The sequence below is a fragment of the Cannabis sativa genome, chromosome X, assembly GCF_029168945.1.
Source record: "Cannabis sativa cultivar Pink pepper isolate KNU-18-1 chromosome X, ASM2916894v1, whole genome shotgun sequence".
NCBI lineage: Eukaryota > Viridiplantae > Streptophyta > Magnoliopsida > Rosales > Cannabaceae > Cannabis > Cannabis sativa.
Window position 1 is genome coordinate 5,447,715 of NC_083610.1, and position 71,673 is coordinate 5,519,387.

Genomic DNA, 71,673 nt, shown 5'->3' on the forward strand with positions numbered 1-71,673 from the left:
TAAATTGATTTTGACTTTTATTAAAAAAAGAAAAAAAAATTCTTTTATTATGTACATTGTATCAAATTCATAAAATATTATATATAGGTGCCGTTTGGTAAACCTTTTATTTTTGAATTTTTTAATCACAAATAAAAGTAAAATTTTTGTTTTTAAAAAATTTATTTTTGAAAAACAAAAATGCGTTCTGTAACCACTTTTATTTTTTAATTTTAAAAACTGTAAACAAAAGTGTGTTCTGTAAAATTCATTTTTATTTTTATTTTTTGATTTTATTTAAGTCGGGTCTATGTCCGGAGTCGGATTCGGGTTCAAGTCAGAAGCCGGGTTTAGCGCCAGGGCCTTGGGAAGGGGATTTGGGTCCGGGTCTGATCGTAATCCAAAAGATTGATTAAGAAAAAAAACTGTTTAAAAAAATATTGAAAGTGATTTTTTTTTGTTTTTAAAATTTTGATTTCTAATTATAAAATTGAAAAGTAAAAACAGCTTTATAGAACATGTTTTTAAAAAATATTTTTACTTTTCCACTTTTAAAAACAGAAAACTGATTAAAAAAATGTTACCAAACGCCACCATAATTAATCAATGTATTGGAATGGTATGTTTGATCATTGTCCTAAATTATTTATAATTTTTGGAAATTGTACATAAAATTGTTATAATTACAATAAACGTACAAATATACAATTATGATATGTATATTCATCATCGTATAATAAGCTACATGAAATCTAAGTAAGTTGGTCATGAAATTAGTGGTAAAAATTATATTAAAAGAGAATTAAAATATCATTAATATTGTTAATGGCCGGATATCTTTATTTATTTTTTAAAAAAAAAGATACATAGATGAGAGTTTATAAAGAGAGATATATAATTAGTTATATTTTTTTAAATTTTTTTTTTTTTTTTTGAATAATTTATGATATCAAACTTCAAAACAATTATTTGTACAGAAAAAAAAAATCGCACACATGTCACTAAATGTTCAAAACCTATAGTATAGATTATTCTAAAATCGTCGAAAACAAATTAAATATATCTATTATAAGCAATTTACAAATAAGCACTCTATATAAAAAAGTTATAGTTATAATTTTTTAAGTGAGAACAATAAAATTGTATAGAAAGATAATGAGAGATTCAAAACTTTCACTTTATTAAGTGGTATGTTGTTCTTTGTTTGGTGTTAATTAATTAACTTATAGTTCTTTTGTCTTTGCAAATGAATTGTCTTAAAATTAAAAACAAGGAATAATAATGTTTTTTTTTTCTTTTCTCACAAACATATTACTCTTTTTTGAATACAAGGGTCTAATCAATACCAAACATTTTGGACCCAGATAGAAACTAAACTAGATTTTCATATATTCAGCCATATTAAGAGAACCTTCAACATAATTATTTTTTTTATATATATAATACATATATATTTTGACCAGGACCTAAAAGCCTTAATTATTTATGTTATCACTACAAAAAAATGTCACTTTTACTAAAGTTTGATATTGCACTAGTAAAATAAAATTTACCTCTAATATGTTGGCAAAAAGAATTGGCAAATGATCAACATTGATATTAGAACTTTTTCTAACATAAAATGAAAAGCGCTGTCAAAAATGATTTTTCCCAACACGTAAATACGCTAGTAAAAGTTAGATTTTAGCCACTGCAAATGTGTACTAGTAAATCTTTGACCTTTTTGCCAACGCAGTTTGCGAAATGCGCTAGTAAAAGTAATATTTCTTGTATTGTATATATATATGTAATTTTTTAAATTTAAAATAATACTAGGGCTATAAACAGGGCTTTCTCAAGCATTTTGAGAGTCTTGTGCAATATTTTAAATTTGGCTTTTAAAAAAAACCCTTATACATTAAGACTACAATTCTATTATTACTAACCTTTTTTTTAAAGATTCATTCATAAATTTTCACTTCTAAATTTTTTATTTATGTATATATAAAAGAAAAAAAATGAAAAAAAAATAATAGGCTTTTCTTTCAAAATAACAAAAAAAAAAAAAGCTTTAGAAAAAGAAAAATGTAAGTAAATGGCCATATTTCTAACTCTATAGATAGTTAATGTCCATTTTTTAAAATAATAAAGCAAATGTCATTTTTTACTTTTTAATACCTAAAATACTCTTCATTATTAAAAGGTATTATATGTTTTATTCCTTTAATAGAAATTATGAAAAACAATAAAGCAAAACCTCTCTACTGAATTTTTGTCAATTATTTTTTCATTATATAAAAGGTATTATATATTTTATTCTTTTAGATTTTGCTGCTGTTGTTGTTGTCTAATATATTATTTAACTATATAATTAATTTTTTATTAATATATCGTATGATATACAAACAATATACCTTAAATCAATATACATATATCACAAACTTAAACTAATATACTATTAAATGAATTGTTTTCCACAATATACAGTAGCATACAAAAACTATATACCACAATCATAAGCAGATATACCATAGTCAAAAATTAATATACCACCAGCATAGTGAAAAAAAAATTATACAAAAAACTTAATTTAATATTCCACAAGTTTTTTTTTTTCTTGTTCTTTCCTTCATGAAATACCAATAAACATAAAATTAATATACCTCAGTCAAATATAACTATACCTCATACTTAAATTAATATTTAATAATTTTTTTTCTTTATATCCTTCACGATAAACATATCACATACAAACGATATACCTTAGACCAATATAAATATACCATAAACTTAAACTAATATACTATTAAATGATTTTTTTTCCACGATATATAATAGCATATAAAAACTATATTCTGCAATCATAAGCATAAATACTATAATGAAAAATTAATATACCACCAATATAGTGGAAAATATATATATATACTAAAAACTTAATTTAATATTCCACATGTTTCTTTTCTTTTTCTTTCCTTCATGATATACTAATGAACATAAAGACAATATTTCCTAGTGAAATATAACTATACCTCAAACTTAAACTAATATTTCATATTTTTTAATTTCTGTCTTTCGTTCATTATATACCATAGCACATTAAAATAATATACTACAATCTTAAACTAATATAGTACCTTTCAGTTATTTCAAAATATATATATACCACCTTTCAGTTTTTTTTATTATATTATTGCACATAAAAACGATATACTATTGTACAAAATAATTATACCAAACACTTAATTATTCAAGGTTATAATTGTAATTTTATCATCAAATTTTTAACTAAAAGGACATTTTGTTAATTTTTTTAAAAAAGGGACATATATTAACTTAATTGTTAGATTTAGGGTCATTTTACATCTTGACCCTTAGAAAAATGAGAATCTTGTGTAATAGTTCAAGTTGTCCAATATTTTTGTTGATCCTTACTATAAGGAAGATAAGTTGAGCATTACTTTTTTTTATTACTCCTTAATTAATTATAACTGAAAAATAATTTTAATTGATAAATATCATCTTTTATAATCAAAATATTAAATATAATCTCATATAACCTATAAAAAATTAGAGTTTTTAACGCAAATTGAGTATAAATCAAATAGTAATAAAAGAAAAATAAAAAAAAATAAAAAAGTGTTTATATAGTGTAAGGGGCATGAGCTCCCTAATAAATATAAATATTTGATAATATATATTCTAAATTTTTTTTCTTATTTAATTGAAAATATATAGAAAAGAAGGAGAAGAAGAAGGTTGCTCTCATTTGAAGCAAACTAATATTTAGTACATTTTGCTTTTTAAAAGTTCAGTCTTTGATGATTGATGATCAAACTTTGTGAGTTGTTAAAATATTGATCTTTGTATACTTTCAATAAAGTACAGTTTCAAACATTTTTATAATCATCTTTTATTCTTCAAAAACATTTTTTATTTTTTATTTTTATTAACAATTAAAAGTGAGGAGAATGGAAGAAGAAGAAGACTAACTAAAGAAGAAAAAGGAGAATAATAATAAAAAAAAAAAGTTAATTTATTACCAATCTATGAGTAAAGTAAAATCTTTAACTTTTATTATTATTTTTTTAAAAGAATACTTTATTTTTTAATGAATAAGTTATTAAGAGTTGTCAAAAATTAATTGGTTTCTACCAAAAAAAAAAGTGATTCTACTGTAAAATCATTCTATTTTTTCTTTGAGAGAAATTAAGTTCATATTTTAAATTATGTATGTGTTAATTGTTTTTATTTAATTGTAAGTTTACATAAAAAAACATAACAAACCCAACACAAATTCATGTTCTAAAAATTCTACAAACACATTAAAATCATAAATCTCAAATTAATTAATAATTTGTCCACAAAAAAAAAAATATATCAAACTAATATTTATGTCGTGTGCAATTAGCACCCCAAAGAAACGACACTTATTTTTTGTCTTAAAGATTTACTAAAAACTACATGTTGTTTGCAATGATGAATTTTTGCTGCCATTCCTATTTTCAAAATTTGTTGTCGTTTTTATTGATTTACTATAAACAACATGTCGTTTGTAATAATAAGTTTTTGCTGTCGTTCTAATTTTCAGAATTTATTGTCGTTTATAGAATTGGAAACAAAACGACATGTAGTTAATAGGTTAGAAACTGAATAATAAACAAAACGAAAATTAAAACAGCAACAACCTTTTTGAGTTCTTTTTTTTTTGGTTGAAACTTCAAAGTGTAACGAGATAGATTAATTTGCTGTATAAATACCAAAATTTAACTCTTAATACTAAGTTTAATTTTTAAGTTATATTTATAGAACTTCCGTAGATTTCTAGCCGTTGAGTTTGAAGTAAATAGTAGTCACTTGGTAGTCTCTAATTGGGCCAAGTCATTAAGTTTTTATTTAAAAATTAATTTAAATTTACCAATAAAAAATAACAAATAACTTGACACTTAATGGTCTGTCAAAAATTAAATTTAGATATTTATCTGCAACTGAGAGTTAGTTAAACTTAGGTATTAATTAAGAGTTTTTATAAAAATACTGAATTTTGAGAAAAAAATTATAATTTTATTGTGACACTAATTTTTTTACAAAAATACTGTCTTTTAATAAAACAACCGTAAAATAATAAAAGAACAATTAAAATAACAGTAAAATAACTGTAAAACAACAGTAAAAATTTAATACAGTACATAGCATTTTTTAAAAAAATTACGTCCCACAATAAAAAAAAAAAAAAGAAGTTGAAAATTTCTGGTGTAAAATCCCCATTAATTATGCCGAAAATTATTGAACAAGATAATATTGGGCCGAAATTCTTTGTTGGTCTATTGTTAATGGGCTTTCGCCTATAAAGTTTCATCAGGCCTAACTGAGCAAGCGGCCCAAGTCGGCCCACTGCTAGCTGAATAACTACGAAAAACGATTCACTGACTCACGATTATCACCACTTTCTTCTCTTTTTTTTTTTTCCCCTTTTTTTAACAAACTTAGTTTTATTCATTTCTAAAAGAAAATTAATAAAAATTCTTGATAGGTGCTGAGAAATGATTAAATTAGCTTCAAAAAGTGATATTTTTCAAAGGCAAACTTTCTTGTATGTTGGCGAAAATCGAACAATTATGAACACCCTTTATTTATTGGAATATGTTGGGAGCAAACTCCATCACATGTGTTGTTACAACGCTTGTTTCGGGATTAACCCCTTTTGTCCAAACCGGGGTCTCGGGTTTTATTCATTCATTCATTCATTTGGAGTTCAATCTTTGAACATCTACCAACTGGTAAAGATCTCCTCGGCGTTGCTTCTGCAATGGGAGGTTTGTCCTAAAGTTTTGAACCGAAAAAGTTAGTCAATCCCCGACTCGTTAAGTTTAGAAACTGAAAACATAGTGAAACACAAACCTTCTAAGCTCAACAGTGGAGTAATCAATCTCTGCGATGATTATCGTCTCTTCGTGCTCGGTAGTAGCAAGAACTTCTCCAAACTGTTTCAACCAATGTTTCGGTTAAGGGTTTTGTTATGTTAATAACACGAGGGTAAAGAAGCTAATTATCGTGATCAACTCACCGGTCCAACGAGTGTAGAGTGGCCCCAAGCTACGTACCCGGATTCAGTGTCTCGAGCGGGTGAACATGTCGCTACATACAACTGAAATACTAAAACTGCTTATTAGACAAACGATTTAAGAGTATAAAGAAAACAAACATGTTATTGAATTCTAGAGATTTTCTCCAACAAAATCTTAGAAAAAATCTTTAACATTCATTTCAATTGTTGAAACAAAAACAAAATAGATAGTCATAGCCTAGTAATATTATACCGCTCTTATTGTGAGGTCCAAAATTCAAATCTTTCTTTTATCAATATCAGAAGAAAAACACAAAATAAAACTTTTATGCCAAGAAGAATCCTTAAATACTTATTTAAGTATAATTTTTTATGGTAATAATACTTAATTTATATTTCTGGAACTTCCATAAATACTACAATTAAGTGTCAAGTCAATAGTGACATTGGTTCAGGTTATTAAATTTTTATATTTTATTTAAAAAAATATTCTAAGTATACAAAAAAAAATGACATGTGATATTGACTTGACACTTAACTATAAGTTACAAAAATATAACTTAAATATCATTACCGTCAAAAATTAAACTTTAAGTATTTAATATTTGTAACCGGAAATTAAATTTAAATATTTACGCTACAAATTACTCTTGATACATAATATGAAATTCATGTTTTTTTTTTCCAAAGAAAAACAATAGATTTGTTAATACCTGATTATCTGCAGCCCTGCACATGACAAATGAAGGAAATCCAATAAGAAAAACTTGATATATGGCTGTAAATACCCATAATAAAATCTAAAGAACGAATTTTTTTTTCGGGTATTTGGCGAAACAGCTTCTTTCTTTTTCTTTTAGTCAGCATTTTCTTGATAATTTATTGCAAAATAGAGAAATGGTCTATTTGGACTAGTTAATAGTTTCTTTACCTCGCTCTCTGTAGTAATTCCCAATGCAAAGGTCCGGTAGTCATGTTGAAAGCCCCGGGATAGCATAGCAAGTGAGCACCTAAAAATCAACAACTTCTATGCTGTCAAGTTCAATAATTTGTTTCCCGAATAAAGTGTCGAATTGGTTGTTCGGAAATTGTAGGAAATCAAAATAACCATGGTTTAATAAAATACCAACCTCTTGCTGCATAAATCATTGCTAGTTCCTGGAACCGAAGATCGTAACAGATACCTATACCAATTCTTCCCACATCTGCGTAAATTTTTCAAACGAATAAGAAAATTGTATTCCCTTTTTTTGAAAACAAATGAATAAGATAATGTGATCATGATGACAAACCTGTGTCGACAATTGTAGGAGTCTGGCCAGCAGTAAGAGTCTTTGATTCAATGAAAGTAATCTTCCCAGGAATGTCAATATCGAAAAGATGAATCTGCAGTTATAGGAATATGCAATTTACGGTTACTTATAAAGGAAATATTTCGATGGGATTTTTCGCCATTCAAAATATAAGCTGCTCAGCCAATTTCATTTTCCGTAAGCATAAGAATTCACAATGTGGTGTGGTGGATGAGATAAGAGAACCAGAGGACACGGCCAATGATACAACCACTCGGGTAGAACTCACTCCCAAAAGCTAGCTTAAGAAAAGAGGATGCCCAAGTAGTTATATACTACTAACCAATCGGTCAATGTAGAATCCTAACAATACACTCTCCTTTGGAGCCAACATCCACGGCAGACCTACGGCCCTTTCTGACATCGGCCCCACTACCACTTGATACCACCACTTGGGTAGTGCTCAAGTATTATATACTATTAACCAATCTCATACTTTGTCAATGTGTGATCCTACCAGCTGATTAAGTGATTTTAAATATCAAAGACACTGAGATCATCATACAAACCCAATTGAAAGATATAAAGAACCACATAAATTCATTGGCTTCATTGGGATGTTGTCTCACATATCTAGATTGATAATTCCACTAGAAAGTTTTTAAATACTACCAAAAATAATGACTAAAAGAGATCAAGACCTACCTTTCTGTGTTTAGCTTTCAGCTTTCCATCAGCACCAAAAACACAACAAGCATTGTACAACTTATCTCCGGAACGCTCTGGTATAGATCCACCAACTATGGTGATCTTCAAAACCCGAGCAGCTTCTGAAAGCATGGCTGTTGATGGAGATGCATCGCCGCCCGCATCAATGTCTTCAGCATAAACAGGGAAGCAATCGTTTGAATAAGGACTGTTCCATATTTCCTGACATAAAACAAAGCAATCATTCTTTTCGCTCAAAATATTGTTCAGTTAAGAGGTAAATTGAAGTTAACACTCTAGGGATATGGACCATTGCATTGGGAATGATGCTAACTCTTATTTAGTTGCCAAAAAATGTGCAAACCCTTTTTCTTTTAACAATTTCATTCTAGGCAATTCAACACACATCACTATAAGGTCACATTTGGATTGTATAACTGGACTATATAAGATACGTAAAATTTAAGCTAATTAGGATTTTTTGACTCTGAACTTTGAAATGTACTAAATTGTACCTCCGAACTTTTCAAGCCGTTAAAAATCTCATGTGAACTATTGAGATTGTTGGATTCAATGAAATTTCGTTCAATTTTACTAGGGCATTTGACATGGATAGAAGTTCTAGATGCACGATTTGGTACATGGACAATCACTAAGTTAGGCATTCATTAGTAAACTTGAACAAAAGAATTGGACAGAACTGCTTAAATCCAACAATCTTATTAGTTAGAGAGAATTTTTAACAGCCTAAAAAGAAACCACTTGGCACATGTAAAAGTTCTGGGAGAAAATCCTAATTATCAATGGAAACCTCTACAATCCTCCCTTGTATATGATTGAAAAGCTTGAGATAAAATTACACTTTCTCTAATTATCTTTAAATTCAATCCAATTCCACCTTTCAAACTAACAACCAAATTCAATGAACAACAAGTCAAGATTCAAACACAAAAAAATACAAAGTAAACATTTTTACAAAACTCACTGGAAGTAAAACAAGCTTAGCACCCTTTTCAGCAGCTTCCTCAATGGCCTTCCGAGCATGAACAATGTTCCTCTCCTTATCATTAGTCACCGATAATTGACAAAGTCCAATCTTAAACTGACCCAGATCGAAAATTGGCCCCAAAACCCCAAAACCAACAAAACCCAAATCAATACAAACCCCAATTAGATGAAAAATTCAAAGAACAGTAAATAAAAAACTTGCCTTTGAGAGTGGTGGAACTGGCAAGGGAAGAGCCGGTGGTGCTCGGGCCTGTTCTGGGTTGTAGGAGGAGGAAGCCATTGGTGTAAAGGAGAAAGCTTTGGTGGGAAATGGGAGCTTTGTAGTGGAATTGAAAGGAGTGTGATTGAGATTGAGGAGAGATGGGCGAGAGAGAGTGATAAAGGTGAGATTTTTGGAGATTGTCAACATTTCATTTCACTTTCACTCAAAAACTCTTCTCTGATGTTGCTTCAAACTTTTCCACTTGATTTGAGATTACTTTTTCTTTTTTATTTTCTAAGATGGATTTTGAGATTTACTTGAAGATAAGTGAAAAAAAAAAACTACTAATTTGCGATATAAATATTTAAATTTAAATTTCGGTTGTAAATAAATATTTAAATTTTTGATTTCGTTTGGCTTAATTTTTATTTTTACTTATAGATAGAAACATAAAATGAGTATAAGTTTCGACTTATTTTTACTATTTAGATAACTATTATATAAAGATTTTTTTTAATAAAAAATATTTTTTAATATGTTTGGATATCGTTAAAAAAAATATTTAGTAAATTAAAAAGGGTTTTTTTTTTCATTGTATCACTTTTAATTATATATATTTTTTTTTTTTTGCATTTGTAATAATCAAAATATTACGTTATTATTTTCTATTACGTTAGTCTAGATAATTTTATGTGGAAATAGTGATTAAATAAAATATGTTATTAACTCATTAAAAAAAATAGTATTCTTTAAAAATTGTAAGAATAATTATGTCATTTTTCTAATTTAGACTTATCTAATTGATTATGGGCTTAAAGATTTAGTCCATGTTTGGACTTATAAAGCTAGGATGTGATATATTATTATTGTTACTGTTATTATTATTATTATAAAGTTACTAGAATTGTTTATGATGTACCATTCTTGATATAATAAATATGTAATAGTAATAATTAGGGGTGTTCATTGGATCACATCCAATGGATTTGGACCCATCCGATCCAATCCAATTATTTATTGGATATTGGATTTTGCCATATGATCCAATCCAATTGAATTGAGTCATCCGATCCGATCCGATCCAATGGATGTATTGGATTGGATCGGTTCCATCCATTGGATGCTTTAACTGATTTTTTATTGGATTGGATTGGATCCAATGGATGAATCCAATCCATTTTAGCCATGATTTCATTCAAAAGAAAAAAAAAATATATGAAAAAACATAATTTAAAGCCTAATAATCCAATAATAAACAATAATTTAATCCAAATTCAACCTAATTTTCATAATCCCATAATAAAAATATAACAAAAATCTAACTCAATAAGCAAAAGTCTTAATAAACAAGTCCAATACATCAAATGCAAATATTATATAAAATATTAAATCAATGTGTGCAGGTGCACAGTAAAACCTATTAATAATTAATATATATTTTTTTAAACAAAATAATTAAATATATAAAATTATAAATATTAAATATGATTGGATGGACATTGGATGATATTGGATTAGATCGGTTCGGTTATCCATTGGATCGGATATCTCATCCAACATCCGATCCGATCCAATTGGATTTTTAAAATTTGCATCCAATCCGATCTAATTATGATTGGATATCCGATCCTATTAGATCGGTTGGCATTGGATCGGTCGGTTGGGATTGGATTGGATGACTTTCTGCACACCCCTAGTAATAATATCTATAGAATTTATATGAGAGATAAGTCTTATTTTAAATTAGTGATAGTAATAATAGGTGGCAAGGCTTTGAGTTAGTCTTGGTCATTATGAGAGACATGTATATAGTTTTAGTTGAGAGATAATGGAGCTAAAATTTTGCTAATTAAGTTTTAGTCTTTGCATGAAATGTGTATCTCAAATTCAAAATTTATCATTAGTTAGAATACATAATTGTGCACGTGGGGCCATGGAAGTTGAGAATCATTCACATATATTATGCAGTTAACACAATTCCAAACCTAAGCTAACTAGTCTACACGTGGGAGCCAAGGAGAATGGAGTGGAAGAGGTTGATAACTATAATGAATTCAAATTTGAAAGCATTTTATATACCCGACTAATATGAGATTGATTCACTTGACCGAGTATGGTGGGAAGTTAGGAGGTTTAGTTATTTATTAATTCATTTTATATCTTAGCTTAGCTAGAGACCTATATATAGAGCTTTGGGTATTCATTCTTCACTCACTCATTACTTAAGCTATCACCTATCAAAGATTACTCTCTCTTTCTCATTTCTTGCTACTACTCCCTATTTCGTCTTTTATGCCATAATATTCATTGCTTATTAACTCACCCCACCATCAATACCATCATCATTCATCATTTTCTCTATCATCATTTTTACAATTTCCTTTTTTATCATTTCACCATCCTCTCAAACACTATTCCCAACCAATTATTTCATCTCCATCATTCTTGTCATACTCACATATCACCACCACCAACCTCTTACTTATTTATATATAGATACTCCACTATTATTTACCTATATATATCAACATCATCACCACCATTATTTTCCTGCCAGATTTACTTTTTAATCTAAGGTATCATTCTATAATTTTAGATTTATAGATTCAATGTTAAGGTCTTGTATATAAATATATATATTTATATTTATATATACCATTGTAATATGTTCTAATTAATAAATATGAAATTTAGGTTTTTCATAAGATAATTTTTGGTTCTCAAGGATCACTTTTGCAATCAAGCAAGGATCTCCACAATCGAGGTAAGGAAATTAAGTAGAAAAACATAAGTTTTCTATATGTAATAACATTCATAGAAAGAGTGGGAATAGTAAAAGAGAAGTTAACTAAGGTCTTCTGCCTGACTCTTTATTGTTTGTTATTTAATGTACTGTATATTATATATTTAAATAATATGTTTATAAGATTCATGTTATTTATGTATGTTTACAGTATTAGAGCATGGCCATTGCTAAAGATATATATATATTTAAATAATATGTTTATAAGATTCATGTTATTTAAGTATGTATGTAAATAGTGTGTTTATAAGATTCACATTATTTAGTTATGATTGTTTTGTTATTTAAATAATGTACAGTAGTTTGACATTACTTAAATTAGGCAGATTATAGTTTGTATGACATGGTTTGACCGAGAAGATAATGGTTAAATACTTGACTGTTGGGTCTATGTGGTTGATAGGGGGCCATTTAGTAGTGGGTACGATTTTACTGAACCCAGCCCTCCGCCATGTAGTCCAATAACTCGGGTTTATTTGCCAAAGTCAGACTTGGGCATAATCATTATTATGTGATCCAGCTTAGAATCTAGTTATTAGTTACTAGTGATAAAATTAAGTTTATGTATTGCTACTTATCTAAATATGTGCATGTACGTTTTAGTTGTGTTTTATTTATGTGACTACCTGACACATATTTGCTTACTGAGTTTAGTAGCTCACCCTTATTAAATTACCATGTGCAGACCAAAGTAACTGAAAGTCTAGAATGCCGGTGGCGAGTGGAACTTTGGACGCTTGTGTGTGTGAACTCGCTGAGGGCCATATAACTGCGGGCGGTCTAGGGCGCTCTATTTATTTATTTACGTTATTAAATTAATGTCGCAATTATTTTAGTTATTATTTATTATGTCTTTTGTACGAAAATTGGCCAGTTGTGAACATTTTCAAGTATTGAATAAAAATGCGACATTATGATTTTCCGCGTTGAACGCTTGTAAATAATATTAATATTTTTATAAAAGTACGAGCGTTACAGCATTTTTACAGAATTATATATAGAAACTCCTATTGTAACTAGCGCTGCAACCTAAATCGCAACAAAAAATCGTATAGAAACCCCTTTGCAACTAGCGCTGCAACCACTTTAGAAACACAAACCGTAAATTTGAAAAAAAAAAAAAAAAGTTAAAAAAACAGTATATGGAGTAATTCTCCAATTAAAAATTATGTAAATTATTTTAATTTTAGAAATAGTTTCTCAAAAGTCATTTTAAAAGAAGCTACAAATCTTAATTTTTTCCAAAAGAACTTTTAAATTAAAAAGAATGTTTTTTATTTTTTATCCAAACACATCTAGAATGATTTTTATAATTCTAACAGCTAAAAAAAACTTATATAAACTAAGTCAAACAAGGTCATTTAAGTTATAATTATGAAACTTCTATAAGTATCTGACTGTTAAGTGTTAAGTAAATTGTCACGTGACAATTGGTTTAGGTCATTAAATTTTGTTTTTTTAAAAAAATTATTTTAAATATACTGATAAAAAATAACATGTGGATAATGACTTGACATTTAACGGTATCTAAGAAAATTTTAAAAATATAACTTAAGTATTATTACCGCTAAAAATTAAACTTAGACATTTATTTTAAAAAATGGTAATGTATTATAAAGAAACTAATGACTAATTGAGTTTCAAAGTCTAATATGGTGGTTTCCCTCTCTTTGCACTACTTTTGGATTGGATATTTTTTCATTTTGTTTTTATTAGAAAAATTATAAAATTTGTAAGTTTGGCTTTGGGCATAGAAAGACTAAGCCTGTGACTAGAGTACAAAAAAAATTATTTTCTTTTAAAATTGTACATTTTTTATTAATATTAAAAAATACTATATTTAACTCTAAATAAGGGATTATTTTTTTTTTCTTATGACCCTCTAAATTTTAGGGGCACCTGAAAATGGTTCCATTAATTATTAATTAGGCTAGCAAATATATGTGTTACGATAATAGCCAACCATCTATTTTTTTTTCATCCTTATAATCTAATCAATATATATTACACCAACATAATATATATTAAAAATAAAAGCATAGCTTAATTACAAATAATTAATTATTTATGTAATAATTAAAAAATAAGTAGGCACGGTTCTCTTGGCCTTATATATAAGAACAAAACATGACAAGAGTGTGTATTATTACTATGTTGTGGACGTGAAAACCTAAAAGAGTTCCTCTTAGAAGATCTCAAAGTCAAACATGGTTAAAAAAAAACCCAAAGCTTTCCATATTCAATTAAAATAGAAAGATTTCTAGTTAACCCTAATTCATCTCTAAATGGGGAACAAACACTTAACTTCTACTTCTTCTTCTAATACTCTTAGAATAGACGATCACAACAACAACAAAATGAGCCAAACTAGTATAGAGACAGTAGTCTGCGTGAAGCAAGACCAAGCCCCCGAGGAGTGGGACGAGAGCATGCCACTGCCTGGTGACATCATCGAGGGATTCTCTGAGATAGAGAATGGCGAGGATGAGATGTTCTTAGCTATCAAAGCCAAGTCCGAGTTGAGCTCCCAATTGGGAAAGATTATTAGCCAACATGGTCATGATGTGGTTTGGATTAAGGTGAAGCCCTAACTAGTTTGTGACTTAGCACAATTTATAAAAACATATATTTGTATATTTAATATAATTGTTTTAAATTTTTAATGATCTAATTTTAAATAAAAATTCTGAATCTATCACTGAAGGTAAGAAGAGGTCAAGATGTTTTGAAGTTGCATACGCGTGTTGTGCAAGACAAGGGTTCGATTTTGCAAAGAAAGTTTACTATTAAGGCTCATATGGATGATAGGCATGTTGTTGTTTTAGGGGATTTGACTTTGGAACAATGTGCTGAGTTGCAAGGTATGTTTAATTGTTTTTTTTTAAAAAAAAATTTTATTTTGTACTTAATAGTATACAAATTGTTTTGTGGTAATTTTAATTATAGTAAAAAAAATAATTAAAATTATAACTTTTTCTCTTCAAAAGTTCAAAGAAGAAGTTAAACTTTGTGAATTTGATTTACATTATATGAGTTAATTATTTTGTGAATAAATATGTTTATTCTTATAATATTAATATGCAAATTGCTCATTAATAATTGAAACCTAATTAATAAAATATATTTCTAAACACCAAATGATTTATCAAAATAATCATAATATGTTTCTATTCTAATTCAAATCTAACAAAGAAATGTATATGTAAATTTGTGTATTAAAAATGAGGTAATTAGATTTAGAGATTTGGAGTTCCTAGATTCTTTTTTTTTTTCTTTTGGAGACAGGTTTTTTAAATTTAATTATACTTAAAAATATTTCGACCAAACTCGATTACAGAACCTAATAATTTTAACATTTTACAAAATACAAAATTGAAAGTTAATTTTTTAAAACGTGAGATCTAAACAAGTAATGAATCAAAACGTAGAATGCAAAATTGTATAAATCGGTAAAATATTATTTTCTCTATACTATTCTTTCTTGGTATGTTATATTTTTAATTTACTTTCTCAATAAGTTACAAATATATATTAACATAGTGTTACATATTATCAATTATCATAATCAGAGTTGGCTTTAGGCTAAGATGGGCTAGGCCCGTGCTTAGGATCCACCTATCTTAGAGACCAAAATAAAAAAAAAAAATATCTTCTAAAAATATACATATTTTTTTAATAATTTTTAAAAAATATAATTTATTCTTGGGATAATTTCAAAAAATACAAAAACAATAAAAAAAATATATATATAAAAATGCGGCATGTACAGAATTTTCAATACTTTTATAGATTGTCAGATTTTATATTCATTAAATACGGTCTTTTATGTATTTTTATGTTGTACTCTTGTTATTTTGTTGTTAATTTTTTGTTATGTGTATATTATTTTTTTTATGTTATTTTGATGTTGTTTTTTTGTTACTTTTATGTAATTTTTTTTGTTATTTTTTGTGTTTTTATAGAATACCTTAAAAATATAAAATAAAATTGTAAACGTTAAAAAGTAAAAAAAAAATTACAAAAGTTAGTGTTTTATGTAATTAATGATCCAATTTTTTTTTCTTAAGACCTATTTCAATTCGGAATAATTTAATATTCAAAAAAGTTAACCTTCATTTTTTTGATTGGGAATGTTATATATATTAAACAGAAATGAGTAGAAGTGTGGTGATTTCCAAGTGTAGAGAGTTCAACAAAAGAGGAGTTAAGTATGATTGGAAAGTGAAAGTAGATAAACACTTACCATACCAACGTTGTACAGTCATTAGTAGTATTTTGTTCATGCCATTTCATGAAGAAGAAACCTCTAATATTCATTCCACAACAATAGCAAGATCCATGGCTTGGTTTACAGCAGCTCTTTCTTCTGGTGTTCCTCTTGTCTTTGTTAACATCCAAACTGAACAAATCATTCTCAACTTGGTAATATTTAACTATATTTATATATTTATTGACCCTTTTTTCGGTACTTTTGCCCTACTAATAGGGGTGAATCTGTTTTTCGGTATGTCGAGAAATTATAATTAAAATTTTGAATAATTTATTGTGTCGAAAAATAGGATTCGAATAATCAGTTGCACGTGATGTAACTGATCGATTATTTTGAGCTCTATTTTTAACACTACAAAATATTTGTAAGTTTTTGAAAATTAGTAGGATGTTTGTTATATATAACTTAGGGTTATAATTTCTCTATGTAGCAAAAATATAAATAAAAATGATACTCACATTGTAGAATTTCCTTTGTTTTGTATCTTGACTTTTATAAATGTTTGTTTTTTTTAAAAAAAAAAATATTGAAGGAAAAGGAGAAAGAAAAAGAAAAAGAAAAATGTAATTGGAGTCGGCAACAAAACCAAAATACGTCTTTCCGAGTATTGCAAGGTGTAAGGCTCTGGTTTCTACCAGGTGTATCTGAGGTTTCTATAGAATTGATACCTAAACTTGGCGAAGAGCGATTTGGAATGGACTTTAAACGCACAGAAGAAGTAAGAAAATTAATTAATAATAAGTAGAATAGTCTATGATAAATCTTATAAGTTTAATAATATTCTTATATTTATATTTTGAATTGTTATTTAAAAAATTTGATTGAAGCCCATTTGAAACATGATTTTAAAGGAGTTACATATAAAAAGAGAAAGAAAAAAGAAGAATATGTTTGTTATTTTGAAATACAAAACTAGATAATTTATGAACAAAATTGATGTTTTTTGAAAGAAAAAAAAAATCAATTGCCTCCAAAACTATAACACTTTGTTAAGTCCTATTGAGTTTTAACTCTGAATCACTTCACAATTAATTAAATTCACAATCTTATATAAGTCTCACATCTATTCAAATGTGAGACATTCTTGTACTTGGTGCTAAACTTTGACATACATGCCTTTGTTCACACATTTACACAATCATTTCTAGGGTTTTATTTGGGTGTTCTCAATAACAAAAGATTTAGCAGCCGATAGAGCGGGGTTGCGCAACTTATATGATGAAGCATACACGAGTGGACACATACTTGTGCTATCTCGTTTGGAAAAGAAGACCTTAATACCTTCTCACGTGTGCGCTGAAGGGCTCATAAATTGTTGCGACCACAACGAAATTAGGGCAACACTCATGTCAGCCATTGAGCAAATGGAGAAGATTCAGCTCCATGTTATGGCATGGCCCAACCAAGCACGCCCTACTACTCGAGCATTCAGTGCTGCTGCAACGCTTCGACCCCCTATTGATGATGTTGCATCAGCATAAAAAATATCAATATCTCTTTGTCTTGTATAGACTTTTTTTTATTTTATTTTCTCTACAACTATTATGTAGTTGGGTTAGGTGTACTGTGTATATACATTGATGGATAAAATAAGATATAATGACATTAATGAGTCTCGCGTTGAAAAGTAATTTCTAGGAGTGTTTAGTTAAAAAAAAAAAGATAAATACTATTTTTTGGATTCTGTATTTTACAAAATTTATTGATTTGACCATTTGTTAAATGATAATTCAAAACCTGAGTTTTTTAATATAGTACAAAATAGACTCTAATTTTTTTTTTCAAATTATTAAAACTTAATAGTAACCAGATCTGGATATTATTACCAAACTGGTTTCATCTCTTCAAATGAGGTGGGGGCTCTGGACTCGGGTCTACTCTACCTGTCCCGACACATTTGTGACACTTTTTATTCAGTCTTTGTCGAATCAAAGGTAGATAGAAGTATTTGAAGAGAGCTCGTAGGTTTGATGATTCATAATATTCATAAGATCGATAGTTTATAAGTTACAAGCTACTACATGGAAGAAGTTGTAGATATAGCATTGACAAGTAAAGATTTTCAGTATCCCAGGAATCAAAGCCCCTGGTCCGGATGGATTTAGCAGCTCCTTTTTTCTGGATAATTGGGAATTGGTCGGCCAAGATGTAATTGAAGCAATCCTATCAGCCTTACATTCGGGACATATACTGAAAGAAGTGAACTCAACAGTGCTCACCCTCATACCGAAGATCAAATGCCCTAACAAAGTGAGTGAATTCCGACCCATAGCTTGTTGTAATGTCTTGTATAAAGTTATTACCAAGTTAATTTGTAGTAGACTCAAGCACATATTGCCAGATTTGGTTGCTCAGAACCAAGGAGGATTTGTTCAAGGAAGATATATCGCCCATAATATAATGATATGCCAAGATTTGCTAAGGCATTATGGAAGGAAACATTCAAGGCCCAACTGTATGATTAAATTAGACCTTCAGAAAGCATATGATACACTAGAGTGGGGATTTCTTGAGGAGATGCTAATTGTTATGCAGTTTCCTAAGAAGTTTATACAGTTGATCATGCAATGTGTGTCTACTCCGAGGTTCTCCCTTCTTTTCAATGGCTCTCTTCATGGCTTTTTTGAAGCCAAGAGGGGGCTAAGGCAGGGAGACCCCATGTCCCCTCTCCTATTTGTACTTGGTATGGAGTACTTGAGCAGAATAATGGGAGTAGTGGGAAAGAAGAAGGAATTTGGTTATCACGAAAGATGCAGAACCATGAAACTAACACATTTAATTTTTGCAGATGATGTATTATTATTTTGCAAGGGTGATTTCAGCAGTATTCATCTCATGCTACAGGGTTTGAAGTTGTTTTCTCAGACATCTGGTTTGCTTCCTAATAATAGCAAATCGACAATCTATTGTAGTGGCATGGAGGAGAATGAGATTCAAAGAATAGTTAATGTCTCGGGATTCACTAAACAAGAGGTACCTTTCAAGTATCTTGACATCCCTATATGTGCCAAGAAAATTTCAGCTACAGAGTGTAAGATTCTTGTTGAAAAGATGACTAGAAGAATTAAAACATGGAGTTCTCGAAACTTGTCCTTCGTAGGGAGAAGTGTGTTGATTAGCTCTGTTCTTATGACCATACATACTTACTCATGGAGTTAAATTTTGCTTCTTCCATCAAAGGTTGTTCATGAAATAGAGAATATATGTAGAAGTTACTTATGGAAAGGTACAAGTCAAATGGTTGGGTCAGGAAACATTGCTTGGGCTAAGATCTGTAAGCCAAAGTCAGCAGGGGGAATTGGTTTCTTGAGTATAGCTGATTGGAACAGAGCTACTTTAATCAAGAACATCTGGTCAATTACAACAAAAAAAGACAACTCGTGGGTCAAATGGGTCCATAGTGTCTACATCAAAAATGAAGATTGGTGGGGATACAATGCCCCTCTCCAAAGCAGCTGGTATTGGAGGAAGTTAGTTGAGCTTAAGAATGAGCTCAAAAACTGAATTGATCTTGCTACCTTTATCAATAATAAATATATGATTGCTGCAGGTTACAAAATGTACAATCAGGCTGAAAATCATTACCATTGGAGCAAACATGCTTGGAATAGACTCAATATTCCTAAGCATTATTTTGTGGTGTGGATTGCTTTGCTGAATAGACTTAAAACAAAGGATAGGTTGCTCAAATATCATATTGTATCAGATGATAGATGCTTATTCTGTCATGGGAATTCTGAAACTGTTGAGCACTTGTTCTTTGACTATTCTTTTTCACAAGAATGCATACATATTTTAGAACAGTGGTTCGGTTGGAAGATGGCCCTCACTCCATTACAGGGGCTGCTTCAGAAATTGGACAGAGTTAAGGGATACAAATTTTGAAAGAGAGTGATTATGGCAGGTATAGCAGCATTGGTGTACAATATTTGGCTGACCGTAAATGATATATTGTGGAATGAGGTGGCTGCTAGTGTGCAAAAAAATTTCTAGCAAACAAAGTGGCAAGTTAAGAATAGAATTTCTTTTGTTATGCCAAATAATGTAAAGAAAGAAGAAGTTGAATGGTTTGAGAAGTTGTAAGTAATAGTGGAAAAGTGTATAGAATCATATGACATCTCTTGATAGTCATTAGGTGTAAAAATTGTTTGTATGGAATGAAACTCTGATTCATAAAAAAAAAAAAAAAAACGAGTAAAGATTTTCTATGAAATAGTAGAAGAGAAGAACATCATAATCATAAACTTAGATAAATTTTTAGCTCTTATCAAAAGTATTGTATACAATTAATTGGATAAGATAATAGTTACATCTACTATGGAATTTGAGTTTATGAATAATGGTAAGTCAAAACATACGTATCGCACACATAATACCATCTTACACAACTACATTAATTAAGAGTTATCTCTCTTAACTATGTGAAGTCAAATATTAATATTGTGAATTCGTTAACTAAAGGATTAAATAGAGAATTGATAGTTCGTTGAAAAATCATGGAGAGGATGAAACTAAAGCTCTTGAATGAATAGTGAACACAGTATAGTTGGTTGGTGATCCCAATATATAGGTTCAAGTAGGACAAAATTTGTAAAAGTTGCTTGTGAAGAAAATGTTAAGTTATGTTTTTAATGATTTGTATGTGTTGAAATATTGTGCAGAGTATGTGGGTACTTTCAAAGTTCAATTAAGAAATTGCTTACATGAGAGGGAATATGGGTCAATTATATAGGAATTGAATAGGTTAGGGCTCAATTCCTAGGAAATCTCTTAATTAGGATATTTTTTAGGACCACAACAAACATAAAAGTGAGACTTAAAAGTATGTCAAGAGAAATTCTTGTGTGTGACATATCATTGTTTACAAGAATGACAGGAAACAATTCAAATACATCGTGGTTATTGATCAATAAAGTAAAGATGTTTACACAAGATGGTTCAAAGTGTAACACCTATCTATCTTGTTCAGGTTTCAAACGTTAAACTCTATCACATCACACTTGAGGAACTGTTAGAAAATTAAATGAAATTAGTTGTGGGTGTTTTTCTTACAAATGTAAGGCTATAAGTACACCTCAATGATACCATAACAAATGTTTTATATCGAACTCAATTGATGGTTAATGACCTAAATGCTACGTGCGAGTATTGTCTTGCAATATAAAATGATATTTTACTTAACTATATTCATCATGTTAACTATTAAATATTAGGCATCTCTAAGATTGAACATCAAATTAATTCAATGTTACACTAATTAGGGCTGGACACGGGTCAGTTTTTGGGTGGTCGAGTTTGGATTTTTGAATGTCGGTTTTTAAAATGTATAACCAAACTCGACTTTAGGGTGGTCAAGTTTGGCAGGTTTTGGGTCGTGTACATTGGGTTTTGTGTGGGTGTGTTGTGAAAATTATATTGCTTTATAATTGCGCAAGTGTACACAATCACAAACAAGTAATACAATGATAAGTAATCAAAGTTCGTCTCCACAGGGACTTTTTACTAAATAATGTTAAATCAACTAAAAGTAATTCCAAGAATTTCAAATGAAAATAAAATAAAGTCACACATTAATGCACGAGAAAAATTTATTGCTTTGATTCTAAACTTGAGAACTAACTTTTTAAGCTAAATAAACTAAAAATGAGAAACTAAAAGTAATTAAAATGGTGGTAATTTCAGATTTGGAAATTAGACTTGGGTGATTAATTTCCACTTGTATGTCCCAGTTGATACAGCAATGACCCAGCAATGACTCAGCAATCCTGGCAGAGTTAACAAATTTCAAAAAAAACCAGCAAGCTTTTTCCAAAACTTGCAATATACTATTCATAATCTCAACAATGCATTCCTACATCAGATTAGATCACAAATAGTCCAATAAAGTATCAAATCTTTAGTTATGCATGGTAGCAAAATATTCCTATTTCACTACTAATTAATACCTAAAAGAAAAGGTAAAAATCATGCATCAATTAGAGGGGTTCAACTAGGTCTTGCTTTTCCAAGTAAGATCTAGCTTGCTAAATGTTAAAAATGGCCAAAAATTAACATTCATTCAACATTTCATCACAACTAATTGAACTAAGACAAGATTACTTCATCATTGCAAAATAAGAACACTAGTCCATACAAGGGTTCATAACCACCCAAATCTCAAAGAGTTTAGTTCATAGCTGAAATTAAAAACAACAAACCAGAAAATAAATTGTTCATGGAGTTAAAGAGCAAATTAGAGAGAAGAAAATGATACAAAATGAAGTGGAGAGCAAGAGAAATGAGTGGTGAGCTCAAATCCTTTATTTGGAAGTTGCCGTCTTCTCCTTCTTCTCAATCTTCTTCTTCTTTCTTTGTACTCTTTTTCTCTGTACTTAATTTCTTTTTGCTGCTGTAAGCTTTTCGTACTGCTCATTCAAAGTGCAGCCAGCCACCTCTAATATCCTCCTCTTTTCCTTTTTGCCCCCCAACTAGGGTACTAAAGTTTACCCTAGTTGGAAATCCAAGTCACCACCCACTTGTCCTTCATTTTCCACATATTTGTTGAGTCAATAGCCAAATTCCGCCACCTCAGATCGTTTTTCTTTTCATTAAAGCCAGCTGGACTATCTGCCAAAATAAACTTACTGGGTTGACAAATTGCTACGCAATGATTGCTATAGCAATGCCAGTCAGCAATAAGCATTTTTCTGCTCATTTTTCTCCTTGTCCCAAATATTTCCAAATACCTATTCTTGTATTTTTTTTCTGTTTAAAACACATAAAAACAATAACATAAGTCTATTTAACACTTACTAACACACACTTCCATTTATTACAAAGACACAACAAACTAAACATAATTACATAGGTTAGACACTAATTGCTCCACAATTCACATTAAATTCAAGCTTAAAGATATGAAAATAACTCTAAATCTTAGAGTTATCAGGGTGGGTTAGGATTGCAATAGGGCACGTCCAAATGAAAGATTTTTGAGCCCAAATGAAATTTTATTTTTAAAAATATCCTTTTTTTTTTATATTTTTAGCAATTAAAAGTAAGCGTCTTGTGTCTTCACTTGACTTTTATTGTCTTAATGAGTCGATGATGAAAAAAAATGGGTAATGGTCTTGGTCTTCTAATGACGAACAAAAAAAATAAAAGGCAATTAACAGATTATTTTATTGAGAAACAATTGTATGAATGACAAACAAATACTAATAGCATTATAGTAATATATTTGATATTACAAATACAGAAAAATAAGAGAAAGATAAGTAACGAACTCAAAATTGAAAAATATAACTATCTAAATCATATACAATATATAATATATATAATTTAACTTTAAACTTAAAGAACTAAAGAAAAGAGAAAGAAGATACCTAAGTACTAAGTAGTAGTGGACACCTTGCTTAGAGGAATCGAACTGATCTGGTTGCAGGGATGAGAACTTGCCGGAGGAGATGAGATGATGACTGATCAATTCGATTCAGGGATGAGTTGGTCAGTCTTCTTCTCTTCCGTATCGTTTGGGGACGGATCGATTTACTGATATTTTTTTTTACTTATTTAGGGTTATTTAATATTTAAGGATGAAAAATAAAATAAAAAAATATTTATTGATTCGAGTTTCAGGTGGACACTTGAGTTCCAAAATATGCATTTTAAAAATCCGAACCCGATACCTGTATATACCATTTTTGGGCGAGACCCGACCCGATCATACGGGTTTTGTTTTTGTTTTTTTTGTTTTTTTGTCTTTTTCGGCAACAGATCAGGGCGGGTTGGTGGGTTTCCGAGTTTTCGAGTTCAAATGTTCAGCCCTAACACTAATACTAAATACAGTGTTACATTTTTTTCTATTCCACCCACAAAACTGAAAATTATACTATAAAAGTATTCTTTATTATAATACTTTAATTTTTAAATAAAAAATTATAGAGATTTTTTCTATTATAGACTAAAAATAGATGAAATTTACATTTATGACCCCAAAAAAGGAAATAAACAAAAATGGAAATTAAAAAGTTGGTAATTACAAAAATACCGGCTGAGAAAACGGAAAGGGAAACTCCATCTTCTTCGTGACCCAGCCGTCCAACCCCAACAACCCAATCTCAACCATTTTTCTTCCAAAAACCAGCAAAATCAAATTCAATTCAAAATGTAGAACTCCTAGGAAACCAGCTGAATCCCGAAAATCCAAAATCAAAAACGAAAAGGAAAAAAAAAAAACAGGAAACCTCCATTGATGTACAAAAAAAACTCAAAAACAACAATCATTGAACAAAGAAATCGCGATCAGAGGAGAAGAACCGAGTAGAAGGAGAGCTGGAAATCAAAGAAACTCACCCATGATTGAATCAGAAGGAGAATTGAAGGTAAACAAATTTTTTAATGAACGTGAAAAAAAATTTTAGTGTAGATGAATAGAAATTTGATATTAATTGATGAAAACCGGATTAAATTGAAATAATAATGAAATATTGATGAAGCTGAGAAAAAAACAACAACGGTTTGCATGAAAATAAACATTAAGGCATATAAATAGTTGCTACAGTGTTTTATTCTGAAACTGTTGTTTACAAGTTGTTTTACAGTGGAATAATAGTTGTTTGGGATCTACAAACTGGAAAATATGAATCTATTGTTATTAATTACTGATCAGTTTTGAAATAGTTGTTTGATAGTTGATTTAACCTATATAAATAGTCGGCCAGCTGAAAGTGTTACATGCATAAGTTATTGGTGGAAAGAGTTGTTTATTGGTTGTTTTGGCAGATTAAAATAGTTGTTTGCAACTACAAAAACTGAACCAAGTAAATAATTTACATTATTTCAGGAAACGGAACCATTACAAATATTGGTGCAGAGCAATGGGCATTGGGATGACAACAAAAACTATGTTGATTATGAATCAAGTGGAGAATTAATTTCGACCAAGTGCACTTTTGAGGAACTAATGAGAATAATGATGGAAGAACTCCAATGCAACCATGAATCAACACAACTACAACTGAAATATCAACTGAAGGAAGGAGGCCAACCACTACAAATCAAGGATGACAAAAGTCTGTTGTTCTACATAAAGCTATTAACGAAGGAGGTTGATTTCACAAGGTACCCATTGTGTGTGAACAAAACCAGTAACACGGCACCACCTAACCAAACAATGGTGTGGAACAATATGATCATGGAATCGTATGAGAACAACGCAGCACAGGAAGACTTGCAGCAACCTGGAAACAACACGGCAACAACTTCCAAGCAACAACTATCTGCGCAGACGATGGGATCTGGTGAAGTTGATACATTTTTCCTAGAAACAGGAACAGTGTCATCAGAATCAACCATACAACAACCAGAAAACAACAGAGAAAAAACTACAGCAGTAGATGAAGATTTCGACTTCACCGACTATGCAAAGCTTGTGGCTGCAGAAATGGTACAGCAACTAGAAAACAACCAGGAAGAAGAAGAGGAGGTGGACAACACAGAAATGATGATCATCAATGACAAACGACATGAAACAATAGAGAAGGGGCAAATTTACAAGGACAAAGAAACATTGATAAGTACACTATGCTACTTTGCAATCAAGAAGACATTTCAATACAAAGTAGTGAAATCTTGCACAAAAGAATACAACATAGTGTGTTTGGACACAAACTGCAAATGGAGTTTAAAGGCTACAAAAAATGGAAACACAGAAACATTCATAATAAGGAGCTACGAAGAAGAACACACATGTGCAGTTACAATAAGATTTGGAGATCAACGACAAGCTACATCAAAGTTGATAGCAGATTTTGTAAAACCAAAATTCTTGAACCTGAAAACAAAGTGCAGCCCTGCAGACATAAAGACAGAAATGAAAGACAAATACGGAATAAAGATGAATTACATGAAAGCATGGCGTAGTAAAGAGCGAGCACAAACCCAGCTACATGGAAATGCTAAAGAGTCGTACAATCTCTTGCCAAGATACCTGTACATGCTACAGAAAACAAATCCAGGTAAAAAAAATTTAAAAATTTTACTTTGAAAATATTTGTGAAAAAACAGTTGTTTTTGCGTTGTTATTTCGTTGAGTACATGTTGTTTGACAAAATCCTGTTTGATTAAAATTCAGGAACATTAATAGACATAGAGAAAGATGATGATGACAGTTTCAAATATGCATTTGTTGCATTGAATGCTGCTATAAAAGGTTGGCCAAACTGCAAACCAATCATCGTGGTAGACGGTACATTCCTAAAGGCCGCGTATGGAGGCACGTTGCTCACTGCCAACACACAAGATGCAGAATCGAAAATTTTTCCACTAGCATACTGCATAGTTGATTCTGAGAACGATAAATCGTGGGAGTGGTTCTTAAAAAAAATAAAAGAAGCATTCGGGGTTCGAGAATGTCAATGCCTAATATCAGACAGACATGAAAGCATCATCAAAGCAACTAGGAAAGTGTTCCCTGAAATAACACATGGCTACTGCATCTTCCACCTCTTGTCGAACCTCAAAACAAAATTCAAGAAAAATGCAAAGCATTTCAGAGTGCCATTCTTTGCAGCTGCAAAAGCTTACACAGAAATGGAGTTTGAATTCCATATGAGGGAGCTAGACAACTTGGATAAGCGCATAAGACCGTACCTGGAGAAAATTGGCCATGAAAAATGGTCAAGGTATCATTCAGAAAACAACAGGTGAAAACTAATAAGAAGGATAAAATTAATGATATATTCACATATTTAGAGCGTTGTATTTGCGTTGTTTTTGCGTTGCGTTTGAGTTTTTTTTCAAAAGTAGAACTATGACAGAAACTGTCCAAATTATAGGTACTCTACCATGACATCAAACATAGCTGAGGCACTGAACTCAGCAAATTTAGCAGCAAGGGAAACACCAGTGACAACATTAATGGAGTGCTTGAGGGCACAAATGCAAGAGTGGACATACAATAATAGAAAGGAGGCACAAAAATGCACAACAAGGCTGACACCATCATCTGAGAAAAAACTCATAGGGAACTATGTACAGTCATTGCGACTAACAGTAAGTTAAGATTATCGTTCGCATAAAGTAAAATGAAAACAGTTGTTTTTGCATAGTTTTTTGGTTGTTTTAAAGTTGGTTTAAAACATGCAGGTGAAACCAGCAAACCAGAACCTGTTTGAGGTGATAGATGAAGACAGAACAAGAATAGTAAACTTGAAGGAGAAGACGTGCACATGCAATAGATTTCAAAAAGATGAAATGCCATGTAACCATGCAGTCGCCGTCATGAAGGACTTGAACATAAACACATACAACTACTGTGCACAATACTACACATCAAAAGCATGGCTGCAAACATATGAAGAAACAAAAGATACCCAGTTGGAAACGTAAGAGAATGGGAACTTCCAGAATTTTTTGAAGACATCATAGTGTTGCCTCCAAAGGAGAGAATCAAGTCTGGAAGGCCGAGGAAAAGAAGAATGGCAGCAGCTTGGGAAACAAAGAAACAAAACAAGTGTGGCAAGTGTGGACAAAAGGGACATAACAAAAAGACCTGCAGAAGAATTACAGCATAGAAGTGGAAACAACTACACATCAACCAAAAAACAACTATATTAAAACATTTAGAAAACACATACTGCATATTACGATTGGTTGTTACATACATTTTTTTTATTGTGATTTTTTATGTGGAGAGATATTGATAATAGGGAATTGGTATTATTATCATTAATATACAAAAGAACATCAAATATTATAGTTAAATAATTAAATGAGTGGAAGAAGGTTGAAATTAATAAGAAGGAAAAATAAACTACATAAAGTGATAACAAATGCAATTTAGTTGTTTGTCAGATGGTTGTAATAAGGTTGTTAATAGTATGCTGTCATGAGTAAGAGTAAATATAAAGATTAAAAATCCAAAAATATGAACAAATTAAAAACCAATTCCAATTAAGAAAAAAACATGATAGAAACAACAACTTGTCTATGATTATGAACATAATCTGGTAATAGAAAAAACAAAAGCTAGATAAAAAAAAGTAGTATTTCGAACAACAACCAATAGATAACTAAGACAAATTCTTCTTTGGACCCTTTGGAGGAGCCTCATCTTCACTATCAATAAAATCCACTTCTTTCATGCGAGCATACTTATAGAACAACACAGCAAGCCTATCACGGTGTTTCTCAACATCAAATATGGGAGGAATCGGTTTCATATCAATAAAGTATTCGGCGAACGATGCAACGAAACAACCACAGTCACTGCAAAACAACCAAAAAACAACAGCAGAAAAACTTAAAAAAGGAAAATAACATTACAAATTTTAAAAACATTTGAAAATAAAAAATAAAAACAACTTACTTCGAGGTTTGTTGAGGCAAACCATCAACCTTAACAACTTCGAAAGGGTCTAAACAAACCGGTTTGTTTTCCTTTTTGAACTCATCAAACAAAGCAAAAAAGTGGGGCAACAACACCGCAAATGGCTGACAAGCTTTGATAGCAGCACTATCTTTCATAGCAGTCGACAAGGAGTTGTACATGTACATACGCCTTTCCTCAATATTCAATCGACCAAGAATCCAATGTGATTCAGTCTCCATATGGATGATAAAGAAAACATGATCGCACAAATGCCAAGGGGAACCACATAACATTTTTCTACCTCTTATATAATCAGCAATTGCATGCTGGGCAGTTATCAAAGAAAGATTTTTTTTCTGTGCAATAAATTTTTCATACAAAACATGAATGGTTTTGAAGAATAAGCAATCGGTGGTTGTGAACTTAACCTTTGGCTCCTTTGCATACTTTCTTTTTTTACGTAGATAGTAAAAAATGATGTCCAGATGCTAAACAATAAAAAATGAGAAATGTTCGAAAATCAGAAAATGAATTATATTTCAACAACTAAAAAACAACCAACAAACAACATGAAGAAAACTATAGACTGAAATTTTTGAAAAAAATCAAAAAAAAATAAATTAACTTACAGAATTAGTCAAACATTGGCCAGGATATGCAAGCTTGTGGAACCACATCTTGGTTGCAACATCTTCCACGCCAAAACGAAAAGGGGGAACAATCTTATCCTTACCCTTCAAGTAAACCTTCTCCTTGTCATGCCTAACATTTAAAAAAAAAATGAAACATAAATAGTAAAGTAAAAAACAAAAAATACAAAAGCACAACAAAAATGCTGAAAATAAACACTTACGGATCTTTCTTCGATCGGCGTCCTTCACCAAGCCACAAGTCAAAATCAATCTCGTCTTTATGTTCTACATCTTCACCAATCTTATCATCGAGAGGACACAACCCAGCCACATACTTAACAACTCCATAACCAGAACCATCTTTAGAACTAGAAATGGAAGAGTCATACTCCATAAACGGAGACGTCAGCGCTATGGGTTTCTTAGATTTCCTCTTGTCAACAAGAGGAGTTTCTTCAACGGGAATTGGGTCATCTTCAAGTTCAATGTTAGAATCAACATTGAGACCTGTTGCACCCATCTAATATATTTTTTCCACAAAAATGAAAGAAAATAGACAGTGTTAAACACAAAAAGTATGAAGAAACTAAAAAACAACCAAAAAAAAATATACCTCAAAACAAACAAGACGACGATCCGTAACCTCAACATTTTCAGAAACTGAAATCTGTTTACAAGGATCACCACCAATTCCATCTGAAGACATCTGTTTATATATGGTATTAAAAAGGAATTAGAGCATGGTTAAAAAATAACAACCTTTACACAACCAAAAAACAACACAAAAGCAACATTACCATAATCTCAACTGCTTTTACACCGGACTGAACAGTAGCCTCAACATCTATTTCAGTAGGGCCGTCATTGAAATCAACGAAATTCTTGATACATAAAATAAAGGAAAAAGAAAATGGAAAAAAAGTGAAGTTATTTTTTGTGAAAGACTTCAACAACTAAAAAAAAACTACATAACAAAATAAAAACAACAAGTAAAATAAGAAGACCAACAATAAATTGCGAACAACATAATCTATAAACACAGCCATATAAATAACATAATAAATACAAATAAATAGTCTGAAAAATAGTTGCAAATTTCTGAAAAATAAAACATAACAAGAGACATAACAATAACATAGAATTACAAGACCACTACCTAAAACGGACTTACAACAAAATAAACCACACAAAGTAACTAAAACCTAGTTACATTGTCTACTTATCTACCTTCTCCTCACTATCAGTGGATTCATCATCACTGCCATTATCATTTTTTTCTTTTGAGTCAGAATCTTCATCGGCTTGACCATCCTTCTCTTCACCTTCACTACCCTCCCCTTCTTCATCACCCATAACATTCTCTTCTTCATTTTCATCAGTTTCTTCAGATTGATTTAAATCAAAATCTGCTTCATCACCACCTCCATCATCATCATTGGAAGAGTCACTGCCTTTTTCCTATATTGAAATTACAAATTAAATTAGTATAAAACAACTTAAAAAAAACCGAAAAACAACTATTGAAAAACTAAAATACCTTGGCATAGGAATCGGCAAAAACAGTAGAAAACTGTGTCTGCATTGAAGCCATCTGAGCACCAAAAGAAACAAACTGTGCAGACACAAACTCTTTCAACTCAACCAAATCAGATGAAATCTTCTGTTGGGAAGTATGCAACGAATCGATCTTGACCTCCAACCCATGAAATTTCTCAGAAAAGGCATCAAGCTTGACAGAAATGTCACTCTGAGCAACAGTTGGCTCTTCGGGAAGAGGAAGACTCTTGTAAGAGTTGTAGTCGGTGTCGAACTTGAAACTGCTCAGTTTCAAAGCTTTGAACTCACCAGCCGTGGGCCTCATATTTGAAAGTTGCAGCTGATCAAAAAACACCAAAATAAAAATTTCAATTATGAAGATTATTAATAATGAAAAACAACACAAAAACAACTACTGAAAAACCAAATTACAACAAACAGATATACCTTATCTTTGGAAACATCAAAGATAGTAGTCTTCAAAACTTTGAAAGTAGGTTGACTATTGCATGTCCACTGAGTGATCCTTGGAATACGAGAGCTTTCCTTTTGGCAGTACTTACCTCTCATGTACTTACAACACTCGTAGAATCAAACTTGAAGAACATGAGGACAACCAATCAAAGTGTAAAAAAAACTCGGCCTCTTTCCCGAACTCCTTGCCTTCCTAACACCCTCAACCCAACTATCAAGCTTACCCTTCAATGAGGAAATAGTCAATTCAAAAGAACTCCGGCCCCAAGCAAATTCATTGTACCTCCCACTATCTACAACATCTAAAATAGACTTGGGTACATTTTTATGCTTAGTGCCACTAAGCAAGAACCACTCCACAAAATACAAAACTGCCAACTTCACAGCATCCTCATCAGAATCACCCCACCTCTTGGTGGTAAAACATTCCCTAACAGATTCCTTAGTGATAGAGGACGAAGTTGGCCAATATCTTTCACAAAGACTATTAACCTCTTGCTTAAAATCTAAGACACTACAGTCACCTTCACAGTCTAACCCAGTAATCAATGCAAATTCCTCAATGCTAAACCTAAGCCTAACACCGCGTATCATTACCCACAACTCAGCATCATTAGGTTGCTGAACCTCCCGGAGCAACAACCCATGAAACACTTGGGGTTGAACTTTGAAATCGGGAAGGTTAAGGAAATGACCAAAACAGGATTTTGAAAACATTTCAAGCTGTACATCTGAAAGACAAGACTTAATGTTCTCTATCACCTGAAAAGTAGCAGTGGAAAAGGCTTTCGCAATGAATAGATTCTTCTGGTCATAAATATAATCCCATTCCTGTATCAATAGAAACAAAATAAATCAGGACAAAAACAAAAAAAAACTAAAAAAAAAACAGAAAACAAATAATAAAAATAATTTTTTTTTAAAAAAAAAAGGACACCTTAGGGGGATTTTTCTTTGGTAGGTCAAATCCTTCAACCTTCACTGAGGTCCTAGCATGGACCTGCAAAAAAAAAGAAATACAAAAGCAACAAATCTTAGATACAATAACAATGAATATATGAAAATGTAGTAACCAAATTACAACCAATAAAAAACCTAAAAACAACGTTTATGAAACCCTTACAGTATGATAAATGTAAGAGATAAACAACTTTCAAAAAAATACAGTAACAACACTGTCACAACTTAAAAAAAAAACAACTAAAATATTAACAACACTGTACAAGCTCGTTGTTATGAAATTTCGAAAATGGTAGTCGATAATAGTAGTGTGACAAACAACCGAGAAAAAACTGACAATAAACATATACAAAACTAAAGAATAAACAACACTGAAAGATCTTGTTGCAATTGAAATTAGTAAAATGCTTCTCAATACTAATAGTGTGTAAAACAACCGAAAACAAATTCACAATAAACATATAACCAACCAATGGGGAAAAGCAATTCAAAACTGTAACAAAATACGAATTGAACTGGGCAATTTTTCAACAACCAAACAACAACTGAATAAAAACAACAAAACAACATCAACCACAATACATGACAGAAATACATAAAGAACACCAAAAAAACATAAAAACATCCTAATAAACACCTAAACCAGTGACCTAAAAAGCTCATGTAAAAATTAACACAATAAAATGAAACCAAGCAAATTTAAATTACCTTCGATTCAACTTTGGGCTTTTGGTCCTCACCATGCACTTCATCCTCAAAATCAGAATCTGAGGAAACCTAGAACAAAAAATGGGGAAAACTTTAAATCATCAAATGTAACACCACAAATAAAACAACCAGAAAAAAACTAAAGAAAAATTTAAAAACAACAAAGAGAAACTTACATCGCGTGCAGACTTGGAAATTTTTGCTCTCTTAGTCTTAGGAGCATCGGCTTTAACAGGAGGGGCTCTTTTCTTAGCGCCCGATGTCTCTGGAACATCAGCCACTAAATTTTTAGCAATTTTTTTAACCCCATCTTAGGTTCGACTTTGGAAGTAACAGTTGGAGCCTTCTTCGATTTTTTAGAAACTTTCTTCGCCGGAGATGGTGATTTCGAACCACTTCTAGTGGTTGCCATTTATATAGAGAAAATATAGTGGAGGATGACAATGTAGGTTGAGGAAAACGTGGGTGAGGGCTTGGAGAAGGTGATCGTGGGAAGAAGAAATTGGTTAGGGCTTGATAATGGTGATCGTGGGAAGCTCGGTTTGAAGAGTGGAATAATCAGATAAATGAAAAATTCAAAAAAAAAAAATTATAAGAAAGGAGTTATGAGGTGGCGTGCGTGTACGTGTGTAAGGAAGAAGGGAAAAGGTAAAATTGTAATTATTAAACTTTTTGAAAAGTAAAATTGAAAAATGTAAAAGTTAAAAAAGTTTAAAAAACCGTGTATGGATAAAAATGTAAAAAAGGGGTCAATTTTGACATGAGGTGTAAAAATCTCAAAATTATATTCTCTTTACTATTATAATAATAATAATAAAAATATATATCGTTGCTACAATGCACGACATATATACCGTGCACTGTAACAACTAAAATAATCTGGTAAAGAAAATAGTAGCGCGTACGTTAGAGGAGTTTTTAATATTATTTAGGTGATTTAGTGTCACGATCGAGGGGCTCTTATAATTTTAGTTCCATTTTATTAAGGCTAAATTAAAAAGGGTCGGCCCCAGTGGCGGAGGGAATGGGGCATGTGGGGTCATTTGCCCCCTTTTAATTTTTTGTTCATATAAATTTCGTGTATAAATTTTTAAGTAATTTACATTTTGACCCTATAACAATATTTTTTTTATTTATGTCTTTTACATATTTTTATATTTGTCCCCATAAAATTTATATTTTTTATTTTTATTTTTATCCCACATATTTTTATTTGTATCCTTTTAAAATTTATATTTTTCATTTTTATTCTCACATATATTAAGGGGTGTCCATAAATTAATCCAATCTGATAACAACCGACCGCCAAATATTGGATATCCAATTGTGATCGGATCAGATTGAATATTATTTTTTAATATCTAATCGGATCAGATCAAATGTTGGATGAGGTGTCCAAAAATTCAATACATCCAACATACAATCAAACTAATTAATATTTTTATTTAATTTGAATGAGTAATTAAATTTAAGGTTGTTATACGTAAAAATATATATATATTTATATAAAAATTAATATTAAAATTTTACTTTTTTTTTGGATTAGATATGTCCAATTCAATCTAATAGATATTAGATCTAAAATATTAGATTGATCCAATATGATTCAATAAATACTAGGTTCTGGGAAATTTACAAAAATACTGAAATTTGAGTGAATTTTTATAAAAGTACTGTCACACGATTTTTTTTTCAAAAATACTGTGTTTTTATAAAACACCAGTAAAACACAAAGCAGAACAACTCAAAACAACAGTAGAACAACTAAAAAAAACCTGTAGAACACCAGTGAAACTTAACACAGTATACTGCAGTATGAAACTTATAAAAAAACACAGTAAAAAAGTAAAAAATTCCGCCTAACAGTATTTTTGTAAAAAAATGACAAAAGTTAGTATACCATGTAAATTTTGGATAAACCTAAATTGAACCAATAGATATACATAAAATACATCTAATGGATAGAACTAATCCTATCTAATATCCATTGGATGTTGGATCGATTGAATGACTGAAATTAATTGGATCAAATTGGATGGTAAAATCTATCATCCAATATATAATTAGATTGGATCTGGATAAGCCTAAAAATATTGGATGTGATCCAATTAACACCCCTAGATATATATATCTTTTTCCTCACAAAATTTCTATTTCTTTCAATAAAATTATATTTTTCATGAAAGAGAGTTAGACCCGCGCCTAGAGCCCACCTAGTCCAAGTGTCTAAAAAAATATTTTCCTTTTTAAAAATACACATAATGTTTTTTATGATTTTGAAAAATACCACATATATATTTTTTTAAATAATAGTCTAAAAGATAATTTTTTCTTAGGCCCATTAAAATTCAGGTCAAGCCTTAATTAAAATATTATGGGTAAATACCATTTTGGACCCTCTGTTTTACAAAAGTTACCAATTGGACCCTGTGTTTTGTTAAATGACAAAATGGACCCTGTATTTTCTAAAATAGTACAAATAGGACCCTGAATTGATTTTTTGTCAAAATAAAGTTTAATTTTTAATCCGATCTAAAAGTGCTATGACAAAACTGTTTACATTTTTTGTATATGTTCTTATTAAGCATTGTCTTCAAGTTGGTTGTATTAAAAAAAAAATTGTCAAAAATTGAGCTCAGGGTCCTATTTTTACTATTTTGGAAAATATAGGGTACATTTTGTCATTTAACAAAACACAGAGTTCAATCGGTAACTTTTACAAAACACAAGGTTCAAAATAGTAGTTACCCAAATATTATTATTTATATATATATATATATATATTTGAAAAAAGAGACAATTGAATCCATTACTAAATTTTAAGTTTTCAAGGAAACAATTTTGTGAGCTTGACCATTTTGATTCTTCAATGGCTCTAATAGCTTTGGTTAATCCTAATCCCAAAGATTTGCTTATTCAATAAAATAAAACTATGAAAGAGAAAGATGGTCAAATTATATTTCTTTGTCCTCAAACATTGAGATTTATAATCAAGATGGCAAACGACATCAAGTCACTTTAGTTTGATGATGTCGTTTTCTTGTTTTGGTAAACTTAAGTATTGTGTGAAACCATGCCTTTTTTAAGGACACTCAACACACCTAACATTCTTTCTTTCCTCCATAACCTTTACAATCATTCATTATTGGTTCATTACAAAATATATGGGAAAAAAAGAAGAAATTACTTCCTACATTTACGGGCATAAAATTTACGATAATTTTAAAAAAATATATATAGTAACTCGTCACATATTTCTAAATATTAGCTGTTAATTTTTTTTTTATGGTAATAGTAGATTTGTCATGCCATCTTTACAAAAATATGAACAAGAAAAAAAAAAGACTAATTTCTATGTTTTCGGGAATAAAATTTATGCTACAAAATATAGTAAGTCCAGTGAAAAAAAAAATGTATAGTAACTCAATAAATTATAAAAAAATAATTATCATAAACAAAATCTACTCTCTTTCTTTTATATATTTTGAAACACTGACTTTCTATTTTCTCTTACATTAATGGTAATCCTTTTATGCTAACCACCGAAAAAAGTTGTGCAGGTTGTACCTCCTGTCACCAGCTATTATCTTGATTTTATTTTTTTAATCGAATTTGCTAAGTAACTAATTATCATCAAAATTAGTTTAGGTTTAGTCCATTTTTTTTTATAAGTTTTAGATTTCATTCCTATTAGCTTTACAAGTTATTTTGGTATTACCACCACATCACTAAAAAGAATTATTTTGATAATGGTTACTAGATATCACCAAACATGAAAACTACTTTCATATGGATAATTAATTACTATCACATTATAAATTGGTATAAAAAATGAAAAGAAAAAGGTTATAACAAAAATATGAGAGAAAAATCTCATAATGTGGAAAATTTTCACAAAATATTACTTTGGTAAAATTTTTATTGTGTACAAATATATTTAATAATATACAAATAACAAAAAATTAATAATAAAATAACAAAAGTACAATATAAAAAATAACATGAAGCTAATATTTAGCACGAACAGATAAAAAAAATATAAATAATTTGTTGATTACATCTCGAGATCACATTATTATTAAATTTTAATTTGACGAGAAATCTATTTTGTACTATTTTGAGAAACACAGTCTAAACTATCATTTAACAAAACAAAAAATCAAATCGACAATCTTAACAAAACAGAATCTAAAATTGTATTTACCAAAAAAAAAAAATCTCCTACTCTCCTAGCCCTTTGTATCATTAACTTTTCAACCTTAACAAATCATTGAATACTAAATTCAACCTATGCAATAAAAAAAAAATTAAGACTTACTCAAAAATTTTATATTTTATTTTTTTCACTTCTTCTGCAAAATGGTCAGGACAATACGAGAGATACTACTGGGCCGGTAATGGGCCCACATCAAAGTGGGCCCCTAACAAAACTCTCTGATTCAACCTCAACCAATAAATTTCTTCATTTGAATATATACAAAAAGGTAACCACAAAATGCCACGTCATCCCATTGTTGCGGACTCAATAACCCATTATTAAATCCAATTAATTAATCCTTTTTCAAATCCGCTTCTATATTTTTTTTAGAGAGAGAAAGTTAGAGAGAGAAAGTGAGGTCAAAATCTTTCTTTCCCTCCTTTTATACTCTCTCTCTAGAAATCTCACTCTCTTTCTACTTTCTCTCTCTAAAATTCTCTCTGGTTTTTGGATTTTCAGTGAAGAAGAAAGGTTTTTGATTTCTTCAGGTTGTGGCCATGGACGGTGGTGCAGAGCCTTACAATCCAAGAACAGTTGAAGAGGTTTTTAAGGATTTCAAAGGTCGAAGAGCTGGAATGATTAAGGCTCTCACTCTCGGTAACTTTCTTCTTTCTTCTCTCAATTTAAGATTTTTGCTTTGAATTTCTAATTTCTCTGTATAATTTTTTTTTATTTTTGATTTTTTTTTTTGCAGATGTGGAAGAGTTTTATCAACAGTGTGATCCTGGTCTGGGTTTCGGTCCTTTTAATTTTAATTTAATTGATGAATGAGTTTGATTTGTAATGAGAAATTTGTAGTGGTAGTAGGGTTCTATGGGTATATATGATAATTTGGAATTTATTTTATTTTTTAAAAAAATTATTATAATGATGTCATTTGTTTATACTTTTTCCCATCTTTTTGCTTTCACTGTTCTTTGTTGTACTTTTTTGTCGTGTTTAATTCTGCTTATATACAGTTTTGGCATGTGCAAAAGTCTATTTTTGTGTATAAATTTATTTCTCTCTCTATGGTTTTGATTGATTTAATTTGGTTTTATTTTTTGGTAATATGGGATTTATATATATATGTTCTTATTGAGTTGTTTTTTTGGGCTTAAATTTTCCCAGATGAGTGGCTTGTTGACTTGGGTTTATATGAAAAATCTTTAGTGGGATTTGATATGACAAATGATTCTAACTACATTGCATTTTGTGCACAAAAATTTGATGAGTGAGGATTCTGATTTTGGTTTCTGAGATATAATCAAAGTTGAAATGCTGTGACTATTTTTGTAAAGCTTGCAACAGTGTGTTAAATTTTAAGTTTATTACAGAGAAGGAGAATCTTTGTCTCTATGGATTCCCAAGTGAGCAATGGGAAGTCAATTTACCGGCTGAAGAGGTTCCTCCAGAACTTCCAGAACCAGCATTAGGTATCAACTTTGCTAGAGATGGAATGCAAGAGAAAGATTGGCTATCTTTGGTTGCGGTTCATAGCGATGCGTGGTTACTTTCTGTTGCCTTTTACTTTGGTGCTCGATTTGGATTCGATAAGGCTGATAGGTAAAACTCTTTTCTTAACTTTGTATCTATGGCCTGGCCTTGCTTGTATAGTGTATACCCTTTATCAATGTCTTGTTAACTGGCTTTGCAGGAAACGTCTTTTCGGTCTGATAAATGAACTACCAACTATTTTTGAGGTTGTAACGGGAGTAGTGAAGAAACAAGTTAAGGATAAATCATCAAATTCAAATCATGGCAGCAACAAATCGAAGTCAAACTCTAAGGTACAACTGAACCTTTATCACAATGTGGAGCACAGATTTAATTTAACCTTATTGAATGTGGAATGTACATTGAATTGATTTTCATTTTCTTTTTTTGACAAATACAGCGAAGCTCTGAATCGTCTGCAAAGGCAATGCTAATGCCTAAGGATGAAGACGAAGAGGGTTTGGATATGGACAACGAAGACGAGGAAGGAGAGACACTCTGCGCTGCTTGCGGGGAGAACTATGCAACAGATGAATTTTGGATTTTATGTGATATTTGCGAGAAATGGTTCCATGGAAAGTGTGTGAAGATCACAGCAGCAAGAGCTGAACATATCAAGCAATACAAATGCCCGTCTTGCAGCAACAAAAGAGCCCGACCATGATCATAATCGTTTCGGTATTGTCTCTGTAATCCGTTATCTGTACTCGACTGCTAATTGGTCCAGTAGGTCAGGTTTATTATGTTCAGTTCAGTTTTGCATTTATGCAAGTTTAGGAATTTAATTCAGGTTCTTCAATGTGTTAGGTTTTCAAATCTACCCTTGTTACTATAGTGTTTCACTTTCACTAATGCTAGGGTATTTATGATCATTATTTTTTCCCCTAGGACTTATTTGATATTCATCTATGCATGAATTTTAACTCATTGTCGTTTCACATTATAAGCATTGTCGTTTGACTCAATGCTTGTGTTTTTATTAAGCCTTGTTATATTATACAAAGTCACAACATTTGGTCAAACGACAATAAATGTTTGGTGTTTTTTTGATGTTAAAAGGGGGACCTTTTGATGTTTATTTAATTGATTTTAGAGTGTAAGAAAACCCTTTTATATTGCTTTTCTTTTTTAGTGATTTGGTAAAGGCTTGAAGTTGAGTTTGGGGACTTAAGAGTCAACTCAATCAAAGTCAACCTAACTCAAGATAAAAAGTTTTGACTATGTGATATAGTACATTCATGTAATGGAATATATTTTTATTTCATCAAATGGTATTAGAGAAAAGTAATGACAAAATTTGAATAAATATTGATGTGTTTGAGGAACTAGTCTTATTGTCATAATTTGTATAAAATTGGCCAATATTTTAGGATATATTTTTGACCCAACTAATTATTCTCTTGAATTATGTGCTTCTAGTATTGTTAAGTTTTTAAACAATGAGAGAAGGGTGTTTGACTTTGTTTTATGTTTTTTAAAATTGTGTTTTTTAAAAATGGCAATAGAAAATATTTTTGTAGAAAGATACGTTTGATTAATATTTTCTAAAAATTGCTTTTAGATCTTTTTTTATTAAAAAAAAATCTTTCAAAAAAACCTTCAATATTCCACTGTGGATGGGGTCTCGCGGGGACCTACTTGCAATAGGGCGGGGATTTTTAGTCTAAATGAGAACAGGGACGGGATTAATTTTAATTCTCGAATGTTAAATGCAATGGGGATGGGGATGACACTCCCCGCCCCTATCAGAATCCGTTTAATTCATTAATTATGTTTTATTAATATTTTATTTATGTGTGTATTTTTTTAGTATATTGATGTTATTTTTAAAATTTTTGGAGTTATAGTTTTGTATATTAAATAGTAAATAATGTTTAATATTTTAATTTATATGTAATTTATACATTTAAATTTTTAAAATAAATTTCATTTTTACAATAGGGGATTCTTTGCCCCATCCCCGTTTTATTAGGGGATTCCTCGCTCCGTTCTCGATGGGAAATAATTAGGGATGAGGTCGGGATGGGGATTAAAATTCTTAATAGGGATGGGGACGGGGGAGCACTCTATTAATTTTTCGCCTTGTGTGCATTCTTAATTCCACATCTCGACTTGGCCATCGACTTCAAACCCTGAATCTTGGACTCAGGCCTCAATGTTAGACCTTGAACCTAAAAGCCTGACTCTAGACTCGAACCTTGGTCAGGTCTTAACCTTGGATCTCGAGCCTTGCTCCAGAACTCATTTTCTATCCCCAACCCTAGAATCGAGATCTAATTTCGAACTCAAGTCCAACTTTGGATTTCAAACCTGGTCGAACCTTGGACTGGAGTATGTGAAAGAAAATGTAAAAAAAAAAAATAGACAAATAAAATAAAAAATATTTTTAAAATAAAAAATAACATTTCAATGTTTTTTAATTTTTATTTTTAACTCAACTTTTACCAAATTGTTTTTGAAAATTTTGGCCAAATACCACTTGGCTGTTTGTTTGAATTTGGGAGAATTTTTCATGTTCCATTTTTTTTTCCTTAGTAAATAGTAATAATATTTAAAGTAAATTTACTTTAGTTTTTAAATAAAAGGGTCATTAGAACATTTTTGTGGTCCAAGTGCTGCCATGCCTACTTTCCATAATTATAATAATTTTTTAAACACTTGACTTAATGATTGGGACACAAATGTTTTTGATATAGAACCATACCATGTGCATATGCCATATGTGGTGAAAATTATATAATTTTATGAAACACTCATATTTCTCAAAAGGGAGCTTTATGCTTTGAAGATCCAATATTTATATTTTGGAATTTTGTACCATCTTTAAATCAACATTTTCAAGTGATAAATAAATAAATAAAAGAAAAATCTCATGAGGGACACTACCTAAATGGTAGTAGAGATTATTTTAGTTTTGAGATTTTAAATGTGATATAAATTGTTTTATTTTAGAATCATTAAGATAAGAAATTGTTTAATTTACAGAATTATAATTTTTCAAAGTTGCTTGTTAGAAAAGTAAATCTTAAAACTGACTTTTCAACAAAGAGCAACTGGTTACCTTAATTAAGAAATGAAAAATAAGACCATTTTGGCAACTTTTTTGGTTACTTGTGTTGGAGTTGCTCTGAGATGATAAATATTCATACATGCATCACTAAAATAATGAATAAATTCTAAAATTATTGAAAGTTTGGTACTTAAAAAAGAGATTTCGCTAGTTTCTAATTTCACCGTTAGTGTTAGTGTTCTTATTGTCTCTCGCGATCCATAATATTATAACTCAACATGATTTTTAGGAAGGATGACAAAACCTTATAAATAATTATAAGGATGCGTTTGTAAAGCCATATTTTAATTGGAATTTGGAGTAACTATTAGATTTGTTGTGTTTATTTAATCAAACAACTATATAATTTGAGATAATCGAGATATCTTCAGTTCTCATAACCAGTTGAAAATAGGGTGTGATTATATTATTATGAAATATTATTTATTTATTTATTTTTAAGAAGAAAAGTCTCAACCACCAACACTAAGAGCAACATAAACTTTAAAAAGTTGGAGGTGAGAATTCATTAGAGAATAGCATCTATTATCAAATAGTTCTGAATACAACTTAGGTTATCGGTCAGCAAACCTTGCTACAAGTAGTTGATAGAACAAGTTGGCTAAGACATGAGTAACCATATTACAAGATCTAGAATAATGAATAAAACTAACATATTAAAACCTATTATTAAGACTAAAAATGTCATTTAAAACAAGTTTCAAAGATGAAATGAAAAATACTTTCCTCTTGATATTGACAACAATACTCTGGCAGTCCAATTCAAAACAAATATTATCATACCTGAAAGAAAGGCATTAAATCAAGGCATTGCAAAGAGCTAAAGCCTTTGCCAGCTTGCAGACGCCTTGACCACTCGCAACACATCTTGAACTACCATGCCAAGACCGCTACAATTGCCCATTGAATCAATAGTTGCATCCGTATTAACTTTGAGGTAGCCCTCTAAGGGAGGAACCCAACTACTGATAGTTAGCTCTAACTCAACTAAGGACTTGAAGAAGAAGGAACCGCCAACAACCTTTGCTTGCTTTGAAAGTTACCAAGGTCATCTCGGACCCAATTCACAACCAACTCAGGCGCCATCTCAATGTTATTATGAATATTTTTGTTGTGCTTATACCAAATTTCCATAAAATCACCATCACAAAATCAATTTTTTCTTTTGGTAAAGGGTCAATGTATTTATGAATAAATTGAAGAAAATCCTCACAGTGGATTGATGGATCCCCAAAATCAAAATCATATAATTTCTTGCAAATTATATATATAAAAAAAGCATCCCCAAAGAGCATGATGGAAAATTTATTTTTTTAACTCGCAAATAGGACAAAGACCATTTAATAAAAGGTCATGACGAGGTATGTTGATTTTTGAATCCAGCTAGCAGAGACTTGCCAACCAAAAAGTCTAACTTTCGGAGAAGGTTTATTAACCAAATATTATTATTTTGTAAATAATTAATTGCTATACAATGTTAATTTTTTTGTGTAATTACTAACGGTGCACTTGCAAAGCCATTTTATAATTTTATTCAAGTGCGATTCTTGATAACTATTTAATTTGATTTATTTATTTAATTACGTAATTATATGATATAATTAGAGGTAATTGACGACTTCTAACTACACTTTGACTCCTATGAAATTGAGTGAATTACTAAATTTTTTCTATTTTAATATTAATTATTAACGATATTATTTATTGTGTAATCAACCAAGACAATCAAAATATCTTTATGAAATATTTGATAAAATAAACTTTATAAAAAAAATGATGAATTCACTATCATTCAGTTTCATTATTTTATTGAAAAATGTTAAAAGGTATTATTAGTGCCTAGTACCCTTCTCATATTGTTCTTAGTGTAATTAAATATCAAATCTCATATAACTTAATAACATAACTTTTAAGTAATATCTTTAATCGACGCCAGCTATAGAAAGTAATAGACACTACTCATGCTTAAGAGCATTTCCAATGATAGCATTGTAAAGAATACTTGATGAGGTGAAAAACTTAGGTGGAAGAATAAAAAAAATGCTATACCATTAGAGATAAAAGAATACTATTCTTGAAATTTGCATTGATGCTATATTTTTTTTAAATAAAAAATTAAAAGTGCAATATATATAATAGTTTAAATAAAAAGGTTATATATATTATAATGTGTGAGATCATAATCACAGTATTTTTAAAAGGTGTTATACCATTAGAGTATTTTTAGAAATAAAGGTATCAAAAATGATATGAAAAAAAAATAAAATAAAATATTATATTTTTAAATAACCTAAAGATGTGTAACACCTTTAAAAAATAGTTCTATTGAAGATGCTCTAATAAGCTAATAGCAATACTCTACTTTTTTTACCCCAATCAAATATTTAGGCTTTTTTTTTGGTTCTAAAAAAAGGTTATAAGCCGTAGGAATTTTACCAATTTAACCTACACCAAAAAAACTATATAATATCAGTATCAAAGGTTAAAATCGACCTTTACTTGTCTAATTTAACCCTTAGACCAAAACGGCACCGTATAACCAACACGACACCAAAACCTGTGTCGTTTGGATCCCATAGTTTAAAGACTCTGATAGAAGAGTCTAAAAACCCTAGCACTCAAACACAACACTTAGCCTCCCAAAACACGAAACCCTAGCAGAGCAAGTTCTCTTCTCTAAGCCTGAAAAGCCTAGAATCACACCCACACACACACACAGAATTAGTTTTAGCAAACTGAAAAACAAAGTAAGGGAGAGAAAACACCAAGAAATTTGTTTCAGAGTTCACCCAAAATCTGGGCTACATCTCTGTCAAGCTCATCTCAGAGATCGAAGCTTGATATCCACTATCAACAAAGTCGATTTACAAGTTTTGGAGCTTCCTGTCACAAATTGATCAGGTAAGACTCGTTTTTCTCTTTTGTACATTTCTGCTTTTCTTTCTTTCTGATTTGTTCTCGATCTAACTCAGTTTTCTGTTTCCTTGTGCATGTACTTCATCCTTCTATCTCCTCACCATGAGAACTGGTTTCTCATCTCTAGATCTTGGAGTAGAAGCCTCAACTAGGGTTTATCTCTTCTCTCTCACTCTATCTCTTCTCTGATCTGTGTAATCTCTTATGTATTTGCTTTGATGTTTATATACTTGTATTGAGTCGGTTGATCACAAATCTAGGAGTTAGTTACAATAACAGTTGTAACTAACTCCTATTTCTTGATCTGGTAGAGGCGAAGCCACCTAGGATTGAGTCCAACTTGTTTTGTTTCTGTTGTAAATGCTGATGTGGATATTTGTTGTAAAAGGACTGGTTATAAGTGGATTTTACTCAACATAAGCCATTATTTATTTGTTTTGTTTGTAGTTTGTATAAGATGAGTGAGTTATTAAAGCTAGATGTTAAAAAAGAATTAAAGAGTTCCACATTTGGATATGAAAGTGGGGTCACTAATTTATGAATGATTAGGGTTTTGTGGAAAGAAGACAAATATGAATGACTCAAAATATTGACGAAAACATTAACTAATTAGTGGTCACTAATGGTGTTTTGAATCTTTTAAACATATTAGTTAGCAATACGTCTTAAAAGTTATTTTATTAAATTATATAATACATGATACATAATTACACTAATAATGATATTTATACATAGGAAAGTACTGGTCACTAATAATACTTTTTAGCATTTCTCAAACAACAATAAGAGTGAAAGTAACTGAAGGAAGAAATTGAAGAATACCTCCTTTATTTTATACATTTACATCAACCAAATTTACCTTCAAATAAAATGAGGATAACTTAGGTATTGTACCAAAATTATCTTCACACCCTCACATACATAATTTCAAACATAATAGATTTGTATTTTTTAAAGACGGATGTATAGGTTTGTAGAAAAATTAGGGCAAAATTTTAATTAGAGAAGAATAGAGACTATCGTAAAGTGATATGAGTAAATTAGTAGAATGATTGAAAAAAAAAGTAAACATAATAAATTTTGAAAAAAAAAGATAAAATTAAGGATATCAATTTAAAAGAGGTATGTAATATAATTACATTAAAAAAAAACCTCCTATTATTTATGTATAAAAATTTGTACCAAATGATTCAAAAGGTGTAAGAATAAATTACAGTAAAATTCTTAATACTTTTACTTGGTTAATAATTACCCTCTAAAACTCAATTTTTAAGAACAAAATCTTTAAATATGGACAATATATATAGATGTAGTACAATTTAACTCGCACATATAAATAAAATAAAAAATAATTTGCGGCATAAATACCTAAATTTAACTCCTAGTTGCAAATAAATATGTAAATTTAATTTTTGGCGGTAATAATACCTAAGTTATATTTTTGGAACTCTGTATTACTTAAGCGTTAACGATTAAGTCATTATCCACGTGTCATTTCTTATTGGTATATTTAAATTAATTTTTTTTTTAAAAAATAAAACTTTAATAACTTGGACCAATCAGAAATTGCCACGTGACAATTTACTTAATACTTAACAGTTAGATACCTATAAAGCTTTCAAAAATATAACTTAGGTTTTATTACTACCAAAAGAGTAATTTGCGGCAAAACCCCATCAACTATCAATTTACTTGCAAATAACCATCTAACCTCATATTTTGGTGGGAAAACCCTCCAAAGTACTGTTTTGTTTACACTTTTAAGGTGCCGTCTGTTCAGCCTCGTTAAATCTTAGTTTTGCCCACGTGGCAAAGACAGGTCATTAAAAAATTATCCTACGTGGCCATATTTTACAAAATAAAATTTAAAACAAAAATAAAAAATTTAAGAGTAATTTGCGGCAAAACTCTCCCAACTATCAATTTACTTGCAAAAAACCATCCAACCTTAAAGTTGATAATTGAGGGTTTTGCCGCAATTACACTTAAAGTTTTTATTTTTATTTTGTAAAATATGGCCACATAGGATAATTTTTTGGTGACCTGTCATTGCCACGTAGGCAAAATTAGGACTTAACGAGGCTGGATAGACGACACCTTATATACGGAACAGTACTTTGGAGGATTTTCCCACCAAAATATGAGGTTGGATGGTTTTTTGCAAGTAAATTGATAGTTGAGAGGGTTTTACCGCAAATTACTCCTACCAAAAATTAAACTTAAGTATGTATGCCGCAAATACTCATAAAATAAAATTTAAAATAAGAAAATACTTATTTTTGAACAAAAAATAAAAAAAACCCTTATTTTGGAACCCTAAATCCCTTTTCTTCTCTCTCTCAGCAACACTTTCTCCCTTTATTCATCATCGCCCTGCCACATCTGGCGGTTCTCCGACCAACCCCACCGACCCCGGAATCAAATACCACGCCCCAAAAAACCCTAACCCCAATTCCGTTGTGTGGTCTTCTCGGATGTGGGGTTGAGTTTTGCACGAACGCCGGCGAGGGTTGTTTTGCACCTGAAATCAGTGAGCTTCTTTCTCCATTCTACTTACTCTTTTGACAGATTCAATTGTTTGATTTAAGATTTTTTATTTTTGAATAAGATATATAAAGAAGAATCAAACTAAAGAGTAAAAATCAGAATTTTCAATAAACAATTTTCTAAGAGAAGATTCAAAAGAGAAAAAAAGGCACCTTTTTTCTCTATCAACAGAACATCCACACCTTGCCCTGAATATCAAAATAGCTCTACCATTAGGTGGTGCCATCTTTTTAAGCTCAGCCTCCAATTCAGTTAAACCCTTCTTCACTCCCATCTTTAACCATTGAAGAAGAAGAAAAAGAAGAAGCGGAGTTTTTGACACACTTTTCTGTAAGAACTCTTCCAAAATCTGCCTCTCTGTCAGTTTATTTTTCTTCTGTCAGAGTTCAAACATAGCTTAGTACTGAGGCAGATTTAATGGTGGGCATCTATGGTGGATGGTGGTTATGATAGTTTTATGTGTTATTTTTTAAAATGATGATGATGAAAAAAAAAAATGGAAGAGAGAAAGAAACATTGGAGAGAGATAAAAAATTTCTTTTTATGATTTAGTTTCTTAATTTTGTTGTTTTGGAAATGGAAAAGTGCTAACAGAACATGAGTTTTGGGGTTTTGCCATCAAAATTTGAGTTTAGGAAGTTAATTGCTAGTATTGGAGGTTTTGCCTTTAATAACTCTTCTATTATTAATTTTTATTTTCAGGGAAGTGTTTATTTTTTGTTTCTTCTCGTGGAGGGAGAGACAGAGTCCGTTCCTGTTACTTGAAGTTGCTGTGGAGACTGGAGAGAGAGAGAGCGAGAGAGAGAGAGAGTGGTGGAGTGAGTGTTGAGTCCCGTCTGTTAATTGAAGTTGCTGTGGAGCTATGCACATGGCAAAGTTCACCCTAGGTTGCGAGCCAGTGGTGGGATCACTCACGCCCTCCAAAAAGAGAGATTACAAGGTCACCAACAGGCTTCAAGAGGGCAAGCGCCCCCTCTACGCTGTTGTTTTTAACTTCATTGACGCTCGCTACTTCAATGTCTTTGCTACCGTCGGAGGCAATCGGGTAACAACTATAATACCTATTGACTTGTATGGAGAGTTGTTAATAGTTGATGTTTATATTGGAACTCTAATGTAAAAACTGAAGTGAGCTTTAAATTCTTGTCCTTAGAACGATGAATGTTTTTTTTTTTAAAAAAAGGATTTTTAACTTGTATGCATTTGAAGGTTTTGTTTTGTTTACTTTTCTGTATTCTAAATAGCCTAATACTAATTCTTAATTCTCTCAGGTGACCGTTTACCAATGTCTAGAAGGAGGTGTTATAGCTGTATTGCAGTCTTATATTGATGATGATGTGAGTTGTTACAGCCATAGTTTATTCATCTTACAAGAAATTACTGCGTATTTGACTTCAATATACTTTGTAGATCAGAAGGATGAGTCTTTTTACACTGTGAGCTGGGCATGCAATAAAGATGGGATGCCTCTTGTTGTGGCCGGGGGTATCAATGGTATAATCCGTATCATTGATGCTGGCACCGAGAAGATACATAAGGTACCACCTGAGCTTCGGCTTTTATGTTTTTATTCATAAAATACATGCTCGGGCTGTTCATAATTTTTACTCTTACTGGTATGCAGAGTTTTGTTGGCCATGGCGACTCAATAAATGAAATAAGAACCCAGCCGCTAAGACCATCACTTATAGTGTCAGCAAGTAAAGTGAGTGCGAATTTTCTGTTATTTAAGGTTTTGTTTGTATGACTTATCTATCAATGTTTCAAATGGAGCAGGATGAGTCAGTTCGGTTATGGAATGTAGAAACTGGAATATGTGTTCTGATATTCGCGGGAGCTGGGGGTCACCGCAATGAGGTTTTGAGTGTGGTATGTGACTATAGAACAGAATGTCTTCCTGCTCTCTTTTCTTTCTCCATCTACACATATATTTTACTCGAGATTTTCTGGTTATATGATATAATGAGCTTTTAAGATCTCAACTGCACTGACAGTGACACTATTATCTAATACTATAGGATTTTCATCCTTCAGACATGTATCGAATCGCGAGTTGTGGCATGGACAATACAGTCAAGATTTGGTCAATGAAAGGTAGGATATGAGAAAGTTACTAAAAAGGTAGTGTTTTTCGGAAAATAAAATAATGAATGGTGAAACAAAAAGGTTTAGCTTTAAAAGTTTTCTTTTATTTTTGAGGGTGTAAGATTACGAACACTGACAAAAGCAAAAGAAGGATAACTTCCATCCCGACATTTTGATGCTTTGAAAAATAAAGCTTATTCTGCAATGACGTGAGCAACAACATTAAAAATCGTAGGACTATAAAATTAGCCTGCAAAGTCACAAGTTTCCTTCTCCTTGTTGATACCGTGCTACATGTTCTTTAGATATCCATTGAGCGAGCCATCAGACGAGAGTTAAACTTCAAAAGTTAATGACATTATTATTATTATTACATGTTTTGACAAGTACTATTTGTGTTTGGCTGCTCATATTTCTTCCAGAGTTCTGGACATACGTAGAGAAATCTTTCACATGGACTGATCTACCTTCGAAATTTCCCACAAAATATGTTCAGTTTCCTGTAAGTAGCCATTGCTTCTTAGTTGGAGATGAGCTTTTGTCTTTCCCGTGTCTGAAGTTCCTATGATCTTTTCAGGTATTTATCGCTTCCGTCCATTCAAACTATGTCGACTGCAATAGATGGCTCGGTGATTTTGTCCTCTCAAAGGTATCTGCTTTACACTCACTGTTTGAACATTTAGTAAATAACTCAAATTTGTATATTCTTAAATAGAATCGCCAATACTGGAGAATGTTTCGAAATTTCTTAAAAATATTGTTGAAAATGAAATTATTCATGATATTGATTTGCTCATTAATGCCATGCAGTATGAATTTGACTGGTGCTTCGGTTTGTTTTAAAATTTCAGAGTGTGGACAATGAAATTGTGTTGTGGGAACCTAAAATGAAGGACCAGTCACCTGGGGAGGTAAGAATTTTTGTTTCTTATTGCTATACCCATTCCCCGATTTCTTCTGATTACGAGATTTACCCGACATTATGTGTTCAGGGATCGGTTGACATCCTTCAAAAATACCCAGTTCCTGAGTGTGATATTTGGTTCATCAAATTCTCTTGTGATTTTCACTATACCGCTGCTGCTATAGGTAACACCTTTAGACGCCATGTGTATCGGAATATTATCTGTATTTCAATATATCTGAGTCCAACTTCAATTCCTATTATCTACCAGGCAATCGAGAAGGAAAGATCTATGTTTGGGAACTCCAATCTAGCCCCCCAGTTCTAACTGCAAGGTCAGTTTTCGGTTTGCCTTTATTTTTTGAAGTTAAGTTGCTATTAGAAGGTGCAAATTCTGTATCTAAAACGCTCTTTCATAATATGGCGCTTCTCTTAGGCTGTCTCATGCTCAATCGAAATCTCCAATAAGACAGACGGCGGTGTCCTTCGATGGAAGGTGCCTACTTTCGCTTGATTTATTATTAGCCTCATTCATATACACCATACACTGACATACCCTTTTTCTTGTGGTGCAGCACCATTCTCAGCTGCTGTGAGGACGGAACAATTTGGCGTTGGGACGATGTAGCAAGTTCGTAAGCACCTCTTTATCAAGAGCACTTTGTTGGTTTGTAGTAGAATGGTATTTTATGTTTATCCACTGGTATTTATGTGGGAGAAACTTAGAGGGCTTGAATATGTAACTCAAAACGGCTATTGTAGCAAAGGAACTGACTACATTTCTGTAAAGCACATTTAACAGTGGTGATTTATTTAATTCTTAGGGTTAAGTGTGGAAAATGACTCCAAATATATAGAATAGTTAGGTCATTCTTTTTTTTTTTTTTTTTTTTTATTTTTAATTTTAGCAAAATGGCCAAATAGAATAAATTAGATGATGAAAATTATGAAATTGCTTTTATTTCATGTTAACTTTTAAAAAATTTATATATTGATAAAATTAGAGGAGTTATCTTATATATTATTTTTTAATTTTATTTTTACAGTTTGGGTTGTTCTGTTGGTTTTTATATAAGTTATGTGGATTTGAGTTGTGATTTAGGCTGTTTCGTTGCTATGTGGATTTTTATAATGTAAAAAATTGTTTTGAAATGTAAAAATAAAAAAATCTTTAAAATTATGTTAGATAAATTTGGTAGTATAGTATATTAATTTATTGTAATTACAAAATAAATATATCATATTAAATTTATACAATATACAATGTAGTAATAAAATTATATACTAAAAAAAATAAATTCTAACAAAAATAAAATTATTATATTAATACTTAAAAATTATATACATAGCTAAAAAAATTATATATATTGGTATTAAAATGTATACCATGCCAAAAACAATTGTTAGTAAGGAATCATGTCTTTTTTTATTAGACGAAATTTGAAGCTCCTACAAAAGAGAAAATACAATAAAAAAAAAATGAGATGTCATTTATCACTTTTAAAGTCTCATTTATATAAATATATTAATTGACTGATTTTTAGCTTCTAAAATTGAAAGTTTTTTTTTAAAAAAGTTCATACATATATATAAATATATATATACTAGTATCAGCTACGTGCTTCGCACGTGCAATGTATAATAAGTAAAACAAAACAGTAAATGAGATCATAACACTTTTTTGTGGAAGTACATGACACTTCAGGGTAAGTAGATCGGAACAAGTGAATGAGGGACGTGGTTAATTTTATTTTTTTAGTAAATTTCATTTTTTAAGTGTAAAGAAATGTCAACAACTTAGTGGGTCACGTGGCTTGTTATAAAATAAGCCGTTGTAAAATAAATAGCTTAAAATAAGCAGCTGTAAAATAAGTAGCTGAAAAGGATAACATTCAAATATATATATAGAGAGATATATATTGATATATTGATTTTTAATAATTTTTTATTTATTGTCCAATATATATATAAAAAAAAAAGCACCCCCAAAAAGTATGATGGATAGTTTCTTCTTTTAACTCGCAAATAGGACAAAGGCCATGACGAACTAAGTTGAATTTTGTAGGAATCCATTTAGTAGAGATTTGTCAAGCCAAAAGTCTAACCCTTAAGGAAGGTTTAACATCCAAATATTATTATTTTGTAGATAATTAATTGCTGTATAATGTTATTTTTTTTTTTTTCATGTAATTACTAATAGTGCATTTGCAAAGCCGTTTTGTAATTTCATTCAAATGTGATTCTCGATAACTACTTAATTTGACTTATTTATTTGATTATGCAATTATACGGTATAATTACAGATAATTAAAGGCTTCTAATTACACTCACCAACTCTTTATTGTGTAATCAAACAAGACAATCAAAATAAATATTTTTTTTTTTTTTATAAAATATTTTTTTTAATGAAATATTAGATGAAAAAACTTCATAAAAAATGATGAAATCACTCCCTATCATCATCTCTTTGGTAAGATGAAAAGTAATTATTGACTCGACCTGTTCCCTTTATTTTCGGGCTTGAGATTCCATAAGACATGCCAAGTTCAGATGTAAATATGCACGTTCCGTTTGGCGATATTCAAATTTAGTGTTTGACTTGAGCCTTGCCGACTCTATGCATAGATGCGACTACTTGATGCAATGCACTTCTCAACTCTGTACACCAAAATTTATATGGAATCTATAATCTATACTATGTGGTCGACATGGTTTGAGAGAAATAAGGTTGTACATAAGGGTACTGCAAAACCAGCAAGCACACTTGTCTCTTTGCTACGAATAACTCGCAAAATTTTTGGGATGCTCAAACTAGTTATTATCGGAATGAGAACTCTAATTCAAGATCTCCTCCACTAGTTCAAGCATTTGTTCCATGGCATCCACCTGCTCTGGGTGACTTAAAAATTAAATGTGAATGCGACTGCAGATAAAACTAGATTGATGCCTTGGTGGCTTCGAATGCTTTAAATGCACATTTTTCTGCAATTTCTTCCTTTAAGGATTTAATTGTAGATATTTCTAACTTTCTATTCTTTTTTTTAGAGTCAATGTTACTCATGTCAAACGTTCAGTTAATATGGCTGGTTGCCCATTGTTTGTTTCGGTATGTTCAAGAGTTGGATGAAACTTATTCTTGGATGGAGAATTTTTCTCTATCGATTTAATATGCTATTGTAAATGACATACATTTTTAATTATAATAACTTAGTATTTTCCCCCCAAAATAAACAACTATCACATTAACAGTTTTAGGACAATAAATAAATTTACAATATTAAAATGAGAACATAAAATTTTATCATTGTCTAAAATTAACCTCAAAGATGAATCTAAAATAACGAATTATTAGTTTTTTTTTTTGGTCACAAACAAAAAAAGGAAAAGTTATGAGCCATTATTTATTTGTTTTGTTTGTTGTTTGTATAAGATGAGTGAGTTATTAAAGCTAGATGTTAAAAAAGAATTAAAGAGTTCCAATTTTGGATATGAAAGTGGGGTCACTAGTTTATGAATGATTAGGGTTTTGTGGAAAGAAGACAAATCTGAATGACTCAGAAGAATTGATTAAATAATAATAAGAGCAAAAGTAACTGAAGAAAGAAAGGGCTCGAGTTTTTTGGCCCATTGTTTTTAGTTAAAACTTAATTCTGTATAGAAATTTGTACCAAATTATTCAAAAGCTTTAAATGGTCCATAGATTTTCATTAACCAGCTTTGGTTTTCTTAACAAAAACAAAACAAGATCATGCTAAGCTTCACATTCTTTTAGCTTTGTTTTAACAGAAATGCCTTAAGGATATTAATGGTGCTTAGTATATTGTTATTGTAGTATCCAACACTTTTTATAGGTAGCGGCTTGCAATTGGTTAGCGATATTTCTTAAAATTTATTTCTTTAAGTTATATAGGACTCAATACTTAATTACAGCAATAATAGTATGACACTGATAAAGGTATTACACACCAATATTACCTTTTAACGTTTCTTATTAATAATTATTATAAGAGACAACTGACTACTCAATAAGACATCATATCATGTTATGGGGGTGTTGGTAATTCTATAGTATACATTCTAAAATGGTAGTTTCTATAGTTTTTTAGTCTATTTTTTTTTTCTTCATAATTTTTTTGGTTGTAGTTATCTAGAACTTTTCATAAATTTTTAGAAAAGTATTACTAGTTTATAATGCTGAAAAATAAGATTTAAAATATTTTGTTGCACGTGTGACTGTTTTTTCTTTAAGCGTGATAAGTAACTATTTAAACTTTTATTTCGGCACTGTAGACTACTTAGAATATTCTAAAATTTTATGTACACATGGTCTTAAAATATTATAATATATGCAATCCAGAAAAAAAAAATTGACTAAAAAAATTTTTAGATTTGGAAATTGATAGAAAAAATATTTTTAGATTTTTCATAAACTATTATTTTACTCAATGATTGATCCTTTGTTGGGCATCATCATCACTTAAATCCTAACTTAACTAGTCCAAGTGTTTGTGTTGTATTTGTTTTGTGGATTATGTTACATCATAATTATTTTGACTAATTGATAGTTTTGTGGCTCAAAATTCTAAAATGATTTTTTTTTTTTTAGTTTGAGGTCAAAAAGAGATGACTTGCCTAACTTTGCAAAATATTATAATGTCATTCATATGATTTCTTATTATCTTGTGTTTTTTTTTTTTTTTAATTTAAGAGTAATTGACGGTGAAATTTCTTTATATTTTAATTATTATATATTTAAGTTTTTTTATATTTTTTAAAAAAACTTATTTAAGTTTATTTTTCTTTTTAAATTTAAGGTGTCAATTATATATTAAGTTGACGTTAAATACTAATTAGATGACCACTATGTAAATCTATGTATACATGACATTAAAACTTCGAAGCTAATACATTGGTCATTCAGTTAATATTTAACGATAATATTTAACTGACACTTCAAATTTGTAAAAAAAAAAAAAATAAACTTAAGAGAATTTTTTCATTAAAAAAAATAAGTGTATAAAATCAAAACGTATAGGAATTTTACTGCTAATAATCATTTATTTAACTAGGGTTTGTTTTTCTAAAAGGATATAGTAGGCCAACCACTTACCCTTTGTTTGGTTGGTTTATGCATTTGAATTTCAATTACTATACTCTAAAATCATAAAGATAGTGGAATTATAGATTATGTTATTATTTTAGTGTTAATCTTATCTATATTTTTGTTAAATAATAATTATAAATATCGCATTTTAAATTAAAAAAAATTACACTCGAATTAAATCAAAGATTAAAATTCGATAATAAAACACAAATCGTCTATTCCAACAATTATACCACCACTCGACGAGTAGTGGTATAAGTTATTTTAATAGCATAAGAAAAATAAAAGAAAAATGGTGTGCCCTACCTCAATAGATTCCTTAAAACCACATGACAAAGAGATTCTAATCATGTCATCAATGAAGCAAAATAGTTACAAGTCTTGGGCTTTTTGGGCATACTTTATATTTCTATTTTGCTTTTGAAATCAGAAAATAACACAACAGTTTGAGATTTGGATGGAGACCCTATTGCCAAGTACTATAGAGAATTAGATTCTTTCTCACATATTTCAAACAAAAATTAAAAAAAATAATAATTGCTAATAATACTTTTCCAAATATAATTTTTAGAGTAATATAATTCTTTCATCACATTATATTTAATTTTATGGTTGAAGGAGTAAAAAATAGTTTATAAATAAATGTAAATTATATATCTTTCATTATTTTTACGTTAATAAATAATAGAAAAAAGATTTTTGTTATAATAATTTATATATTTATTTATAGTTTTTTAATCATTAAAATAAAAAAGATGAAATGTATTTAACTTACATTATTATCTATTGCATTATTATAACCATATTACTGTAAAAGTTATATTTTAAGAGATATTATTAAGGAACATTATGAAACAAAAATACTAATTATTTAAAAAAACAATAAAGAAAATACTTATATATATAGATATATATTTACATCTGCAGTTATTTCCACAGTTAATAACATAAAAGGCTGAAAACAGAAACAAAAACAAAACAAAGAATTTACATTAATCCAAGGCAACAAGGCAATACAAGAAAAAGTAGAACAAATTTTGAAGATATGAAAAATAAAATAAAAGAACAAAGAAAAAAGAAAAGCAAAGCATCATCATCCTCTTCTTGATTCAAAGTCAATCAATAGTCTTGGTAGAGAGTCTTTTGAGAAACTCATAAGTAGTGATCATAGTTGTAGCTGACATAGCCATTGAAGCCCATCTTGGCCCTAATCCTCTATAACAAGCACCGAAACCGCCTTCCTTAACCAAATTCCTCACAGTTTGAGCAATTGTAAGTGGCCTTCTTTGCCCATTTTCCTCTCCATCCAACACTTGCAGCCTTGTTTTAATTGTGTCAAGTGGCATAGTAATCAAAGCCGAAACACCACTCGCCATTGCAGCACTTAAACCCTGCACCGCCAATGTTGCTCGGGAATCAGGCCTAAAACAACCATTCTCATTCTCATCATATTTCTTCTTGTTCTTCGCCATATAACAACCGAAACCACCCCAAATTAGCCTGTGTGCAACAGAATATGAAGCCCACCAAACAGCATTAGATGGTGCATATGTCAATATAGATATCCCAAAACCTCTATACAATCCTCTAAACCCATCTGAGTACATAATTTTCCTAAAAGCATCTAAACCATTAGTGTAACTATAACTACTCACACTAGGAATAGAGTTCTTAACATTACTAACATTGCTGCAACTTTGAACCATTAATCTTTGACTTACAACATCAATTGGGGTCCAAACCAATTGAGCAGCCATAGCTGAACTTAACCCTGCTGCAGCATTAGCTATAGCAAGTGCTGTTGTATCTGAATAACCTAATCTAACAGTGATTGTCCCAACATTACTCTTGGTTACTTCAAGTGCTGTCATGTAAAGTGCTCTAGCTGGGATTGTTCCCATTAATGAAGTACCAAAACCTCTGTAGAAACCTCTAAAACCTTCATGGCGCATGATAGCAAATGACATGTTGAAACATGAGATTGGTGTTGTTGAGATTTGTTGCCTTGTTTTTAACACAACTATTGGATATAAAGCTGCTGAAACACCTGAAAATAAAGCTGCTCCTAAGAAGAAAAATCTAGACTTGTCAAGCATATGCCAATCTATATCAGATGGGATATGAATCTCAGAAGCTGAATCATCCTCAGCTGTGCTTAAACTCATCTTAGCCACTTTTCAAAATAACAAAATCTACTGAGGAATATTATCAAACACCTTATAATCAAAAAAAGATTAGGATTTTGATATGGGGTTTTTTTGGAGTAATTAACAAAATGGGATTTTTCTTGTTGTTCTTTTTTTTCTTTTTCTCAACCAGATTAACGACCGAACTTGAATCAGAATCACCATTTCTTGATTGAAAAATCTGTACTAATAATGATGATTATTATTGTTCTTACCAGAAGATCATCATAATCACAGCCGTTCATCATGATCTTCAAAACTTCATCTCAGCAAGTAAAGTAAAAAAAAGAAAAGAAGAGATCTTGAAGCTGAAAACTTAGTTGGGATAGAGAAAGATTGGGTTTTTGATTATGCCCAGAAAAGAAAGATCGAAACTTTGAGATGAAAATGGAGGCGCAGAGGGAAAATACATAAAGGGTATCAGAGAAAACCAAGTGGATTGGCCATAACTCAAGGATGGGACTGAGAGAGAGAGAAAGTGTGAAGAGAGAGAAAGAGGTTTACAAGGAGAAAGATGGGTATGGATTTTTGTGAGGGTTTTAGGGAAACAGAGGATATTGGACACGTGTCGGTTTGTTTATGCAAACCGTGGGCTAGTTCTTATCTACAATTTACCGGCGGTGGCCGGTTGATTTTTATTTATTTATTGAGAATTGCTAAAATGGATTAAGGGTGTCTAGTACTTTTCTCGTTGTTATACTATAAGGGGGTGTTTGGAATGAGTTAATGTTAACAAGAGAATGTTAATGTGAAACATTACCTTGTTTGTTTTGAGTGTTTAGTCTTGGAATGTTATTCCCTTAGTATTATAACTACTCTTGAGGAGGCTAATGTTGATACTTTAAAAATGGTAAGATTGAATCATTACCTTCTATTATATCAATTTGAATAGAATTTTTAAATTAATAAATAAAATTAAATACCAATAATATTATCATTTATTATAAATAAAATATTACGGTATATATTTAGTTTGTGAGATCGGTGTTTTTTAACTGAGTTATTTTTATATTATTAGCAATAATATATGTATATTCATTATACATAAATTTTATACGGATGGTGTACACATAAATGACATAGTAAACAAAAATAAATAATATAGTGATAGAATATATAGAAATATTCATTTTAATTAATAAACAATACAATAAAATTTAATAGGGGCTTTTTCATTTTTACACTTCAAAACAGTTTTTTTTTTTTTTTTTTTTTTCTTTTTTGCATTTTTATGAAATTCTATATAGAAACTTCTATTGCAACAAAAAATCGTATAGAAACTCATATTGCAACTAGCGCTGCAGCCACTTTAGAAACCCAAACCGTAAATTTGAAAAGAAAAAAAAAAGTTAAAAAAACAGTATATGGGGTAATTCCCCAATTTAATATTTACTAATTAATAAATAAATTTCTTTAATAAATAATTATTTTATTTTATATATAATTAACATTAAATAAATATATAAAAAATATTTTTATTTTAATTTTTTAAAATAATATATAAGATTCCTGTACTCAACCGAACAATTTAATTTAATTAACAGGAATATGATTACATATTACCCTACACAACCAAACACAGTTTACACATTTCTCTATAATCATATTCTCCTCCATAATATTCCCTATAATCAAATTATTTTGAACACCTGATATCAAACGCCCCTAAGTATAATTAGAGCATCTCGAATGGGGGTTGCCTATGTAGTTGTTTTTGCCACATATGCGATATTGTTATTATTTTTGATGTAATTTTATTAACTCATTATCTATATTTGGCATCAGCCTTGTGATATTATTTAGAAGTTGTTTTTATTTTTATTTTTACACTTTAAATTATTTTTTTTTGTATTTTTACGGAATTTTATGTAGAAACCCCTATTATAACTAGCGGCGCAACTTAAATCGCAATCAAAAATCGTATAGCAATCCACATAGAAACCACCAGATAAACTATTTTAAAAATCCAAATCGTAAATTAAAAAAAAAAGTTAAAAAAATAGTATATGGAGTAATTCTCCCATTATTTATCTTATTTTTTTTTTAAAAAAATATTTTATAGTATTTAATAAAATTTAATTATATTAAATGATGATATGTGGGATTATAGTGAGTAATTATTGAAAAGTCGTCAAATTTATGTGGATGAAAATGAAAAAAAAAAAAAATATTTTAAGATGATGCATGTATTTTTAACAACTATAAATGTTTTCTATTAAAAATATTCTTAAATATGGGTCTTATAAAATAATTTTTAAATAATATTACTAATAAATATTATCTATAAATGATAATGAGCATACTGTTTCTAATAACAATATTCTTAATTATTATTATATATATATTTTTGTAATTTTGTCATCTACATGAAATTTACAACAAATAATAGGACAACAATTTAGGTTGATGGTTTGCTATTATTGGAAGAAAAAAAAATGGTAGTACTCAAGAAGAGGAGGACTATTAGTACACTTTTTTTTATGTATTTTTTTTGGTGTAATAGTAGAGATTGTAGATTAAAGTTGAGATTTTATAAGTTTTTCTAAAATTTTAAATAAATTATAGTGTTTAAAAACAAGATACAAACAGTTTGGTAAGAATATGTTTGTTTTATTTTGTTGGTGCGTGAAACTCATACCATACAAAGTAGTTACATATCTAGACAAAACCTTAAAAGTGTTTAATTTTGGTTTTTTATTAGATGAAAATATAATATATTTTTTTATTTTTATAAAATTTTCAAATTTAAATTTAATTAGGTCATGCAGTGTTGCTCGACTCACGTCATTTTTCTCTTCTAGTATACAAATTAATATTGTGTTCAACATTATTTAACATCAACTAAATTGAAAAATTAGAGTTTCTCGTTTCTAAATTTATAGCTATATGAAATTATCTTTTTTCTCTGGCCAGGCCCGTCAGCCTCTCCGGGCATATGTGCAACATGGTCGGTATTGTGCTTTGCAATTGCGATTCGATTTTTGCTATTGTGATTAGTATTGTCTATGTGATATAATTTTGAGTGATTATGACATGATTTTGAGTGTTTTAATCTTGTTTGTGTGACATGATTTTATTTTATGTTGTTTTTGGTTCTTATTTGTTCTTCGATGACTCATTGAGTGATTGAGAATAACAAGCTCTTTGCAACTGAAAGGGTTGTTAGTAGTGCAGTTACGTACCATACACAATAGTTGAGTGCTCAAGCTACGAGGTTGAATGAACCCGTTGTAACAGTTTCTACTGTTGGGTCTTTTGAGCGGTAGATTAAACTGAATATAGGTGTTCTTAAAGTTAACTGTGATGCTGCAATTTTTTTCATCTGATTTTATTTTATTATTTTTTTAAACAATGTGGGAATCAGACGGATGATTATTTGACTCGTTTTCCTAATTCTAATCCTGATCGTGTTTCTAACAGGAAAAATATCCCGATTAGATTGCAGACTATTATTTTAGTTAATTGTTATTAATAAAATTACATAACTTATTAAAAAAAGGGTAAATACCATTTTGGACCCTCTGTTTTACAAAAGTTACCAATTGGCCCTTGTGTTTTGTTAAATGACAAGATGGACCCTGTATTTTCTAAAATAGTACAAATAGGACCCTGAATTGATTTTTTGTCAAAATAAAATTTAATTATAATCCGATCTAAAAGTGCTATGACAAAACTGTTTACATTTTTTATATCTGTTCGTATTAATCATTGTCTTCAAGTTGGTTGTATTAAAAAAAAAGTTGTCAAAAATTAAGCTCAGGGTCCTATTTTTACTACTTTAGAAAATACAGGGTCCATTTTGTCATTTAATAAAACACAGGGTCTAATCTGTAACTTTTGCAAAACACAGAGTCCAAAATGGTATTTACCATTAAAAAAATTAGTATTTTTTATTATATTAATTTAAATTAATTAGCATTTAGCATTTCAAAATTTCTTGGACCTAGAAATTTAAAATTGATATTATTATTATTTTAACTTGTAATAATTTATAATTATTAGACTATAAGAACCTAGTAAAGTTAGCTTAAAAATTTGACTAAATATTCAAGATACTTCTTTTTCTAGCTTGAAGTATTATGTTTTACTTTCTTGATGAAAGAAAAATCAAATACCTAACCTGCTAACACAAAATTATTTTATCATTACCATTAAAAATTTCTTAGACTAAAAGAATACTTTCGAACAAATTATGTCATGTCCAACATTTATTATCTTGATGGGTTTTAATTTTGCTAGAAGTGCACTTAATTATCATAGATGGCTTGCAATTCTAATTAATGTCACATTAGGCAAATCTCTTGCTTTTGTTGTTGTAAATTAATACAACATTAATTGCAAAGTGAGGCTAAGATTAACACTAAGTTTGGAGGAGAGAGAGATGACATCCCTAAAAAAGTGGAGTAATATAAGTAAAAATAAAATAATAGGCATGACATCATATTTATTATAATTAAACAAGAAATGCAAAAGATGAAAGAAATGCTAAAGAGAATTCATATGTTTAGCATTCTTATGAAATATATTAATTTAATATCGAATTCCATTTATTTTAGTTAAGAAATTTAATTTTATATGGATATTGTAGGTTAAAATTAATAACCAAAATTTAAGCTATTCAATATTAGTGAAATAGGCCAATTTTTATGTGTACCCCAAAATACTTTTCTCATTTCAAAACTTTTTAATTTCTCTCTATTTCCTCTCTTGATTTTTCCCTCTCACTGGTTCTCATTGAAATACCCATTGAAACCCACTAAAGAATCCAAGACCGTGACCACTGCGACCATTGCCACCATCTGACTGAGACCACACCAATCCGACCGACTAAGAGGGCTCCATTTCAATTTGACTGAGACCTCTCCAATCCCTTCCTCAATCGCAAACGGAGAGACCGCCGCCACTAACAGAGACCACAAACAGAAACCACAACGGAGAGAACACGAACGAAGACATTCTTTGTAATTTTATGGTTTTTTTTTTGTTTTTTAGAGTTGGTCTGATATAGGTCCGATATAAGTTTGATAGGAGGTTACAAAATTTAAGTTTTTAAGGTTGATGGTGAAGGTCCGATAGCTGTTTGATATAGATTTGATGGTGGTCTGATGCTTACTAACTGATTGGTGAACATATTTCGTGTCTGATAAGGGTTCGATACTGTTCGAATGGGAGTCCAATGAGGTCCAGATATACTGAGTCCGATATTGGTCCGGACCACCATCAGACAGTGTCATACCCCATCCAAACACGAAAAGCCTACCAATCTGTTACTAAACATGGAACAACCATCTACCCTATATTAGACCATTATCAGACCTTCTCCATCAACCTCAAAAACTTAAATTTTGGAACCTACTATTGAACATGTATCAGGCATATATTGGACACCATCAGACTGACTAGAAAAAAAAGCCTAGAAAATTTACTGAGAATGCCAGATTGGTGTGGGCTCGTGGTCTACATTTGTGGTCTCCGTTCGTGATCTGCGTTTGTGGTCTCTGTTCGTGGTTATAGAAGGAGATTGGTGTGGGCTCGGACGGATTGAAATGGAGTCGAGAGGGCCGATCCGATTGGTTTTTTAGTGGGTCAAGTGGTCATGGATGGTGGCGATAGTGTTGGATGATGGGGGTAATCTTGGATGGCAGCGATGGTCTTGGATGGTGCGGTGGTTGTGGGGATTCGATTCTCTTGAAGAGAGCGAGGGAGAATGGAGGGAGAGAGAGTGAGTTGAGAAATGAGAGAGGTAATTTTGAGTTTAATAAAAAATTGACCTGATTTAATAATATTGATACACTAATAATTATATGATAAATTTTGACCTAATAAATTCATATAAAGTCAAATTTCTCTTTTAATTTAATAAAGATTATAAAAATTTGCTAACTAATCATAAGACGCATATCATAAGAATGCCTATAACAATACTCTTAAATATAGTGTAATTTGAACAATTAATTCATGCCTTAAATATTGCTTATACCAAGAATTAGGTTCATCCACAACCATAAATACTAATTAACAAAAAAAAAATCAAATTTAATTCTAATTTTTCAAAAATGATAGATTACAATACTTCACAAAAAACTTCATTTGATCTTGATACAAATAATTTCTCTTTCACACAACATTCAATTTTGCCTATTCACAAATTATCTCAATGTTCCCATATCTTTTATACCAATCTCATAGCCTTTATTGGTGATCCCATAAATTCTATCAAACACCTCACAAGCTTCTTCAGCAATATCATGAATCATTTAACATAAAAATATCAAATTAAATAATATCCTATCCTTTTAGGTCGGTATTTTGAAGCCATCGGAACTGAAGAGTGTGAATATGTCTAATGATAATTTTTTGTTAAGTTATTTTGATATGACTTTGTATAAAATTGAGTATTGATTTACTAAGATGGAAAAAGAAGAGTATGAGCGAATTAGGACAAGTCATACATTTTTGTTTACACAAAACAATAACATTTCATAACTAATTTCATAAATTTAAATATAGTAAATTTATATAAAAAGTTTTATATTCAAATAAAGAATATTAAAAGTAGTAAAAATTTTCTCTCTAGCTTTTATTTATTTTAAATAACTAGTCTCAATTCTATTTACCAATCCTACGAATTTCAAAGAATAATTCATACAAAGTACTTAAAATCATATTATATATATTTACAATTTTTTTTATTAGTTTTCTACTTGTATTTTTTTTAATTCAGAAAACAATCCTCCATATTTTTGTAATTATTTTTAAAAATTCATTGTATTGGGTCTCTCTTAGGGATGCTTAGGTGATGGTTTAAATTTCCTATGGACCATCTAAATATTTAATAGAAAGATTCTTTTTTTTTTCTTTTCAAATATCACTCATATAACAAATTAATTATTAATAATAATAATAAAAGAATTGTACTAATAAAATAACACTGACAAATTATCATCCATTCCAATATGAGGAAAAACCAAAAAACCATTAAATTTATTTGAGTTTGTATATTAGTATTTGTGGGGTCCATTCACTTCAAATCCATTATACTTTTCTAATATCAAACTAACAAATTTAATTTTATTTGACACAAATGACCTCACTATTATAACATATTTAAAATAGTTTAATTTGTCTATGATATCATTAATATGTTGATTATATAAGAATTTATTTAATTACCAAACCAAAAGCTTAAAAGTAGAGAAAGAGTTGAAATCTCAATCTCAAGTCATGATTTTGAAATTTTGGTTCTTTACTCAACCCATTCAATCATAGCAACAACTTTCTTTTTTTATATGGATTTGGATAATATTTGGTGGGACAACAAAAATGGCCTATTATAAGTTTTGATTACTTATTCAATGATAAAATTAAATTAGTTACTGTGAAGTTGAAATATTATTTCTCTCTAAAACAAATGGCATATTATAACTTTTTGATTAGTTATTCAAGAAATAAAATTTTATTTTGTTTCACATTAAAAAAATAAATTGTAATATATTATTGATAATTGATAAAAAAAATATTCTCCATGTTTACTAATTGACTATTGCCTATTCTTGTTGCCATATTTTGGTTTGCAATATTTTCTTTTAATTAAATTTTACTTATATTGAAGTAATGATAATGGTCCTAGTTATTTTACAACAATATAATGGTAACCCAAATTATATAACTAATGTGTTAGTAATGAATAAATTTTTGAGATATGTTGAGAAGTGCCTTTTTTATTACATATTAATCAAATACAGCTACAAAATAATTTTAATTGATAAGTACTATCTACTAAATATAATCTCATATAACTTATTAAAATTAGAGTTTCTAACGTACATTATGGGATATGACCCATAAAACTGAGTATGAATCAAAGAGTAATAAAATGTGGGTATACAAAATAATTTCCTCAAATTTTTTTGAATTTTTGATTCATTAGTGCAAATAAATTTCAATACATTAGAGTTTCTTAAATATTTTCAAAATATAAAAACCTTTTTTTTTTCTTTAATATAGTGCAATTTGCACAATAGCCTAAGTTCAAAACATATTAGCAAAATACTTTTTTTTTTTATATGCTAAATACCTTTTTTTTTCATAAAAAAAGTATTTTGCAAATAATTTTTAAAATTAGGGTATTTTCATCAATTTCCCAAAAAAGAAAAAAGAAAGGAATAATTACATAAGACACCATTTTTTGTAAAATATTCACATTTTTACGTTCAAAGAATGTTTTTTTTACATTTTTACGGTTTTCCAAAAAATAACACGAAAACAACATAAATTCAACAAGAAAACAACATAAAAGTAACATAAAAATAACATCAAAATAACAACAAAAAATAACATACATATAACAAAAAATTAACAATAAATGAACAAAATTTCAACATAAAAGACCGTATTTTATGTAAATAAAATCAAAAAAATCGTAAAAATGTTTAAAATTCCGTGAAACCGTATTTTTGTTGTTTTTGTAGATTTGTGAAATTAACCCAAAAAGAAACTAAAGTATTAACAACCTTGGGCTGGTTTTGCTACTATCGTATAGGAATGGGCCTTGTCAATTGTCATGTGGAGTAAAAGAAGCCCACATTGTATATTTTGTGCCATCTCACTATTACTAATTGGGCTTGGACCACAGTACACAAATTCATGGGCCACTATATAGCCTATAGGCTTAGTAGTGATTAAGAGTAACTTTCTTGGAATTATTTCAGAAATACCTAAAAACAACAAAAAATTTACGTTTTTATGGAATTATGAATTTTTCTTTGGGGTTCTCACAAAAATACTGAATTTTGGATAAAAATTTACAATTTTACTGTCACACGAATTTTTTTACAAAAATAATGTCTTTTTTATAAAACAACAATAAAACAACAAAACAGAATAATTAAAACAATATTGGAACAACCGTGAAAATTTAACACATTACACAGTATTTTTGAAAAAGAAAACACAGTATTTTTGAAAAAAATTCCGTCCCACATTGAAAAAGTAAAAAAATTAAAAGTTTCAGTATGTAGTGTAAAAATTCCCTTTTCTTTTTATATTTTTACGGACTCTTTCCTTAGAAGAATTTTTTTAATCTAATATTTAGTGATGCCCCCTTCAATAAATTACTAATAACAAAAATAAATAAATAAAATAAAATAACATTGAATATATTTTGATGAAAAGAAGAAGAACAATTGAATAAATGGAATGAAACCTATTTTCATATACCCTTCAATGTCTATTAATTTTAAGTGTTTCTCTAATAAAAAGAGAATTTATTTTACTCCATTTTGTAATCTAATTTTGATATTAATAACAAAAATAAATAAATAAAATAAAATAACATTGAATATATTTTGATGAAAAGAAGAAGAACAATTGAATAAATGGAATGAAACCTATTTTCATATAACCTTCAATGTCTATTAATTTTAAGTGTTTCTCTAATAAAAATAGAATTTATTTTACTCCATTTTGTAATCTAATTTTGATATACATACATAAATATATTTATATGGGAATATACTCATTTAGTACCTTATGTTTTTATGAAAAATATATTTGGTACCTTGTATTTTTAATAATATTTAATTGATACCTCATATTTTTAAATTTTACATATTTGGTACCCTAAAATAAAATTTAATCAATACAATTTTATCAATTTAACCAAACAGTTCTCACTTATATATAATCAAATAATTAAATTTGAATTCAAAATTAAATTTTAGACTGTTAATTGTATTAATAAAATTTTATCAGAAAAAAATTGAATTTATGGTACTAAATAAATAGGTACGATTTTAAAATATAAAGTACTAAATAAGTATTATTAAAAATACAAGGTACTAAATTTGTATTTAAATAAAATACAGGATACCGAATGTGTAAACACGCTATTTTATTTATATTTACAAAACCAAATGCATTGACTTTGTAGGTACTAATTAATTGAGATATTATTGTGTTTTCATATTTTGGCAAACATCACACATTATTGTTAGGTATACATATAGCATATATTTTATCCCTAAGTATTACCTACATTGAAATTAAGTATTTTTTTCCAAGTGATATTTTTTTTTCTAGTTCAAAGTTAGGCTAAATAAATTCAATCAATCAAGCATTTCTTATTTTACTAAATTAATAAAACAAGTTAGAACACTGAGAAAGCAAATACACTTCTTTATTTTATTGATGATTTATTATTGGATAAATTAGTCAAATATATATTAAATAATATAATTAAATATTCACAATAAAAAAAATTATTTCCAATAGTTATTACTAACAATGACTTCATATCCAACTTTTTTTTTTTTGGTTATATTTCTTCCTCTGCATTTATTTTAGGTTAAGTTACCTCTTAATTAATATAATAATATATGTGCATAATTAACTAATGATTTTATTTAGTTATTAAGTAAAACCTTTAGATAAAGTTAGCAGGTGTCCTTGTGTCCTGTGTTGGGTCTGTAGCAGTTTATGCAATTTTAACAGTTTTTTAGCAATTTAACTACCTTTTCAAACTTCTTCCTTTCCCTCCCGTGATACTGGCAGTTCCTCCCATCCTCCACCGCCGTCTCTTCCCTTCCTCCCCGTCCTTCCTCTGTTTGCACCAGCAGTTTTTGTCATGTCTTCAGACATTGATCCTCTCCTCCACTCTATGGATTCCACTTTGAAATTAATTGATGAAGAACATTCAGTCTTCCTTCTCCATGATGATGTGAGTCCTTCCACCAATACCATCCCAACCCCTACTCTCCTTGCTAGAGTCATCACCCACAATTATGTCCACAAGCCCACTTTTATCAACCAAATGTCCGATCATTGGAGGGGTCGTTTTTCGGTTACTATCACTGAATATAGGGATGAGTATTTTAAGGTCACCTTCGGCTGTGAAGGAGATCAATTCCGGGTTATGAATAAGGAGCCATGGCACTTTCAAAATCATCTTGTGGTTTTCTGCACACCAGATGCTCTGCAAAATGCCTCAGCCAATACCTTCAATTCTACTTGCTTTTGGGTTCAAGTGTATCAACTACCCTTTCTTAGCAAATCCAAAACTCTTGCCAAGGCTTTGGGGAATATCATTGGTGAATATGTCGATGTTCATGAGGAGTCCCTTGATGAAGGATGGGGCCCCTTTCTTCGAATTCGGGTTAAGCTTTTGGTTAACAAACCGCTCCCTAGAGGGCGGATGATTAGTTTGCCCCGTATTAAAGATGATTTCTGGATTGATTTTCGATATGAGCGTCTACCGGAATTTTGCTTTGAGTGTGGAGTCATTGGACACCCTTTTGAAAAATGTGTTGCTTTTATGGAAAGGATGGACAATGGTAATGATGATGATTTGGAGTACGGACCATGGATGAAGGGTGCTAGGCTTCCAACAACGGGTTATGATAAGTATAGAACAGATTTTTTTAAAGCTAATGCCTGGCCTTTTGTTACCCGACTTGCTCGCAAGGCTCTAGTGTCATCTATTCCTAATTTGGTTTCAAGATCTCAGCCCCATCCATCTACCCTCTATCAAGGTGAATCTTCTAATGCTGCCCCTAATCCAAGAAGTGTTGTCAATAATAATGCTTTTGACTCCCTGACAGTGCTTACTTCCCACACACGCCCTCCTAACCATTATCAATCCCCCCAATTAACCACATCAATGTCACTGCTGGTCACACCAATTGCTATCCTTCCATTCCCAATACTATTAACTCCAACCGTGACAGGCCCCCACTTACATCCCTAATATCTTACTGCATCTCACCCAATCAACAACCTCCACCAAATAACAGTTTCCTTTCAAAAAACCATGCCCATTTCCGACTCCACACAACCTTCCTTAAGTCAGCCCCTCTCTCAAAATGTTGATGTTAAAGGCAAACAGAAAATTCTTGAGAATCACCCAACATCACTTGCTTCCTGCCCACTCACTGCCTCCAAATCAATTACCTCAGCACCTCCATTATTCACAGACCTCTCACATATTTATGTGCCTGACATTCACTCCTCTACTTTTGCAACTTACCCACCAGTTCTCAATTCTATTGCCATAACCCCACACCTTCAGCAAAACACCCTCACCATGCCTTCACAGCACCTTGCCACGCACTCCGCCACTGCTGTTTCTTTTGCTAAAGAAAATCACTCACCAAATACCACCTCTAAACGGCCAAATGACTCTCTCTCCATGCGAAAATTGCTTAAGAGATGTCGCAATACCAATAATCCATCTTCTTCTCCTTTGTCAAGAGATGAGGATATTGAGACTCTAGTTTCCGATTTTGAGGATTCAAGCTTCTCCAATGACTCAATTGCGGAGGTTGCAAGGTGTCACGGGCTCACCTTTTTAGGCAGCGAAACACCCGTGCGACACCTTGACTTCTCTAAGCCAAGGTCAGCCTTCCAACCATCCGAGTAACAATGGGCTCATTTTTCGCGCGACCGTGTGCCTCGTGCACACTTCCGTCTCTCGAACAACTCTCACCGAGTCATGCTCGCAAGCATCCATGAGTGCATTCATGCATCGAGGCTCTCTAGCCAAGATACTCACACTGACCATAGGTTCCCACCATGGTAAGACAAATCCCAACACCGACGCTCACCTTGTCACTCGTGACCAAGGTAGCATGGGTGGCAAGATGCCAACACCAAGTTAACGTGCCAACGCCTCTATCATGCCCCATTCGATACTGTCTGAATAGTCTCCCTCGTCGCCCAAGGACTCCCATACGTCCATGGACCAATCCTCAAGGCGCCATGCCTCCACGCATGTTATCAGGCCCTCAAGACAAGCCACCAAACTAGTTGCATACATTAGACCTCTGTCCCTTTCCAACATGGTGCATCCGTCCCATGCGTGTATGCAAACTAGTCCACGAATGACTACCCGTGTCATCTCGTGTTGAGACTCGTGGCCTAGGCGCACCACGATGTCTCTTTGAGGATCTAGGCTACGTCCCGTGCAAGCGGCATACCGACAAGCCAAGGGAAACGTACCATTGAACCTCTGGTAGCTTTCTTCGACGCACTACCGAGTCGGCCCAATAATGTCCATGAGTACTCCAACTCATGGAGACATATGAGTCCCCTCGTGGTCCTCATATGCCAGCCCTACTAGTCCCCACTGGCTAGTAGTTGCTCACTTAGCACAAAGGTGCAAGGGGTGGTGGAGAGCTGACACCAGGGTACCCCCTTAAAGAGCATTCTGAGCTTTTAGCCTTCTACCAGGAACATAGATGATTTTTGCTCTGTAGACATATGGGAAGCACCATATATCAAATCACCTAGTTTCGCCAAACCGATTGCACCATTCTATTTGTAGACCCAAATAAATGGCGAATACCAAGTCCCGTCCCGATCCGGACAATATTGAAGATATTTGCGAAAATGCCACTGCATACAAACTAAGCATCAGCATGCCACCTGCATGCACCACATCATGCGCCACCACTTGACCACCACTTGGCCAACTTGTGTGTATCACTTAGCTTGTAACGTGCCATCATAGACTGCACGTAACACAAGGCAACCCCGCAACTCATCATGAAAATAATAAGCTGGAATGCACGGGGATTGGGGAACCCGAATGCATTACGACACCTTAGATTGCTTGTTCAACAACAATATCCCCATGTTTTGTTCCTTATGGAAACAAAACTCGCTCAAAATTCTATTTCTAGAATCCGACAGCTTTTACATTATTCCAATGGTCTTGAGGTACCTCGGGTTGGATTGAGTGGTGGTTTAATGCTTTTTTTGGACAGATGCGGTTGATGTTACTTTGCTGAATATGGGACCAGCTTTCTTTGACTGTTACATGAAATTTAATGGCTGGCCGAACTTCCATTTTACAGGCTTTTATGGTGCTCCTGAGATTGCTAATAAATCGGACTCTTGGACTTTATTTCAGCGATTTGGCGATGTTGCTCCACTTCTACCTTGGCTTACTATGGGTGATTTCAATGAAATTTTGTCCAATAATGACAAATCGGGTGGTGGTTTGAGACGTGAATCTCAAATGGAGGCTTTTCGATCTACTTTGGATAAATGTTTTCTACAAGAAGTGCCTTACATTGGTGATCCTTTTACTTGGATTAAAAACCGGACTGCTGTACATACACTTAAGGAGCGCCTTGATTGGTGTTTTGTCAACAATCATTG

The 71,673-nt window shown here is 30.6% G+C and overlaps 7 protein-coding genes and 2 long non-coding RNA genes across 10 annotated transcripts; 5 read left to right on the forward strand and 4 right to left on the reverse strand.

The window, feature by feature from the left end:
• Positions 1-5,492: 5,492 nt before the first annotated feature.
• Positions 5,493-9,633, reverse strand: LOC115706428 (omega-amidase, chloroplastic). Its single transcript, XM_030634081.2, has 10 exons — positions 9,236-9,633; positions 9,011-9,127; positions 8,023-8,247; positions 7,318-7,411; positions 7,156-7,230; positions 6,957-7,035; positions 6,739-6,754; positions 6,026-6,106; positions 5,860-5,942; positions 5,493-5,781 (listed from the first exon to the last, which is right to left on the reverse strand). Exons 1-10 carry the CDS (start codon positions 9,440-9,442, stop codon positions 5,703-5,705), a joined length of 1,056 nt encoding a protein of 351 aa, XP_030489941.1. The 5' UTR covers positions 9,443-9,633; the 3' UTR covers positions 5,493-5,702.
• A 1,768-nt stretch (positions 9,634-11,401) lies between these two features.
• Positions 11,402-12,957, forward strand: LOC133031666 (uncharacterized). The gene is made up of 3 exons (XR_009684754.1): positions 11,402-11,811; positions 11,930-11,999; positions 12,724-12,957. It is a non-coding gene; the product is annotated as an uncharacterized LOC133031666 (long non-coding RNA).
• A 1,182-nt stretch (positions 12,958-14,139) lies between these two features.
• On the forward strand, positions 14,140-17,909 carry LOC115718050 (uncharacterized). The gene is made up of 5 exons (XM_030647017.2): positions 14,140-14,617; positions 14,743-14,899; positions 16,189-16,460; positions 16,847-17,026; positions 17,457-17,909. Exons 1-5 carry the CDS (start codon positions 14,324-14,326, stop codon positions 17,787-17,789), a joined length of 1,236 nt encoding a protein of 411 aa, XP_030502877.2. The 5' UTR covers positions 14,140-14,323; the 3' UTR covers positions 17,790-17,909.
• A 6,622-nt stretch (positions 17,910-24,531) lies between these two features.
• LOC115702431 (uncharacterized) lies at positions 24,532-27,678 on the forward strand. Its single transcript, XM_030629893.2, has 5 exons — positions 24,532-24,671; positions 25,133-26,306; positions 26,423-26,993; positions 27,126-27,342; positions 27,436-27,678. The coding sequence occupies exons 1-5, from the start codon at positions 24,645-24,647 to the stop codon at positions 27,676-27,678; spliced, it is 2,232 nt and encodes a 743-aa protein (XP_030485753.2). The 5' UTR covers positions 24,532-24,644.
• Positions 27,679-30,413: 2,735 nt separating this feature from the next.
• LOC133031796 (spore wall protein 2-like) lies at positions 30,414-31,398 on the reverse strand. Its single transcript, XM_061105475.1, has 3 exons — positions 31,276-31,398; positions 30,830-31,168; positions 30,414-30,750 (listed from the first exon to the last, which is right to left on the reverse strand). Exons 1-3 carry the CDS (start codon positions 31,396-31,398, stop codon positions 30,508-30,510), a joined length of 705 nt encoding a protein of 234 aa, XP_060961458.1. The 3' UTR covers positions 30,414-30,507.
• Positions 31,399-37,542: 6,144 nt separating this feature from the next.
• Positions 37,543-39,809, forward strand: LOC115706438 (PHD finger protein ALFIN-LIKE 4). Its single transcript, XM_030634093.2, has 5 exons — positions 37,543-37,825; positions 37,923-37,955; positions 38,545-38,773; positions 38,865-38,997; positions 39,105-39,809. Exons 1-5 carry the CDS (start codon positions 37,726-37,728, stop codon positions 39,366-39,368), a joined length of 759 nt encoding a protein of 252 aa, XP_030489953.1. The 5' UTR covers positions 37,543-37,725; the 3' UTR covers positions 39,369-39,809.
• A 7,171-nt stretch (positions 39,810-46,980) lies between these two features.
• LOC115706453 (polycomb group protein FIE1) lies at positions 46,981-51,066 on the forward strand. Of its 2 annotated transcripts, none has more exons than XM_030634133.2 (14): positions 46,981-47,220; positions 47,940-48,282; positions 48,509-48,574; positions 48,653-48,775; positions 48,862-48,942; positions 49,014-49,106; positions 49,256-49,331; positions 49,745-49,824; positions 49,900-49,971; positions 50,174-50,233; positions 50,315-50,411; positions 50,498-50,561; positions 50,663-50,722; positions 50,802-51,066. In XM_030634133.2, exons 2-14 carry the CDS (start codon positions 48,100-48,102, stop codon positions 50,863-50,865), a joined length of 1,119 nt encoding a protein of 372 aa, XP_030489993.1. In that variant the 5' UTR covers positions 46,981-47,220; positions 47,940-48,099; the 3' UTR covers positions 50,866-51,066. The 2 variants fall into 2 exon arrangements, with proteins under 2 accessions (XP_030489993.1, XP_060961267.1); XM_061105284.1 differs by lacking the exon at positions 46,981-47,220 and adding an exon at positions 47,386-47,567.
• Positions 47,006-47,557, reverse strand: LOC133031712 (uncharacterized). Its single transcript, XR_009684789.1, has 2 exons — positions 47,420-47,557; positions 47,006-47,389 (listed from the first exon to the last, which is right to left on the reverse strand). It is a non-coding gene; the product is annotated as an uncharacterized LOC133031712 (long non-coding RNA).
• Positions 51,067-56,213: 5,147 nt separating the features above from the next.
• On the reverse strand, positions 56,214-58,086 carry LOC115706487 (uncharacterized). The gene has a single exon (XM_030634152.2). It carries the CDS (start codon positions 57,493-57,495, stop codon positions 56,446-56,448), a length of 1,050 nt encoding a protein of 349 aa, XP_030490012.1. The 5' UTR covers positions 57,496-58,086; the 3' UTR covers positions 56,214-56,445.
• Positions 58,087-71,673: the final 13,587 nt, after the last annotated feature.

Coding starts and splice junctions, on each gene's coding strand:
- LOC115702431 (XM_030629893.2), top strand. CDS start 24,645: ATGATTGAATCAGAAGGAGAATTGAAG. Junction 24,672..25,132: donor AATCAGAAGGAGAATTGAAG/GTAAACAAATTT, acceptor ACATTATTTCAG/GAAACGGAACCATTACAAAT. Junction 27,343..27,435: donor TACAGTCATTGCGACTAACA/GTAAGTTAAGAT, acceptor TAAAACATGCAG/GTGAAACCAGCAAACCAGAA.
- LOC115706487 (XM_030634152.2), bottom strand. CDS start 57,495: ATGAGTTTAAGCACAGCTGAGGATGATTCAGCTTCTGAGATTCATATC.
- LOC115706438 (XM_030634093.2), top strand. CDS start 37,726: ATGGACGGTGGTGCAGAGCCTTACAATCCAAGAACAGTTGAAGAGGTT. Junction 37,826..37,922: donor GATTAAGGCTCTCACTCTCG/GTAACTTTCTTC, acceptor TTTTTTTTGCAG/ATGTGGAAGAGTTTTATCAA. Junction 38,774..38,864: donor GGATTCGATAAGGCTGATAG/GTAAAACTCTTT, acceptor CTGGCTTTGCAG/GAAACGTCTTTTCGGTCTGA.
- LOC115718050 (XM_030647017.2), top strand. CDS start 14,324: ATGGGGAACAAACACTTAACTTCTACTTCTTCTTCTAATACTCTTAGA. Junction 14,618..14,742: donor ATGATGTGGTTTGGATTAAG/GTGAAGCCCTAA, acceptor CTATCACTGAAG/GTAAGAAGAGGTCAAGATGT. Junction 16,461..16,846: donor AACAAATCATTCTCAACTTG/GTAATATTTAAC, acceptor TTGAAGGAAAAG/GAGAAAGAAAAAGAAAAAGA.
- LOC115706453 (XM_030634133.2), top strand. CDS start 48,100: ATGCACATGGCAAAGTTCACCCTAGGTTGCGAGCCAGTGGTGGGATCA. Junction 48,943..49,013: donor TTATAGTGTCAGCAAGTAAA/GTGAGTGCGAAT, acceptor CAAATGGAGCAG/GATGAGTCAGTTCGGTTATG. Junction 50,723..50,801: donor GCGGTGTCCTTCGATGGAAG/GTGCCTACTTTC, acceptor CTTGTGGTGCAG/CACCATTCTCAGCTGCTGTG.
- LOC133031796 (XM_061105475.1), bottom strand. CDS start 31,398: ATGAGAGGTAAGTACTGCCAAAAGGAAAGCTCTCGTATTCCAAGGATC. Junction 31,169..31,275: donor TTGATGTTTCCAAAGATAAG/GTATATCTGTTT, acceptor TTTTTTGATCAG/CTGCAACTTTCAAATATGAG. Junction 30,751..30,829: donor TTGCCGATTCCTATGCCAAG/GTATTTTAGTTT, acceptor ATTTCAATATAG/GAAAAAGGCAGTGACTCTTC.
- LOC115706428 (XM_030634081.2), bottom strand. CDS start 9,442: ATGTTGACAATCTCCAAAAATCTCACCTTTATCACTCTCTCTCGCCCA. Junction 7,412..8,022: donor TGAAAGCTAAACACAGAAAG/GTAGGTCTTGAT, acceptor CTATAACTGCAG/ATTCATCTTTTCGATATTGA. Junction 5,782..5,859: donor TCCACTGTTGAGCTTAGAAG/GTTTGTGTTTCA, acceptor TCAAAACTTTAG/GACAAACCTCCCATTGCAGA.